Source organism: Mytilus trossulus, chromosome 1 (genome assembly GCF_036588685.1).
Source record: "Mytilus trossulus isolate FHL-02 chromosome 1, PNRI_Mtr1.1.1.hap1, whole genome shotgun sequence".
NCBI classification, from domain to species: Eukaryota; Metazoa; Mollusca; class Bivalvia; order Mytilida; family Mytilidae; genus Mytilus; species Mytilus trossulus.
The window spans coordinates 58,027,273-58,093,785 of NC_086373.1; the positions used below are offsets into that span (position 1 = coordinate 58,027,273).

At 32.1% G+C, this 66,513-nt stretch overlaps 2 protein-coding genes and 1 long non-coding RNA gene across 4 annotated transcripts; 1 reads left to right on the forward strand and 2 right to left on the reverse strand.

Moving 5' to 3' along the window:
- Positions 1-12,274: 12,274 nt before the first annotated feature.
- On the reverse strand, positions 12,275-28,179 carry LOC134709100 (uncharacterized). The gene is made up of 4 exons (XR_010105898.1): positions 28,073-28,179; positions 26,905-26,953; positions 15,524-15,622; positions 12,275-12,988 (listed from the first exon to the last, which is right to left on the reverse strand). It is a non-coding gene; the product is annotated as an uncharacterized LOC134709100 (long non-coding RNA).
- Positions 28,180-34,786: 6,607 nt separating this feature from the next.
- LOC134728121 (probable E3 ubiquitin-protein ligase makorin-1) lies at positions 34,787-52,619 on the reverse strand. The gene is made up of 7 exons (XM_063592560.1): positions 52,509-52,619; positions 50,300-50,425; positions 46,276-46,499; positions 45,438-45,652; positions 44,119-44,333; positions 43,484-43,594; positions 34,787-36,876 (listed from the first exon to the last, which is right to left on the reverse strand). Exons 1-7 carry the CDS (start codon positions 52,568-52,570, stop codon positions 36,570-36,572), a joined length of 1,260 nt encoding a protein of 419 aa, XP_063448630.1. The 5' UTR covers positions 52,571-52,619; the 3' UTR covers positions 34,787-36,569.
- A 138-nt stretch (positions 52,620-52,757) lies between these two features.
- Positions 52,758-59,444, forward strand: LOC134709111 (transmembrane protein 121B-like). 2 transcript variants are annotated; one of them, XM_063569338.1, is made up of 2 exons: positions 52,758-52,871; positions 58,038-59,431. In XM_063569338.1, the coding sequence occupies exon 2, from the start codon at positions 58,132-58,134 to the stop codon at positions 59,056-59,058; it is 927 nt and encodes a 308-aa protein (XP_063425408.1). In that variant the 5' UTR covers positions 52,758-52,871; positions 58,038-58,131; the 3' UTR covers positions 59,059-59,431. The 2 variants fall into 2 exon arrangements, with proteins under 2 accessions (XP_063425408.1, XP_063425409.1); XM_063569339.1 differs by lacking the exon at positions 52,758-52,871 and adding an exon at positions 52,926-53,202 and having other exon boundaries at positions 58,038-59,444.
- Positions 59,445-66,513: the final 7,069 nt, after the last annotated feature.

Sequence of the window (66,513 nt, forward strand, 5' to 3'; positions counted from 1 at the left end):
ATTGTTTGTCTTACTGCATTCCCTCAGTTGTTTGCTATATTTCCGTCATACGTGCATGTACAGTTCCTTTGATTATTTTTGTCACTGGGTTGCTGTCTGAATGAGGTAAGCCCCATATCACATTTAATTGTTAATCGCGTAAAATTGTGTTTTTTTTTGAAGCGGAAGAAAAAAATCTGGCAAATTCTTCGTTAAAAAGTGCGACGTTTTTAATAACTGATTTGTATGTTTATGGAGTTGAGGATTAGTAAATGTGCGTCTTTTTGTCAAGCTGTCCTTCAGATTGAAACTTTTTGTTTAATTTTGTAACGTTGTACATCCAATTTTTGTACGTAAAAATTCTAATGTCTTCACTGGGGACTCCAGAGCTGAAACCTTATAACGTTAGTTTAGCAGGGAAGTTACTCTGTAGATATTGGTTTCATGTTTTTGCAAATCGCTTCTTGGAAGCAACATCCTGCTTCTTAAAATATATCATGTTTATTCACTGGCAGAAAGATGCATTCAAACCTTTAATGCACGATACATTGTAGGAAATTTTGCAATTTTTATGTACAGAAAACACCCTTTCCTAGAAACAAAATATATCCTATATCAAAAAGTGTTGTCCTGGAGTTTGTAAACGAGCTTGAACATACGTTTAAAACAAATCTTACTCTTGGTAATGACTTAAAACAAAAGGTCCGCACGTATCTCTTGGATAATCCTACCCAGGCCTCGTCGTCTTTAACCTGTCACCCATACTCTTCAATCTAATTAAGCATTTTCTTTCTTTTAAGACACACCATTTCTAAATCCATCACACTAAAGGTCTTTACAATTAATCCTTCTTTAACGCATTCTGACAATCAATTTGTTTCAGCAGTTGTTTGTCCAGCGGCCTATATTACAGTCATATTCCATAGAAAAAGTCAATATATGATGCTACAAATCCTTTCGATATAAAACAATAATTTTAATAACGAAAGTACCCTTGTTTCACTTGTCTATTTTTATTTGTGTAAATCGTTTTCTTTTTCATTCTGTAAAATGAAGCTGATACCGAGATGTTGTTCAAAGAATTAAAAAGAAATGACCAAAGTGCATACTTCATTAATTCATGCATTCGCTTCATAAATACAAATATCAGAAGTACAAGAAATTATCAGTATGACCGGACTGAAAAAGAGAAAAGAATGGAAAGAAAACAAAAAGGCTAAATGATCATGTCCAGTATTTACCAGCAGGAAAAAATACATACTATCAGTAGCTCCTTTATTTGCTTCCATTCAAGGGAATAGCACAACACTATAACTTCTTAAAAGGAAAGAAGCTATGGGATTTACTTTTTATCTCTTTACAGTAACAGTAGAGTTAAGTTCTTAAATTTTGATAAATTGGTCATTGGTCCATATGGAGCAGAGGTAACATGAATCGACTGTCATCACACAGATCCCGTGTTCAAATCTCACAGCCGGAGATGGAAAAATGATGTACTATATTATATGTAACTTAACTTAACTTTAATTTCAATTTCTTAAAGACAACTAACCTACATATTGTTTGTCTTACTGCATTCCCTCAGTTGTTTGCTATATTTCCGTCATACGTGCATGTACAGTTCCTTTGATTATTTTTGTCACTGGGTTGCTGTCTGAATGAGGTTAGCCCCATATCACATTTAATTGTTAATCTCGTAAAATTGTGGTTTTTTTTGAAGCGGAAGAAAAAAATCTGGCAAATTCTTCGTTAAAAAGTGCGACGTTTTTAATAACTGATTTGTATGTTTATGGAGTTGAGGATTAGTAAATGTGCGTCTTTTTGTCAAGCTGTGCTTCAGATTGAAACTTTTTGTTTAATTTTGTAACGTTGTACATCCAATTTTTGTACGTAAAAATTCTAATGTCTTCACTGGGGACTCCAGAGCTGAAACCTTATAACGTTAGTTTAGCAGGGAAGTTACTCTGTAGATATTGGTTTCATGTTTTTGCAAATCGCTTCTTGGAAGCAACATCCTGCTTCTTAAAATATATCATGTTTATTCACTGGCAGAAAGATGCATTCAAACCTTTAATGCACGATACATTGTAGGAAATTTTGCAATTTTTATGTACAGAAAACACCCTTTCCTAGAAACAAAATATATCCTATATCAAAAAGTGTTGTCCTGGAGTTTGTAAACGAGCTTGAACATACGTTTAAAACAAATCTTACTCTTGGTAATGACTTAAAACAAAAGGTCCGCACGTATCTCTTGGATAATCCTACCCAGGCCTCGTCGTCTTTAACCTGTCACCCATACTCTTCAATCTAATTAAGCATTTTCTTTCTTTTAAGACACACCATTTCTAAATCCATCACACTAAAGGTCTTTAAAATTAATCCTTCTTTAACGCATTCTGACAATCAATTTGTTTCAGCAGTTGTTTGTCCAGCGGCCTATATTACAGTCATATTCCATAGAAAAAGTCAATATATGATGCTACAAATCCTTTCGATATAAAACAATAATTTTAATAACGAAAGTACCCTTGTTTCACTTGTCTATTTTTATTTGTGTAAATCGTTTTCTTTTTCATTCTGTAAAATGAAGCTGATACCGAGATGTTGTTCAAAGAATTAAAAAGAAATGACCAAAGTGCATACTTCATTAATTCATGCATTCGCTTCATAAATACAAATATCAGAAGTACAAGAAATTATCAGTATGACCGGACTGAAAAAGAGAAAAGAATGGAAAGAAAACAAAAAGGCTAAATGATCATGTCCAGTATTTACCAGCAGGAAAAAATACATACTATCAGTAGCTCCTTTATTTGCTTCCATTCAAGGGAATAGCACAACACTATAACTTCTTAAAAGGAAAGAAGCTATGGGATTTACTTTTTATCTCTTTACAGTAACAGTAGAGTTAAGTTCTTAAATTTTGATAAATTGGTCATTGGTCCATATGGAGCAGAGGTAACATGAATCGACTGTCATCACACAGATCCCGTGTTCAAATCTCACAGCCGGAGATGGAAAAATGATGTACTATATTATATGTAACTTAACTTAACTTTAATTTCAATTTCTTAAAGACAACTAACCTACATATTGTTTGTCTTACTGCATTCCCTCAGTTGTTTGCTATATTTCCGTCATACGTGCATGTACAGTTCCTTTGATTATTTTTGTCACTGGGTTGCTGTCTGAATGAGGTAAGCCCCATATCACATTTAATTGTTAATCTCGTAAAATTGTGGTTTTTTTTGAAGCGGAAGAAAAAAATCTGGCAAATTCTTCGTTAAAAAGTGCGACGTTTTTAATAACTGATTTGTATGTTTATGGAGTTGAGGATTAGTAAATGTGCGTCTTTTTGTCAAGCTGTCCTTCAGATTGAAACTTTTTGTTTAATCTTGTAACGTTGTACATCCAATTTTTGTACGTAAAAATTCTAATGTCTTCACTGGGGACTCCAGAGCTGAAACCTTATAACGTTAGTTTAGCAGGGAAGTTACTCTGTAGATATTGGTTTCATGTTTTTGCAAATCGCTTCTTGGAAGCAACATCCTGCTTCTTAAAATATATCATGTTTATTCACTGGCAGAAAGATGCATTCAAACCTTTAATGCACGATACATTGTAGGAAATTTTGCAATTTTTATGTACAGAAAACACCCTTTCCTAGAAACAAAATATATCCTATATCAAAAAGTGTTGTCCTGGAGTTTGTAAACGAGCTTGAACATACGTTTAAAACAAATCTTACTTTTGGTAATGACTTAAAACAAAAGGTCCGCACGTATCTCTTGGATAATCCTACCCAGACCTCGTCCTCTCTAACCTGTCACCCATACTCTTCAATATAATTAAGCATTTTCTTTCTTTTAAGACGCCCCATTTCTAAATCCATCACACTAAAGGTCTTTATTTTTCATCCCTTCTTTAACGCATTCTGACAATCAATTTGTATCAGCAGTTGTTTGTCCAGCGGCCTATATTACAGTCATATTCCAAAGAAAAAGTCAATATATGATGCTACAAATCCTTTCTATATAAAACAATAATTTTTATAACGAAATTACCTTGTTTCACTTGTCTATTTTTATTTGTGTAAATCGTTTTCTTTTTCATTCTGTAAAATGAAGCTGATACCGAGATGTTGTTCAAATAATTAAAAAGAAATGACCAAAGTGCATACTTCATTAATTCATGCATTCGCTTTATAAATACAAATATCAGAAGTACAAGAAATTATCAGTATGACCGGACTGAAAAAGGGAAAAGAATGGAAAGAAAACAAAAAGGCTAAATGATCATGTCCAGTATTGACCAGCAAGAAAAAATACATACTATTAGCTCCCTTATTTGCTTCCAGTCAAGAGAATAGCACAACACTATAACTTCTTAAAAGAAAAGAAGCTATGTGATGTACTTTTTTCTCCTTACATCAACTATAGAGTTAAGTACTTAAATTTCAATAAATTGGTCATTGGTCCATATGGAGCAGAGGTAACATGAATCGACTGTCATCACACAGATCCCGAGTTCAAATCTCACAGCCGGAGATGGAAAAATGATGTACTATATTATATGTAACTTAACTTAACTTTAATTTCAATTTCTTAAAGACAACTAACCTTCATATTGTTTGTCTTACTGCATTCCCTCAGTTGATTGCTATATTTCCGTCATACGTTCATGTACATTTCCTTTGATTATTTTTGTCACTGGGTTGCTGTCTGAATGAGGCTAACCCCATATCTCATTTAATTGTTAATCGCGTAAAATTGTGGGGTTTTTTTTTAAGCGGAAGAAAAAAAATCTGGCAAATCCTTCGTTAAAAAGTGCGACGTTTTTAATAACTGATTTGTATGTGTATGGAGTTGAGGATAAGTAAATATGCGTCTTTTTGTCAAGCTGTGCTTCAGATTGAAACTTTTTGTTTCATTTTGTAACGTTGTACATCCAATTTTTTTACGTAAAAATTCTAATGTCTTCACTGGGGACTCCAGAGCTGAAACCTTATAACGTTAGTTTAGCAGGGAAGTTACTCTGTAGATATTGGTTTCATGTTTTTGCAAATCGCTTCTTGGAAGCAACATCCTGCTTCTTAAAATATATCATGTTTATTCACTGGCAGAAAAATACATTCAAACCTTTAATGCACGATACATAGTAGGAAATTTTGCATTTTTTATGTAAAGAAAACACCCTTTCCTAGAAACAAAATATATCCTATATCAAAACGTGTTGTCATGAAGTTGGTAAACGAGCTTGAATATACTTTTAAAACAAGTCTTACTTTTGGTAATGACTTAAAACAAAAGGTCCGCACGTATCTCTTGGAAAATCCTACCCAGACCTCGTCCTCTCTAACCTGTCACCCATACTCTTCAATATAATTAAGCATTTTCTTTCTTTTAAGACGCCCCATTTCTAAATCCATCACACTAAAGGTCTTTATTTTTCATCCCTTCTTTAACGCATTCTGACAATCAATTTGTATCAGCAGTTGTTTGTCCAGCGGCCTATATTACAGTCATATTCCAAAGAAAAAGTCAATATATGATGCTACAAATCCTTTCTATATAAAACAATAATTTTTATAACGAAATTACCTTGTTTCACTTGTCTATTTTTATTTGTGTAAATCGTTTTTTTTTTCATTCTGTAAAATGAAGCTGATTCCGAGATGTTGTTCAAATAATTAAAAAGAAATGACCAAAGTGCATACTTCATTAATTCATGCATTCGCTTTATAAATACAAATATCAGAAGTACAAGAAATTATCAGTATGACCGGACTGAAAAAGGGAAAAGAATGGAAAGAAAACAAAAAGGCTAAATGATCATGTCCAGTATTGACCAGCAAGAAAAAATACATACTATTAGCTCCTTTATTTGCTTCCAGTCAAGGGAATAGCACAACACTATAACTTCTTAAAAGGAAAGAAGCTATGTGATGTACTTTTTTCTCCTTACATCAACTATAGAGTTAAGTACTTAAATTTCAATGAATTGGTCATTGGTCCATATGGAGCAGAGGTAACATGAATCGACTGTCATCACACAGATCCCGAGTTCAAATCTCACAGCCGGAGATGGAAAAATGATGTACTATATTATATGTAACTTAACTTAACTTTAATTTCAATTTCTTAAAGACATCTAACCTTCATATTGTTTGTCTTACTGCATTCCCTCAGTTGATTGCTATATTTCCGTCATACGTTCATGTACAGTTCCTTTGATTATTTTTGTCACTGGGTTGCTGTCTGAATGAGGCTAACCCCATATCTCATTTAATTGTTAATCGCGTAAAATTGTGGGGTTTTTTTTTAAGCGGAAGAAAAAAAAATCTGGCAAATCCTTCGTTAAAAAGTGCGACGTTTTTAATAACTGATTTGTATGTGTATGGAGTTGAGGATAAGTAAATATGCGTCTTTTTGTCAAGCTGTGCTTCAGATTGAAACTTTTTGTTTCATTTTGTAACGTTGTACATCCAATTTTTTTACGTAAAAATTCTAATGTCTTCACTGGGGACTCCAGAGCTGAAACCTTATAACGTTAGTTTAGCAGGGAAGTTACTCTGTAGATATTGGTTTCATGTTTTTGCAAATCGCTTCTTGGAAGCAACATCCTGCTTCTTAAAATATATCATGTTTATTCACTAACAGAAAAATACATTCAAACCTTTAATGCACGATACATTGTAGGAAATTTTGCATTTTTTATGTAAAGAAAACACCCTTTCCTAGAAACAAAATATATCCTATATCAAAACGTGTTGTCATGAAGTTGGTAAACGAGCTTAAATATACTTTTAAAACAAGTCTTACTTTTGGTAATGACTTAAAACAAAAGGTCCGCACGTATCTCTTGGATAATCCTACCCAGACCTCGTCCTCTCTAACCTGTCACCCATACTCTTCAATATAATTAAGCATTTTCTTTCTTTTAAGACGCCCCATTTCTAAATCCATCACACAAAAGGTCTTTATTTTTCATCCCTTCTTTAACGCATTCTGACAATCAATTTGTATCAGCAGTTGTTTGTCCAGCGGCCTATATTACAGTCATATTCCAAAGAAAAAGTCAATATATGATGCTACAAATCCTTTCTATATAAAACAATAATTTTTATAACGAAATTACCTTGTTTCACTTGTCTATTTTTATTTGTGTAAATCGTTTTCTTTTTCATTCTGTAAAATGAAGCTGATACCGAGATGTTGTTCAAATAATTAAAAAGAAATGACCAAAGTGCATACTTCATTAATTCATGCATTCGCTTTATAAATACAAATATCAGAAGTACAAGAAATTATCAGTATGACCGGACTGAAAAAGGGAAAAGAATGGAAAGAAAACAAAAAGGCTAAATGATCATGTCCAGTATTGACCAGCAAGAAAAAATACATACTATTAGCTCCTTTATTTGCTTCCAGTCAAGGGAATAGCACAACACTATAACTTCTTAAAAGGAAAGAAGCTATGTGATGTACTTTTTTCTCCTTACATCAACTATAGAGTTAAGTACTTAAATTTCAATAAATTGGGCATTTGTCCATATGGAGCAGAGGTAACATGAATCGACTGTCATCACACAGATCCCGAGTTCAAATCTCACAGCCGGAGATGGAAAAATGATGTACTATATTATATGTATCTTAACTTAACTTTAATTTCAATTTCTTAAAGACAACTAACCTTCATATTGTTTGTCTTACTGCATTCCCTCAGTTGATTGCTATATTTCCGTCATACGTTCATGTACAGTTCCTTTGATTATTTTTGTCACTGGGTTGCTGTCTGAATGAGGCTAACCCCATATCTCATTTAATTGTTAATCGCGTAAAATTGTGGGGGTTTTTTTTAAGCGGAAGAAAAAAAATCTGGCAAATCCTTCGTTAAAAAGTGCGACGTTTTTAATAACTGATTTGTATGTGTATGGAGTTGAGGATAAGTAAATATGCGTCTTTTTGTCAAGCTGTGCTTCAGATTGAAACTTTTTGTTTCATTTTGTAACGTTGTACATCCAATTTTTTTACGTAAAAATTCTAATGTCTTCACTGGGGACTCCAGAGCTGAAACCTTATAACGTTAGTTTAGCAGGGAAGTTACTCTGTAGATATTGGTTTCATGTTTTTGCAAATCGCTTCTTGGAAGCAACATCCTGCTTCTTAAAATATATCATGTTTATTCACTAACAGAAAAATACATTCAAACCTTTAATGCACGATACATTGTAGGAAATTTTGCAATTTTTATGTAAAGAAAACACCCTTTCCTAGAAACAAAATATATCCTATATCAAAACGTGTTGTCATGAAGTTGGTAAACGAGCTTGAATATACTTTTAAAACAAGTCTTACTTTTGGTAATGACTTAAAACAAAAGGTCCGCACGTATCTCTTGGATAATCCTACCCAGACCTCGTCCTCTCTAACCTGTCACCCATACTCTTCAATATAATTAAGCATTTTCTTTCTTTTAAGACGCCCCGTTTTTAAATCCATCACACTAAAGGTCTTTATTTTTCATCCCTTCTTTAACGCATTCTGACAATCAATTTGTATCAGCAGTTGTGTGTCCAGCGGCCTATATTACAGTCATATTCCAAAGAAAAAGTCAATATATGATGCTACAAATCCTTTCTATATAAAACAATAATTTTTATAACGAAATTACCTTGTTTCACTTGTCTATTTTTATTTGTGTAAATCGTTTTCTTTTTCATTCTGTAAAATGAAGCTGATACCGAGATGTTGTTCAAATAATTAAAAAGAAATGACCAAAGTGCATACTTCATTAATTCATGCATTCGCTTTATAAATACAAATATCAGAAGTACAAGAAATTATCAGTATGACCGGAGTGAAAAAGAGAAAAGAATGGAAAGAAAACAAAAAGGCTAAATGATCATGTCCAGTATTGACCAGCAAGAAAATATACATACTATTAGCTCCTTTCTTTGCTTCCATTCAAGGGAATAGCACAACAGTATAACTTCGTAAAAGGAAAGAAGCTATGTGATGTACTTTTTATCTCTTTACATCAACAGTAGAGTTAAGTTCTTAAATTTCAATAAATTGGTCATTGGTCCATATGGAGCAGAGGTTACATGAATCGACTGTCATCACACAGATCCCGTGTTCAAATCTCACAGCCCGAGATGGAAAAATAATGTACAATATTATATGTAACTTAACTTAACTTTAATTTCAATTCTTAAAAACAACTAACCTACATATTGTTTGTCTTACTGCATTCCCTCAGTTGTTTGCTATATTTCCGTCATACGTGCATGTAGAGTTCCTGCTTCTTAAAATATATCATGTTTTTTCACTGACAGTAAAATGCATTCAAACCTTTAATGCACGATACATAGTAGGAAATTTTGCAATTTCTATGTAAAGAAAACACCCTTTCCTAGAAACAAAATATATCCTATATCAAAACGTGTTGTCATGAAGTTGGTAAACGAGTTTGAATATACTTTTAAAACAAGTCTTACTTTTGGTAATGACTTAAAACAAAAGGTCCGCACGTATCTCTTGGATAATCCTACCCAGACCTCGTCCTCTCTAACCTGTCACCCATACTCTTCAATATAATTAAGCATTTTCTTTCTTTTAAGACACCCCATTTCTAAATTCATAACACTAAAGTTCTTTACATTTAATCCCTCTTTAACGCATTCTGACAATCAATTTGTATCAGCAGTTGTTTGTCCAGCGGCCTATATAACAGTCATATTCCAAAGAAAAAGTCAATATATGATACTTCAAATCCTTTTGATATAAAACAATAATTTTGATAACGAAATTACCTTGTTTCACTTGTCTATTTTTATTTGTGTAAATCGTTTTCTTTTTCATTCTGTAAAATGAAGCTGATACCGAGATGTTGTTCAAATAATTAAAAAGAAATGACCGTAATGCATACTTCATAAATTCATGCATTCGCTTTATAAATACAAATACCAGAACTACAAGAAATTATCAGTATGACCGGACTGAAAAAGAGAAAAGAATGGAAAGAAAACATAAAGGCTAAATGATCATGTCCAGTATTTACCAGCAAGAAAAAATACATACTATTAGCTCCTGTACTTGCTTCCATTCAAGGGAATAGCACAACACTATAACTTCTTAAAAGGAAAGAAGCTATGTGATGTACTTTTTATCTCTTTACATCAACAGTACAGTTAACTTCTTAAATTTTAATAAATTGGTCATTGGTTCATATGGATTAGAGGTAACATGAATCGACTGTCATCACACAGATCCCGTGTTCAAATCTCACAGCCTGAGATGGAAAAATGATGTACTATATTATATGTAACTTAACTTAACTTTAATTTCGATTGCTTAAAGACAACTTATCTACATATTGTTTGTCTTACTGCATTTCCTCAGTTGTTTGCTATATTTCCGTCATACGTGCATGTACAGATCCTTTGATTATTTTTGTCACTGGGTTGCTGTCTGAATGAGGTTAACCCCATATCTCATTTAATAGTTAATCGCGTAAAATTGTGGGGTTGTTTTTAAGCGGAAGAAAAAAAAATCTGGCAAATCCTTCGTTAAAAAGTGCGATGTTTTTAATAACTGTTTTGTATGTTTATGGAGTTGAAGATAAGTAAATATGCGTCTTTATGTCCAGCTGTGCCTTAGATTGAAACTTTTTGTTTCATTTTGTAACGTTGTAGATCCAATTTTTGTACGTAAAAGTTCTAATGTCTTCACTGGGAACTCCAGAGCTGAAACCTTATAACGTTAGTTTAGCAGGGAAGTTACTCTGTAGATATTGGTTTCATGTTTTTGCAAATCGCTTCTTGGAAGCAACATTCTGCTTCTTAAAATCTATCATGTTTATTCACTAACAGAAAGATGCATTCAAACCTTTAATGCACGATACATTGTAGGAAATTTAGCAATTTGTATGTAAAGAAAACACCCTTTCCTAGAAACAAAATATATCCTATATCAAAAAGTGTCGTCCTGAAGTTGGTAAACGAGCTTGAATATACTTTTAAATAAGTCTAACTTTTGGTAATGATTTAAAACAAAAGGTCCGCACGTTTCTCTTGGATAATCCTACCCAGACCTCGTCCATTTTAACCTGTCACCCATACTCTTCAATATAATTAAGCATTTTCTTTCTTTTAAGACACACTATTTCTAAATCCATCGAACTAAAGGTCTTTACATTTAATCCTTCTTTAACGCATTCTGACAATCAATTTGTATCAGCAGTTGTTTGTCCAGCGGCCTATATTACAGTCATATTCCAAAGAAAAAGTCAATCTATGATGCTACAAATCCTTTCGATATAATTTTAATAACAAAAGTACCTTGTTTCACTAGTCTATTTTTATTTGTGTAAATCGTTTTTTTTTTTCATTCTGTAAAATGAAGCTGATACCGAGATGTTGTTCAAATAATTCAAAAGAAATGACCAAAGTGCATACTTCATTAATTCATGCATTCGCTTTATAAATACAAATATCAGAAGTACAAGAAATTATCAGTATGACCGGAGTGAAAAAGAGAAAAGAATGGAAAGAAAACAAAAAGGCTAAATGATCATGTCCAGTATTTACCAGTAAGAAAAAATACATACTATTAGCTCCTTTATTTGCTTCCATTCAAGGGAATAGCACAACACTATAACTTCTTAAAAGGAAAGAAGCTATGTGATGTACTTTTTATCTCTTTACATCAACAGTAGAGTTAAGTTCTTAAATTTCGATAAATTGGTCATTGGTCCATATGGAGCAGAGGTTACATGAATCGACTGTCATCACACAGATCCCGTGTTAAAATCTCACAGCCGGAGATGGAAAAATGATGTACTATATTATATGTAACTTAACTTAACTCTAATTTCAATATCTAAAAGACAACTTACCTACATATTTTTTGTCTAACTGCATTCCCTCAGTTGTTTTTAATCATTTTTTTTAATCAAGTATATAACTACATCATTTTCAGTATGTATTGTTGGACTACCAAACAATTGGTTGTCAAACTTGAATAAATGTCAACTCTGTGTATTTTAACGTAATTTCTTTATGACGCGAAAAAAAATAATCTTGCAAATCGTACGCTAAAAAGTGCAACTTTTTCAATAACTGAATTGTATGTTTATGGAGTTGAGCATAATAAGTAGATACGCGTCTTTTAGTCAAGCTGTGATACAGATTGATTTTTTTTGTTTCATTTTGTAACGTTGCACATCCAATGTTTGTACCTAAAAATTCTAATGTCTTCACTGGGGACTTCAGAGCTGAAACCTTATAAAGTAAGTTTAGCAGGGAAGTTTCTTAGCAGATATTGTTTTCATGGTTTCATGCTTTTGCTAATCGTTTCTTAATGGAATTCATCTTCTTTAGCCAAGGGTAACGATCAATTCCCCTCATCTCCACCCTTGACAGATTACGCCATCATTTCTGATAACACTGTTGCGCAAAGAAACAAAGATGAATGGAACTATAGGATATAAAATATTTTCTAAAGTTTACAAAACAATAATAATGAATATGATAAAGGAAATAAGTAATATCTTGATAGGTTCCCCTTTCGATGAGAAAACTTTATCTATAGTCAAACAACACATTTAGATCAAGGTTTATAAAAGAATGTCATGTTTTGGGGAACATTGCTTCTCAATTTCTATAACTTTTCAGCATTGATATGTATCTCCTCGAACATAATGTTTGTCTGATATTTCCAATCAAGTCTTTAATCATTTGGATCCTATATCTATTTATCTATTTGGAGAATAATCAAGTATCATCAGCTGTCACATTGCCTCGATGTGAACATCAATAAGTCGGAAGAAAATGTTCAACTGTTTCGTCGTTGGTTGTCTTATTTTATGTCATACTATTGAAATTTGTTTCCATCTATTTCTGTTCATATCATCTGATTTATACCAAACAAGTATCAGAGTAATTATGATAAACAACAAGAACGCCAGCGATCCTGTTATAATTCCTGTTAACTCACCTCCAAACCTGAAATTAATTCATATAGAAAGATTAACAAGGTTTACACTCTCGTTCTCTGATCTCTGGTGGAAATGGGATTTAACCAATTAAATGAATTTATATATGTTTACTATGAATGTTAAGATAATGACTAAATGACATATAGTTTGATAGAACTGACGCCAGATAAAAACAAGATTTGTATGTTGTGTTGGCTTTTTTTTATCTAAGAAAATGCCTGTAACAAGTCAGGAATATGGAGACAGTTGTTGTCCATTCGTTAAATGTGTTTGAGCTTTTGGTTTTGTCATTTGATAAGGGACTTTCCGTTTTGAATTTTCTTCGGAGTTCAGTATTTTTGTGATTTTACTTTTTATTTCCCTCTTGTTTTGAATAGAGTAATATTTGGAATTCAGGATCCAATACAAGGCGTGAATAATGTCATGAATGCATTCTAAAACTGAATAATGATTTTATCTATAAAGAGATGAAGCCAGATATAACTTATCATGACAATATTTACATTTTATAGAGGCTTCGTCTTTCGTAGCTAGCTATATAAAAGATTACACATATAAACTATGTAACCGCAAGAGCTCTAAATAAAAAAATGACAGAAGGGAAAAAAAAGTTGGTTATCAGTATAAGATGCATACCTTAGATCTGTATAAAATTATATAGAAATTTGATTAATGTTTAAAAACACTTTAAGATTTCGGATGACTCAAATTATACGGAGTATATATATCTCACAGTTGTTACGATATTCCAGAGCTTGTATTTCCTATCATGATTTTTTTGCTTATAAGGAAGTTCTAAACAAAGAGTTTAAAGAGATGAAGTTGCAATTATTCCTTTGTAAACTTACGTATGCCATCACGAATAGGTTGACCGGTAAGGAATATATATTTTGGAGATTATAGTGGATATTCTCCAAATGTTGAACCAAAATCTCAACCCCCTTCCCCCGAATGTGACCTACCAAATTAAACTTATTACCAGATGTGTACTAACATGAGCAACATATGTGGGACCGTATCTGTTTACCCTAAGATCACTCTCAGATTTTATGGGTTTCATGTGCTCAGTCTGTAATTTTCTATGTTGTGTTTAGTGTACCATTGTTTGGCTGTTTGACCTTTTTTGACCTACAATTTTCAAAAACATTAGGTGCACATTTTTAATTTGCGTTAAATTGATGTTATAAAATTGAGAATGGAAATGGGGAATGTGTCAAAGAGACAACAACCCGACCAAATAAAAAAACAACAGCAGAAGGTCACCAACGGGTCTTCAATGTAGCGAGAAATTCCCGCACCCGGAGGCGTCCTTCAGCTGGCCCCTAAACAAATATATACTAGTTCAGTGATAATGAACGCCCAAATTGTACACAAGAAACTAATAAAAAAATAATACAAGACTAACAAAGGCCAGAGGCTCCTGACTTGGGACAGGCGCAAAAATGCGGCGGGGTTAAACATGTTTGTGAGATCTCAACCCTCCCCTATACCTCTAACCAATGTAGAAAAATAAACGCATAACAATACGCACATTAAAATTCAGTTCAAGAGAAGTGCGAGTCTGATGTCAGAAGATGCAACCAAAGAAAATAAACAAAATGACAATAATACATAAATAACAACAGACTACTAGCAGTTAACTGACATGCCAACTCCAGACTTCAATTAAACTGACTGAAAGATTATGATTTCATGATATGAACATCAGGCACAATCCTTCCAGTTAGGGGTTTAGTATCATACCATCATAACATATATGAGAAGAACATAACCCGTGTCATGCCAACAACTGTTTTTAGAATAAATGTCTTTAGTTCCGACGCAAAGACCTTATCAGTGACTCAATATTAACGCCAAAATATGCAATCACTAATGACTTGACAACAGTATCGTAATTATATCCCTTCTTAATCAGTCTATTTAAAGGTTTTGTAAGTTTCTGAGGTGAATACTGACACCTTTGTGCTTTATAAAGAATATTTCCATAAAAAAATGGATGTGAAATACCTGAACGTATAAAAAGTCTGCATGTTGAGGTATATTTACGAATGATGTTTTTATACCGATGATAAAATTTAGTAAAAGTTTTGACTAGTTTGTGATATCGAAAACCCTGGTGTAATAATTTTTCAGTAAAACATTAATTTCTCTCGTTAAAATCTAAAACATTGTTACAAACACGAGCGAATCGTACAAGTTGAGATATATAAACACCGTAAGATGGTGACAAGGGAACGTCACCATCTAAAAACGGATAATTAACGATAGGAAATGAAAAATCATCCCTTTTATCATAAATTTTAGTTATAGTTTGATTAATTTTGGAAAACACTCTTTTGGTAAAGAAAGAATTAACCCAGATACTGTCAGCGTTTCAAACCTTGATGTATGCACCGAATGCTCTTTTTTATATATGCTTTCGTATATTGTGTGCAGGAGATAAGAAAAACAATACGTATGTACATGTAGTTATTAGTTGAAGAATGACAAAAACAACTAAATGTTTTCTCTTTTCTCATCTATTATTCGTTATTTTACTTACAATTCGTTTTCTGGACAACAACTGCTTCCACAGCAACCAACTGGACAGGATTGAAGAAATGTATAGCCACCAAGGGAGCATAAAATCATTGTGGAAGTCCTGCAATGAAAATGAGCTTTATTAAAGATAGCTAACAAGGGAGCATGTAAACATTCGAGAAAGTTCTGCAATCAAACTCACCTTTATAAGAGATAGCCATCAAGGAAGTATGCAATAATTAGAGGAAGCAATGCAATTAAAGCGCAGCTTTTTTGAAAGATAACCATCAAGGGAGCATGCTATCATTGAAGGAAATTCTGCAATTAAACGCAGCTTTATTAGAGGAGGAGTTTCTACAATAAAGCATGTCATTAAATTGAAAGCATATATAACGAACCATTAATGATAAATATAACTAACCATATATGATACCTTGCTAAAAAATGTAAGTTTTCATAAAAATCCAATCTTGAGATATTTTTTCCTAGTTTACCTCTGGTGTATTACGTCGGTTAGCATGCGTTTGTTAATGCATTTTAATTTGTTAGCATTTTTGGCGTTTTGGTGTTTTCGCCCTTCATATTCTATGGGGCGGGGCGAAAACGCGAATACGCGAAGTCATGAATTTTTGTATCAAAGTTTAAATTTTGTTCCTCAGATCGGTGGGGTTTGATATCTTACTATTTTGATTCTGGAATTTTTTGTATTTTACTTTTTACTGGTGTAATATTAATAATTTTAACATCTTTGTATTGAATGTAAAATTCAGTCGTACATGAGGAATGTTATTAGATATAAACTCATCATAGATACCAGTATTAAATTTTGTATTTACGCCAGACGTGCGTTTCGTCTACAAAAGACTCATCAGTGACGCTCGAATCCAAAATGTTTTTTATAAAGGCCCAAAAAAGTTGAAGAACACTGAGGACAAAAATTCCGAAAAGTTTTGCCAAATACAACTTATATACCATACTATGGTGGCCGGTTAAGGCCATTTCGCATTTTTGGCGTTTTGGCGTTTTGGTGTTTTCGCCCTTCGTATTCTATGGGGCGGGGGCGAAAACGCGAAGTCAAAAACGCAAAATCGAGAAAACGAGATACCGTGAAAACGCGGCATCGCGAAATGCAAAATCGCAGAAACGCGAAAATGGGAAAAGGCGAAGTCAAAAACGCGAAAACGCGAAATCGGAAAGAAAAAATATTTCGCCTTTTCGCCTTTTCGACTTTGCGTTTTCGACTTTGCGATTTTTCGTTTTCGCGTTTTCGCTCTATAGAATATGAAGGGCGAAAACGCGAAAACGCGAAATGGCCTTAACCGGCCACCATAATATACAGTGTATAGTTTACGTTGCTGTGTGTTAATATATAACAACTTAATTTCTAAGGAAATATCAGGAAAAAATCCTCATTTATTAACATTGTTTGGCTTGTATTAAATCTAAATTGGGTTCACAGACATTCGTGCACTTAATAAAAAAATAACCTCAATGGCTCTAGAATATTTAAACGAAGATCTTAGAGTCTATACATTGAAATGTTTGATTTAATTTTTGATATATACTTGTTGTTTGCAACTTAAGTAACTTTTATTTTTTTTAACGAAAAAACTATTCAAAGGAGCATTTATAGATTACCTTAGCTGTATTTGGCAAAACTTTTAGGAATTTTTTGGATTCGAGCGTCAGTGATGAGTCTTTTTGTAGACGAAACGCGCGTCTGGCGTATATACTAAATTTAGTCCTGGTATCTATGATGAGTTTATTTAGAAGCCGAAGAAAAAGACCGAAAAAAAATATCAAACTCAACAAAAACTCTTTAAAGAAACATAGAGTTCATTTCTCTATGACGATATACAAAATAACTGATTTTGATGAATCATGGTATTTTTCCCAATTATAACGGTAACGTTTAAATAATTGAGACCTCTGACAAATAAGGGTAATTTGATGAACAACAGTATAAAATTTAATCAAGCTGACGATAGTCGAACATAACAATTTGGCGGCTGACGGTAAAAGGCATTTGAACCATCGTGAAAGATTTTAGGATGATTCATTACAACAAGGGACCCTATATGTTAAGACGAATATATATCTGATTTATATTTTCAATGCCTTGAAAGACATTTCTGCTTTGCTTTTTTTATTTTATTGATCTCGTTAGGCAGAAATAGTTTAAAGTAACAGAACCTTTTGAGATGCGTCAAACTGCGATAGCAATTAGGGGAAACTGAGAAGACACAAATCTAGACAAAACATTTAAAATAATATTAAACGTAAAAATTACGAAGAGCCAATGGTCTGAGAAGCGTTTTAAACTGGTCCGATCTGTCTATAAAAAGTAGAAATACTGAACTACGAGGTTAATGAAAAAAAAGCAAAGTCCCTTATCAACTGGCAAAATAAAAGCTCAAACACACAAAAAGGAATGGATATTAACTGTTAAATGCCTGAAATGGGAAAGGCATTTTCTTATGTAGAAAAGAGTTCCAAAGTGTCTAAGTACGATTTCTCTTTGGTCCGAGTTGTTCTTATTCCACCCCAAGCTTTCAAAAAAATTTATCGAAATTCCTTTCAATTCCCTTCGTTCAACTATAGAGAAAGCATCCGACAGTTCATATTTTCACTTTGAAACGACCCAAGTTTAAAATGCTACTTGAAAGTTTTATTGCAAATCCTAATTCGTAGGTGTATATGCATGTCTTTATATGATAGTCCTTTAGAAACATTACCAATAATTCCTAAATATTCAGCATCTTAATGAATAGGCACACCAGTCTTCTCGTGGTCAAATGAACTGTACATTAGAGAAAATAGTGGGGGTTTTTTTCAGAGGGAAAATCAAATGTACATTACTACTTTTTTTTAAATTATTATTTGGATGGAGAGTTGTCTCATTGGCACTCACACCACATCTTCCTTTATCTATAAACATGAATATCCCTATAAAGATAACATACCATTAAAATTAATACCACAATAAATAATACCACAATAAAAAAGAAGAAATATTTTTTTATGTTTTGTGGTTGTTTATTTAACGCATCAATGTAAATATAACGGAATTTGATGAGACTGTCATTAAAGTGAGAGGGTTAGCGCTATAGAACCAGGTTTAATCCACCATTTTCTACATTTGAAAATGCCTGTACCAAGTCAGGAATATGACAGTTCTTGTCCATTCGTTTTTGATGCGTTTTGTTATTTGATTTTGCCATGTGATCATGGATTTTCCGAATTGATTTTTCTCTAAATTCAGTATTTTTGTGATTTTACTCTTTAACGATGCTAGTCTTGATAAGGAGAAGTGAATACAATTCATGAGATTGTGATGAATACCTTACGGCTTTTGTATAAATTACAGAAGTTCATTAATAGAGACATCATGGGGAGTATATGATGTATATTGTCGATGACTTATTGAACAGAAGCATTTCATAAATAAACTCATTATAAATATGAGGCTTAAAGTTATATACGCCAAACGCGCGTTCTATCGACAGAACACTTATCAGTGACGTTCGAATCAAAATGGTTAAAACGGCTTAATAAAAGAAGGACGAAAAATACCAGAAGAAAAGTCAAACTCATAGATCGAAAGTAAACTAACAATGCCAGGAGCAAAAAATAAAATGACAAACAGACAAATAATAGAACACAAAACACAACACATAACATAGAAAACCAAAGACTGAACAACACGAATCCCACTTAAAACTGGGGGTGATCTCAGGTGCTCCGAAGGGTTAGCAGATTCGGCTCCACATGTGGCACCGGTATTGTTGCTCATAGTACTATATATAGTATTACAAATCCGGTAAATAGTCTAATTTGGTATTCACATTCATGAAAAGGGAATGAGATTGTAGTTACGACATACGGAACATGTCCAAAATCATCTGTGAAACGATTTAACGGTCAACCAACTTGTGATGGCGTCCGACTTGTGATGGCGTCCGTAAAGTTTTAATACGAAGGGATGATTTCAACTTTACCATTTAGATATCTAGGTTTATTAGCTCCCTAATAAGCAGCAATCCTCTATCAAGGAAATCATGATAGGACATACAAGCACGGGTATAACGTATCAATTGTGAGATATGTACTCCGTATGCCGGCGCTGCTGGAGTGTTGCTACATAGAAATGAAAAGTAGTAAAGTTTTGTTTACAACCGACTCTCATTGTCAATTTCTAGATGTAAGTCAAGATATGATTTTGTAATCAGTAAATTAAAGGCAACTAAATATTACTAGTATGTTATATACATATACACATTCATGGATCTACAATCTGTCGATACCTGTAACTTGGCATTGCAAAAGGTAATGTTTTCTACGGCTGTTTATGACATCTCTACACTAAATCCATTGGAGGTTGGATGTTGTGTACGGATTGATAGTTTAGTCTTAGATACATGATTTTTGTATTAGTTGTTATTGGCCTTGAACTAGCTGTCAGATAACTGCGAGTACTCTCAGATCTGTTCCTAGTGTCTTTTTGTTGTCGGGATGTACAAGTACCCGGCCACGTCCACTTGTATTTTTGTCCATCTGATGAGTTAAGCCTTTTTCAACTGATTTTTATAGTTCGTTCTTATGTTGTTCTGTTGTACCACTATCACAGGTTAGGGTGAGGGTTGGGATCCCGCTAACATGTTTCACCCCGCCACATTATTTAAGTATGTGCCTGTCCCAAGACAGGAGCCTGTAATTCGGTGGTTGCTGTTTGTTTATGTGTTACATATTTGTTTTTCGTTCATTTTTTTTTATATAAATAAGGCCGTTAGTTTTCTCGTTTGAATTGTTTTACATTGTCTTATCGGGGCCTTGTGTAGCTGACTATGCGGTATGGGCTTTGATCATTGTTGAAGGCCGTACGGTGACCTATAGTTGTTAATGTCTGTGTCAATTTGGTCTCTTGTGGACAGTTATCTCATTGGCAATCATACCACATCTTCTTTTTTATATGAGGCAGACTTAACTGTATCTGTTGTATCCTTATCTCTAGTTCAATGGTATAGATGTGAATTATTCATTGAGAGAACATCATCTATATAGCGGAAAGTAAAGTTAAAGGATATTGATAAATTCATATCTTTCTTCCTAAGAAGTTCCTGTATGAAGTCAGCTTCATTATATAAAGGAACAGGTCGGCAGGAAGAGGGGCACAATTGATGTTCATTGGAATGCCGACAAACCAGGTTCAATCCACCATTTTCTACATTAGAAAATGCCTGTACCAAGTCAGGAATATGACAGTTGTTATCCATTCGTTTGATGTGTTTGGACTTTTAATTTTGCTTTTTGATTTTTGATTTTCCTTTTTGAATTTTCCACAGAGTTCAGTATTTTTGTGTTTTTACTTTTTTTTGAAAAGATCGTCCTCCAAAAGTAACCGAAGGATTCTTTACAAAGAAGGATGTATTCCTCCCCAAGACAAGATACTTGTATCTACGTTCGCCATTCTTTTTTATGTAACAAAGCAATACCAACTCTTTTCTTTAGTTTGAAATGAGCTATACTTGTGTAAAGTGTAGAAAACTCGTCAATTATACACGCCTTTATGACGTCATTTACCAGATCGAGGGGCTCGCCTGTATCCCTGCACTATTTACGTTCATCAAGCGTCTTAGTGATCGTCACTGTGTATGATAAACTAGAAATAATGGTTGTTCTGTAGGTACTTAATGACAATTGCCTAATGACAGCAGTGCTGGATGTCAATTTTGAGAATTCAATTTGCCGAATAATTCGTACAATATAGAATTATAGTTTTCCAACCACTCGCTCAACATTGGAATGGAAGTGACGACGCCCCTAAACGCACAAATGACGGGGATAAAGGCGCGTATAATTGACGAGTTTTTTCCGGTGACGGATGAACTCGAAAGTGGTATATTCATATAGTTTTTCACTGACCCTCTAAATTTCTTAACTTAATATGGGAAACATTAATTGACCAATAAGGATATATATGGAATCGATGTCAATTAAACAAAACTGACATCCCCACCCCCAAACTATTTGAATAAAGTTTTTCATCCTTCAAAATTAAACTAATCCCGGAATCACATCTAATGATCTATGCACTTGGGATATTCATTATATGCAACACATTTTAATCAAACAATATCTGTAGTTTCACTATACTGGCTACTGTGTTAGTGTGGCCCTCCAGTTAGTGAGTCCACTAGGATATAGTTTGACCTAATGGAAGTTATAACATTAAATTTTTTTTTTTTAATTTCTGCATGAGAACTGTACTTTGAACTACATCTTGAACATTATTATGAAATTTATACGGTATCGTTTGGTCAATCTCAAACCCCGGGGTTACCCCACTTATTATATTATTTTCAAAAGACAATTTACTATGTTGGTTTTATCCCTTATAAACTTCAATATATTATTAAAAACTTACATCTGTGAATTCTTCATGAAACATGTGAAACGTTTTAGTATTAGCTTTAGTTTTGGAAAAATGTCACATTACGTAATTGAATAAGGAGAAAATTGTTATAAAAAGTAGTAAATTTATATAGTACAGTCCTGGTTAATCTCTTTAAAGTACATTTTGACAAATCTAAAGTAAAATTAAAGTAGAATGGAGGAGGTGTAATGATAACGTGCAGTAAACTTTTACCTGAATAGCGATTACAAGAAACGTTTCTCTTTTACCGTCTCCTAGTACAATTATTAAAATAAATAAACAGTAAAGTTGTTGTGATATGATCTATTTATAGTTGCTTTTGGCATTTTTGTTTTAATAAAGGCAATAGTAGTATACCATTGTTCAATAGTCATGAGTCGATTTAACTAAAACATATCCAGGTCACAAACCAAACCTGAGTGGAACCCATCAACTATAAGAGGGGGAACGAAACAACAGAAAAACCGCTACAAACGCCAATTTACATAGGCTGGACTTTGTGATAGCAACTACTAGTACCATATTCCTGAACTAGTACAGAAAATTTTCAGAAAAAAAAGATGGATCAAACCCAGTTGTATGACTAGTAAAACCTCCGCTTATATGGCAAAGTAAAAAATATCTTTTAGATGGCAATAAATAATACGTGAAATGAATTCATATGTTCATTGATTGTCATTGGATATATTTTGTCTTAAAATAAATTCGTCTAAAAGTAGTTGAAACCTTTTCAAATATTAAAAAAACAACTATTTACTGTACTAGCGAAAGACATACTCGCGATTTTAGTTTTAAATTTGGCATTATGAAATTATATGTATTACATTGGTACGAAAGCCGAGAAAGATCATTCAAAATTCTAAATTCTAAATTCTAAATTCAAAACTCAAAAATCCTACATTAATCTATCATGATTTCCCGCGATTACGAAAGCCAAAAAAAATCGCACTTTATACTTTAATATACTACTGAAAGCTATTTTAGAAAGTTTGTTAAGAACACGATTTTGTGTATTGTTTATCAATTCGCGAATTCTAATAATTTTATGTTGTTATATCAACAAAATTCGTGTTAAGTTTTTGACGATTTTTCTTTATGTTATTTGAGAGTTACGGTCTATGATTGACGAAAGATGATGCTTTTGGCATTTACTTATGTAATTTTATTTATTACGAGAGCGTATTAGGGTCATCCTTTATTTTAATTTGATTTTTTTCAAATTTTCGACTTTAATCTTGGAATTATCAACTTTAATCTGGGTGGAGGTGTGCTATGTTTGTCTAAAACAATGTACCCATTTTGATATAAATAAATATTAACTAATATATGACATCTATATTTATATTTGAAATTGTGACCCGCCATGACAAGCATTCCAGGCTGATGGAGGTAAAACGTCATTGTTAGAAAAATTATAAACATGATAAATATTTAGATTCAATGAAATACGTATTTGTGAAGAAGAGATAAACACTCTCCTTGGCTTCTTTTTTGCGGACGCCGAACTATACATTAAACATAAGTTTTGAAGAAGTTTTACTTTATCGGTTGAAGTGAAAAATAGTTGAATTTACAATATTAATTGATACACAAAAAAAATCAAAATTCTCTGCTCTATAGATTTTATATCATAAATGGAGTCTGAAATATATCCATAACAAATGCACCGTATCAAATTCATATATCAAAACACTTAGTTATAAACTGTTACGCGTCGCATACTAAGTATGGAGACATGCATAATAAATCTAAATTATTAGAAGGAATTTTTAAAGCTTACTTTGACAAATTTTAAACTAACTTCATTTCAACAAGTTTAAATTATATGTTCTTAATAAACTCATCATAGATACCAGGACTAAATTTAGTATACGTCAGACGCGCGTTTCGTCTACAAAAGACTCATCAGTGACATTCGACAAATCTCCGCCAGCAGTGGCATCGACCCAGTGGTTGTAAATAAGCTCATCATAGATACCAGGACTAAATTTAATATAAGCCAGACGCGCGTTTCGTCTACAAAAGACTCATCAGTGACGCTCGAATCCAAAAAAGTTAAAAAGGACAAATAAAGTACGAAGTTGAAGAGCATTGAGGACCAAAGTTCCTAAAAGTTTTGCCAAATACAGCTAAGGTAACCTATGCCTGAGGTAGAAAAGCCTTAGTATTTCAAAAAATTCAAAAATTTGTAAACAGTAAATCTTTAAATATAACAATATCAATGACAATTCATGCCAGCACAAAAAGTGCTGACTACTGGGTTTGTGATACCCTCGGGGAAATAAATATCCGCCAGCAGTGGCATCGACCCAATGGTTGTAAATAAACTCATCATAGATACCAGGACTAAATTTAGTATACGCCAGACGCGCGTTTCGTCTACAAAAGACTCATCAGTGAGTGACGCTCGAATATAGAGCTACAAAATTTAAAAAAAAGCTCTGCTCTAAAGATTTTCTTTCATAAATGGTGTCTGGAGTATATCCATAATAAATCCACCATATCAAATTCATATATAAGAACACCAAGAATTATAAACTGTTACATACTTTGTTTAGAGACATGCATGATAAATTGAAACTAAAAGACAAATTTAAAAAAAGGAATTCTTAAAGCTTACTTTGATAAATTTTAAACTAACTTCGTTTCAACAAGCTTAAATTACATGTTCTAAAATAGAGCTAAGAATAGTTTGTATTGTAGTAAATTTAATTCTTTGAAATTGTATTCAAATACGCTATTGAACATTACAAGGTGCCAATAAAAACAATAATTTTGTATTTCATAAATGAGTGCCTTCAATTAATTAAAAGTCGTCATAAACAGTCTCATTTTCATACCGGTATTCGAAATGACTCGTTTCATTGCTATTACAACACATATGTCATAATAACAGTGTACGTATAGGAGCCAGGGGCAAAAAGGGGACACAACTATGCCCCCTCCCATTTGAAGACAACAATTGAAACTAAAAAATTCAAAATTTTTAGATTATTACACTACATAGAAAAAAGGTTGGTTTTTTTCTTGTCACTTTCAGAAGTTTGCTTCCCCCTTTTCCACACACAAACTTTTTTTCAAACTTCTCCATTCTTACAAATGGCCTATTTCTATACTGAGGTATACACAGGCAAACGTGCCGCCGGAATAATCTCAGCTACAGTGGAGGGGGCATTAATTTTAACGCTTACTAGTCCGTCTGTACGTCTGTTCGTATTCATGGGAAAATTTACAATTTGGAAGTTTCCGTAATTTAACTTTATTTTGCCTAAAAAAAATGCTATGAAACTTATACACAATGCTAATTACCACCAAACTGAGATCAAGTTTAAATTTGGCTGGCATCACTTTCACCGTTCAAGCCCATTTATAAATGGAAAAAAAGTTTTTGTCGTTTACGCGCTCTTACTTTATTTGCCTCAACCAAATGTTATGAACGTTACATACAATGCTTATTACCACTTCAACAATGAGCCCATACCACAAAGCAAATTATGTAAAACTCCGATGTCATTATATGAAAAAAAGGACTGCTTCAAATGCCATCAGCAACACTGAACCAAAATGTAAAAAAACATAAATTAAAGCTTGTGCTGGGAGTATTTTCACCTAAATTGACACAAAGTTTCTTCTTTTTATCTTTATTATACACAAAATGTCTGTAGACTGTTGTACTCGTCGTTTAATTTCTATTTTAGGAGGGAAATGATAACTTTATTTGGAAATGTTTTTTTTTTTTAGTGCAAATTAAATCTTTTTTATTGTTACTACCAGAAAGATTCTTGTGAACTTTTAACTTATAGTGTCTTTGCTTTAACAGAACCAACATTGAAAGGTCAAGTTTTCGATGTTTACTTAGAAGGTAATATTTTGACACTAGATTTCTCAATGACAGCAATAAAAAAATCCGAAAACCCTGAGTAAAATTGATATTCAGGAACATTGCAAAACATTTTCACCAGTTTCAAAGGCGGTTCGGGTTAAAGAAATAACAGAGATAAATTAATAAATAATCGTTTAAAAAAAAACAGTTGAAATTTAAATTACAATCAAATAAAGTATGAAAAAACTATGTAAGCATCCCCTACAATGAAAGAAATTTTGTCTTTTCGGACACAATACGAAATGCTTAATTTCTTACAGCATAAAACTCTCAATGTGTTCCCTGTTTGGATAAAAAAAAACAAAAAAACAATATGATCTCCATTCATAGCCTGCCTATTCTCTAATTTTACACCTGACAATAATTTTTAATCACTACACCGAAAAGTGGACGACATATTTTTTGTGTTGTAAAAATGAGAATAAGTCAGGAGCCTGTAATATGGTGGTTGTCGTTTTTTGCTTTATATCAAATTTGTTTTTTCGTCTGAATTGTTTTATATTTGTCATTTCGGGGCTTTTTATAGCTGACTATGTGATATGCGTTTTACTCTTTGAAGAAGGCCGTACGGTGACCTGTAGTTTTAATTTCCGAGTCATTTTAGTCTCTTCAAGTTGTGGAGAGTTGTCTCATTGCCAATCATACCACATCTTCTTATTTTTATATTATGAAAGATTCTAATGTCATGAATAGAAGAAGAAAAATAAAACAATCGAATAAGGATTGAAGTGACACTCGATATCTCTCTCCCGGAGTTAAAGTGATAACAAGAAATGTTTCACTTGTCCGACATAATGTCGGCACATATCCTTTGGAAAGTGTTATAATGTTTGTCTGTGCACAATTATATTATTAATCTACGGTATATTTTATCAGATCAATTGATCAGATTCAGACAATATTTATTGTGTTTGGATTGCAACTGCAATACACGGGGGGGGGGGGGGGGGGGGAGGGATGTCACCAAGATTATCTTTCTTGATTTTCGAATTTTGAATTCTGAATTATGAATGATCCTTCTCGGCTTTCGTACATTGGTGCAAAACTGATTAAATTATATATAAAATCAAATTGGTATCAAACTTACTAATTTATAAATGTTTTTTCAGAGAGTCTTTTCCTCTAGAATAAAGATCCTGAAAAAGAAATCTGGTTGTGTAATCGGTTATCATGCTTACAACTGAAATCTGATACCGCTCTTTCTCAAATATAATATATGACAAACAAGTGTCACAATAACTATGGAAAACAACAAATGTATTCGAAATAAATTATTTAAAATATTCCATCACATTAGTTGTAAGTTTGCGATAATATCAAAACTTTTGATTTATCTACGAAATCGGAACTAGATACAATTTTTTTTGTTTTAGATCTATAAATTGGCCAGTTGTGTCTTCTTGCTGATTGTGTCAATGCATCAGTGCATAGCAAAAGACGCTCCAGTTATGTTCTGATCCTGTGTCTTTCCTTAAGAGTTCATGTGATGCTCTCATGCCGTTTTCTTTTTCATATTGATATCCATTAAATTGTATCGTCTCATAATTAGATCAAAACATCAAAACTATCGTTGTTTATTAGCTGTTGTTTCATTTTCATATATGTTTGACAGATGACAAATGCGTTTGTAAATGCCAATTGCGATTGTCATACAAGTGAGGTGTTTAGCTAGCTATAAAACCAGGTTTAATCTACCCTTTTCTACATAAGAAAATGCATGTACCAAGTCAGGAATATGACAGTTGTTATTCATTCGTTTGATGTGTTTGAACTTTTGATTACGGAAATTCCGTTTTAAATTTTCCTCGAAGTTCGGTATATTAATCATTTTACGGTAAAGTATTTTTTTCTTCTTCGGTAAACTACCTTATAACATTGTATTAATTCATTAGGAAACATGCATTGTCAAATGGGTTGAAGGATGTCACAGTATCAATAATTAAAGATGTTAATCTTTGCTGCATACAGAAGAAAAAATAAAAAAATATGTATAGAACTGAAGTTCTTACCTTCAACTTTTTTCAAAATTGTATCTATTAGTTCTTATAAATAAAAGAAAAAAACAACAAATGGTATGGTTATCAATAACACCAAATTAGCAGATGCATGGGGAAAAACAGCATTATTTCCAAAATGAAGTCTCTGAGCAAGTCCGTCTTCTCACATTCACGAAAATTTTTAAGTTAAGAAGCTAAATGTATGCTTAATGTACTTAAAATACTGTCTTAGTGCATACATCATTTAGATTGGCTTACCCTCTTAAATTGAATTTCATCTCCTATACATAATTATATCGTTGTTAGTTATAATGTAGTTCATTGAAACCAGGAAGATATTGTCGAATGCAATTTTATTTTTCATTTTAAAACGGAAAGATAATATGTATATATATTAACAAACATAAAATCCGTTTAATGTGTTCACTTTAATATATTACGTCGCAATATTGTTGAATCAATTGTTCAAACCCTGTCAACGCATTTATGAGTTTTCTATTTTATCATTAACAGCTTTAGTTTGAATATTGTAAAAAAAAATGTACATATATGCAAACTTACATCTATTCACTTTCTAAATAAATCTTCCTATACTGTTCACTTTCCTTTTGTTTAAATGTCACGCAAATGTGCGATTGTAGAAACAAATTGTTATAATTAGTTTTAAAGTTACACAATTCGCATTCCTAGTTAATGATTGTAATTGTTTAAAAACGGGTAGTTAATTGGTTGGGTTTTTTTGGGGGGTTATTTGGTGGTAAACATTATATTATACTCGATTGGGTTTTTTCCTCCATTTATTGTGCAATATATATTAAAGATAATTTACAGTTGGGGCGTTTATGATAATTAATGAATGATTTATATCTGCTGTTGCCTTTATTTATATCTGCACATTTATATGATTTATTTATATATGTTCATATAGTGTTGAAGGTTAAATGTTTAAAGTCATAAGAAACCCCAAATTAAAAAAAAAATAATGCATATGTTTTTATAACTCAATGGATAGTTTTCGTTATATAACTTATGTACATATACTTTTTTCTGAAGAAAATTCTTGAATTTGTTCAAATTTAGAAAAACTTTACTTTATTTTAATTGCTTCCTTTTTCCGAATGCAAAGTGACCTCAGTGTGACCAATCTCGTAAAAATCCGGTGATCGCAATGCGCATGGATGTCCTTAAAATAAACTATTATCTGATTGTACATATTAAACACGTGCTCAATATCCATGCTTTTTGTTTTGGTTATTTGTTGACAAACAGGTGACAATCGTTAAACTGTGGCTTAAAACACGAACTTTAATTACCGGACATATTTTCACAACACTGACCAATTGAAAAAAAATTGACGATTATACGAAATTTACGCGAAAAAAAAAGATAAAATCATGCACAGAAGACTAAGTTTATGATGCATGTATGCATTGGTTCAACATTATTTTTCACCGGTTACTCGTTTATTATGACTTTAACAGTTATGAAAAGTAAAATATTTTTTATTTACTAAGCTCTGAGGAAAATTCAATCGGAAAGTCCCTAATCACATGGCAAAATCAAATGACAAAACGCATCAAATGAATGGACAACAACTATCTTAATCCTGACTTGGTACAGGCATTTTTAAATGTAGAAAATTATAGATTGAACCTGGTTTTAAAGCGCTAAACCTCTCACTTTTACAACGATCTCATCCAATTCCGTTATATTTACAAAGATGCGTAAACAAAACAGACATAATAAATAAATAAGTCAAAATATGGGTACAGCAATTTACATTTGTAAAAAATTACGAAAAGATATTTTCCTTCCATTTCCAAGGATTTGGTTTAAAGTGTTCCAAAGAAAATAATACGCGCCTTTTAATTTAATATTAATCCGCAATCAAAGTCAGGCTTCAAAGTTACTGTGACATTGCGTATTCTAGAGGTGGTGTGAATTCAATAATATTAAAACATTTGACTTTTCTACTCTTTAAAGGAGTATTTCCTATTCCAAAATGAAATATAAATTTAAAGAGTTTGTCCTGCTTTGTTTCATAAAAAAAATAATGTCCAACGTCGATAAAAATATTTGTCTTGGGGAGGGAAACAACCTACTTTGCAAAAAATAACTCTGATACTAAATAAAGGCAACAGTAGTATACCGCTGTTCAAAACTCATAAATCCATGGACAAAAAACAAAATCGGGGTAACAAACTAAAACTAACAAAGATTTCTCTGAATTTGACGTTATCAAGATGCTCCATATTTTGATTAACAACATATATATCACGTTAGGATTACGTCTTTTTAAAACAAACAATTGGCATTTCAGTGCGATTCAACTGTGCCTCTATTCTTGCCGACTTGTTCTCCTATATGAGCCTGACCTCATACAGGACATCTTTTGAAGAAAGAAAGTTATCAATATCCTTTAACTTTACTGTCTGCTATATAGATGCTGTTATCTCACTAAATAATTCAAAATGAGTGACTATGTTGAAGCATCTATCCCATCGAACTTGCGATTAGGGATACAATAAATACAGCTGAGTCTGCCTCATATCTTGACATTCATATAGAAATTGACAATGAGGGTCAGTTAAAACATTAACCACAAGAGGGATCATTTCAGCTTCACAATTGTGAACTTTTCAATTTGTATGTAGAAACATTCAACCAGCGCCGGCATACGGAGAATATATCTTCCAGTAGATAAGATATTTCAGTGCTAGTAATTCCTATCACGATTAACTTGAAAGAAAGTTGTTGCTTACAAGGAAGTTGTTAAACCAATAGTTCCAAGTGGATTAGTTGAAATCACCCCTTCGTAAATTTTACGGACGCCATACTGAGTTGAATGGTCTCTATGGATAATCCGTTTCACAGATGATAGTGATTATGTTTTAATTGCCGTAACTACAATCCAATCCCCTTAAACCCGAATGTGGTGTACTGAATTAGACTTATTTTACCAGCATGAGCAACAAGGCCGGTGCCACATGTGCAGCAGGATCTTATTTTTCTTTATTAGCCAAGGTATTGTCAGCTTATTATCGACTTATAAGTGTAAATGACCCTTTGGTATATTTCATCTCTCTTTAAATACCGTTGTCTCTAATGAATGAGGATATCACCAGCCCAGTAGTCACCACTTCTTTGTTTTGTAAACAGTTCATATATAACTATGAACATATCAATGATAATTCATGTCAACACAGAAGTGCTGACCACTGGGCTGTTGATCCAATCAGGAAATAAAAACTCCACCAGCAGTGGCATCGTCAACCATGGTTGTAAATATACTCATCATAAATATCAGGTATAAAATTTTGTATTTTGAGACCGGCACATTTACTCATGCTCTTCAACTTTGTACTTAATTAGCTTTAATGATTGACAATTTTGACATGAGCGTCACTGATGAGTCTTATGTAAACGGAACGCGCGTCGGATGTACTGAATTAAAATCCTGGTACCTTTGATAACTATTTATACCACTGAGTCGATGCCACAGCTGGTGGAGTTTCGTCCCCGAGGGTATTACCAGCCCAGTAGTCAACACTTCGGTGTTGACATGAATATCAATAATGTGGTCATTTTTATAAATTTCCTGTTTACCAAACTTTGAAATTATAGAAAAACTAAGGATTTATTTTATTCCAGGCATAGATTACCTTAGTCGTATTTAGTAAAACTTTTAGGAATTTTGGATCCTCAATGCTCTTCAACTTTGTACTTGTTTGGCTTTATAAATATTTTGATATGAGCGTCACTGATGAGTCTTATGAAGACGAAACGCGAGTCTGGCGTACTAAATTATAATCCTGGTACCTTTGAAAACTATTTACACCACTGCTGGTGGACGTTTCGTCCCCGAGGGTATCAACAGCCCAGTAGTCAGCACGTCGGTGTTAACACTAATATCAATTATATCGTCATTTTTATAAATTTCTTGTTAACAAAACTTTAATTTTTTCGAAAAACTAATGATTTTCTTATCCCATGAATAGATTTTCTTGTACGTATTTGGCACAATTTTTTGAAATTTTTGGTCCTCAATGCTACTCAACTTTGTACTTGTTTGGCTTTATAACTATTTTGATCTGAGTGTCAGTGACGAGTCTTATGAAGACGATACGCGCGTCTGATGTACTAAATTATAATCCTGGTGCCTTTGATAATTATTTACACAACTGGGTCGATGCCACTGCTGGTGGACGTTTAATCCCCGAGGGTATCACCAACCCAGTAGTCAGCATTTCGGTGTTGATATGAATAACAATTATATGGTCATTTTTTTTAATTTCCTGTTACAAAACTTTGAATTTTTCGAAAAACTAATGACTTTCTTATCCCAGGAATAGATTACCTCAGCCGTATTTGGCACAACTTTATGGAATTTTGGGTCCCCAATGCTCTTCAACTTTTTACTTGTTTGGCTTTAAAACTTTTTTGATCTGAGCGTCACTGGTGAGTCCTATAAAGACGAAACGTGCGTGAGTCGTACTAAATTATAATCCTGGTACCTCTGATAATTATTTACATGAAAATCAATTATGTGGTCCCTTTTTTTTTATATAAATTTCCTGTTAACAAAACTGTTTTCGAAAAAAAAGGTAAGATGTTCTTATTCCAGGCATAGATTACTGTTGCCGTATTTGGCACAACTTTTTGAAATTTTGGATCCTCAATGCTCTTCAAATTTTTACTTGTTTGGCTTTATAACTATTTTGACATGGGCGTCACTGATGAGTCATATAAAGACGAAAAAGGTGCCTGGCGTACTAAATTATAACCCTGGTACCTTTGATAAATATTAACATGACTGGGTCAATGTCACTGCTGGTGGACATTTCATCCCAAAGGGTATCACCAGCCCAGTAGTCAGCACTTCGGTGTTTATATGTATATCAATTATGTGGTCACTTTTTTTTTATAAATTTCCTGTTAACAATACTTTCAATTTTTCGATAATAAGGATTTTCTTATCCCAGGCATAGATTACCTTAGCCATATTTGGCACAACTTTTTGGAATTTTGAATCCTCAATGCTCTTCAACTTTGTACTTGTTTGGTTTTATAACTATTTTGATAGTTTACAAACGACTCGGTGACGCTCAAATATTTTTTTTTTTAAAAAGACCAAATAAAGTTCAAAGTTGAAGAGCATTGAGGACCAAAAATTCATAAAAGTTTGCCAAATACACCTAATTTTAATACATATTTCGGGCCAGGAAATTAGGATGTAAACAATATCATTAGATACATTAGAAAATATCATTTGGTTTTCAGTTTAGACCATTGGTGGTTCAGCGGTACCGTAATTATGATTTAAATTGACATCTTGTACTTCTGTTACAGGCATTATGAAAATAACAACTATTAAAAAGCAATGAAATTCAACACAAGTTTATGTATATAATTGTAACATGGGTAACAAATAAATATTTCAAACAAATACAATTGCTTTAACAATTCCATAAAACAGACATTGGTAAAGTCCTAATAAATGGAGTGAAAGTTCTAGGTAACACTTTCAAGGTGTACCATTAAAAGTTACAAAAAAAAAATACATAAACATACCTAAAGAGAAAGGTTGTTAGGTAAGTAACTTGTAACAAGTTGAAGTCCAACAAGAATATGTCCCCAGTACACAGATGCCCCATCCTCACTATCGTTTTCTATGTTCAGTGAAACGTGAAAATGGGGGAAAATCTCTAATTTATCATTATATTAGAAAGATTATCTCATAGGAGACATGTGTACTAAATTGTAAGTTGTTTGGACTTCAACTTCATCAAAAACCACCTCGACCAAAAACTTTAACCAAAAGCGGGATGCATGGACAGACGGATGAACAGACGGACGGACACACAGACCAGAAAACATAATGCCCATAAATGGGACATAAAAATTATAGACTAACAAACAAAGGCAAAGGCTATTTGTGACCTTAATTTAAGACTCTCCTTTTGCCAAACATTAACCTGTTATTAAAAGGTATTGCTGAAAAATTAAAATTTACAATAGCATATTTTTTTTTCAAATTTCAAAACACAAAAACAGTTCATTCAGAATCTGTCAGAGATTTACCATCAGTTCAAATCATTAAGTAACAGCATTTTAAATGTTTCACTGGCAAAAGTTTGAAACCTATAACAAAAATACTAGACAATTTAGTTAACTCTTTATCTACCACTGACGGATGTATACGCGGTAATTTTCACCGTTTAGTTCGTAGTGACTGATAAATCCGCTTGCCAGGTCACCTGTGTATTCGCAGTGACTGATATATCCGCTGTAAACAATGCATGCGCAGTCGCGTTGACGGATATTCCCGTAAAATATACCACTGTTAAAACTCTTTAGATTGGACAATACCTAAGGGGAATCCCAAAATGAACCAATCAAATTCGGTTTTACAAATGAATAAGCTTTCAATTCGTATATTCTTTTTCATTGAAAGGTAATATGTTTACATTAAAATACATTGTTTTTAACACGTGTTTTCGTTTGAGAATTGCGATTGAAACAATGGACGATCAATGGGCTTCATTCTTCGAATCGGAGGAAGAAGATGAAGGGTTTTAGTGTTTTAAGCAGTCTGATATAGATGAAAAAGAAGTTTGAAGTGTCGGCAGTGATATCAGTTATCCGAAAATAGCGAAACGAGGAACCGGAGTTAGATAACGGCATTGGACAAATAATTTGTTTTTCAACATATTTTACTGGATTAATTAGTGAACATAATTAGATCAAAATCAGAAATATAAAAATTCAAACAATTGAGAATTAATTACATTTTTTATTTTTAATTTCTATACAGTAATTGCTTAATAATTTCATATTTAATTGCACCCCCGTAAAAATTTCCACACTGCAAATTATCTCTGGTAGTTAACCTACAAATCAGCTGCAGTAGCTAACTAATAAGATGTGTGTAGTAGTGAACTCTATGATCGCCTGTGGTAGATAAGAAGTTAAGTGAATTTGGCTGTGTATGTCTCCTTGTGCCTTATAATACCTCTGATCTGCCATAGTTTTGGTACCTTTTTGTGTATATCCATCTTCACAATGATCTATACCTCTGTTCTAGTTATTACCAAGACTTGATTTTGAGTGTACACCTTGCTTCTTAAAAATCTTATTTTCACAAAAGACAGTAACTAAGACTTGTTGTTAAAATTTATCAACCCATTATCAAACATTTCTCTCTTATAAACAATATAAATGCAAATCAATAAAGCTATTTCTGTTAGATTTATACATGTATATCTTATAACTGGCAAATATAAGCCCTACCAAGCACATATAGTATTGAAAAAGTATTAAAAAAAGTGCATATTTCAGTAATTTATTAAGAAGTAAATAAAAGATTATATAAGATTTATTTAACAGAAATTCAATATGCAAAAAAAATATGCATATTTCCGTAATTTATTAAGAAGTAAATAAAAGATTATATAAGATTTATTTAACAGAAATTCGTTTTTTTCCATGTCTTTTTTTTAAAGATATCATCAACCTAATGTGGTTTTAAATTTTGCATATAATATTTATATGTAAGAAAATGAAATTGTATCAGGTACATACATATATATTCATGGTTTTACATCATTCAGATTAAGACAAATTAGTACATCAAAAAAATATAAATGATGCTTTAAAGATACTAGTAAGGGTTATATTTCAATATCTGTTTACACCTATTCATGTTTGTATTGTCGTTGTTTTTTTTTTTTCCAGCCTTGCATGCTGGAAATTAAAAAACAATCACAAAAAGCACATCTGATTAATCTGTTTACACTTTTTGTTGAAGGTCTAAGTAAAAACAATTTGAGTAAAAAAAAATCCTTTCATTTTATATATTGCTTTTTAAACGCTATAACTGAGGTTTAAGATAATACCAATATATGATCACTTTTAAATACACCAGTTTCTACATCGTGGTTTCATAAAAAAATTTAATGACATTCACTTTGCACACTTTGTAGACTGTCTCCTCTATGAGATGTGTCTTAATGTCTCTGGTGTGCCTTAACTTTGATTTTGTATAGAGTGTCCTCTGTGAAATATGTCAATACAACCAACATAAAGGCCATCTACACAGGATGTAAAAAAAAGACAGATATCATTATGTATTTGGGAAGTCAAAGAACACCATAGGCATTCTTCCTAGAGGATATTCCAAACATTTGACAACTTGCTATATGGTATTGGTTTTGCTTATTGTTGAAAGTGCTACAGTGCATTTTAGTCTCTGGTGGATAATCTTTGCATTTGCAATCATACTGCATCTCATTATTTTCATGTTTGTGTTATAGTCTTACTAAGCAACAGATGAAGTGTCAAATCTCAAACACTTAAAAAAAAAAAGAAGCAAAATACCTAAAAATATATGCTTATAAGAATTTCATAACATGTATCTAGAATATATTTGCATGCATTTTATTCTTGTTTTTTTTTATTGGTTTTATCAAGTTTCTAGGCAGCAAGTCAAACACAGTAAATAAAAATCCAACTAACATATATTTAAGTTAGGGCTGTGCTATCTCACAAAGAAACAATGTATAATTTTGCTCTTTACCATTTCTTTCATTAAGCAACATCACTTTACACCTAAATTCATGACTTGATAGGATGCTAGATATACAAGAAACTATATATCATATTACCTAGTTTAGTATAATTGTTAAGATTATGAAAAATTTCTACTAAGGGGGAGGTAATTCATTAATTTATATATAATTCTAGAAAACAACATTCATCACCAAAAGCCATCAAAATCACTGTCACTATCACTATCGCGTCCACCTAGCACTAAATTCAAAATTAAATTGTCTAATTCTTCTTCTAAATCAAGCAAGAAAACTCTATTCTGTCTTTCTTCTAAAAAGTCCCACAAATTAATTCTTTCTATAATGTCTAATGCTCCCTCTGCATCTTGTCGTCTTCGTCTGGGTCGAGGTTTTGGATCTGCTATTGTTCCATCAGGATGAGCATGACGATAGAAACACTTGTCATAAAATGGACATTCTCCCTTGCCTTCCTTGAAATACTTGCATGGTTTATTACTAAAATATAACAGATACTAAATGAAATAAATTTGGAAATTTAGCTTACATATGTTTGTAACTGACATTTTTGTGTGTACCTACTATATAAAATTTAAGCTTCCTTTATTGTCAACTAAAACTATGAATTCTGTGTTAGCTATGAAATATGAAAACCAAAAGGTCAAAGATGAATAGTTGTCTCCTTGGCAATCATACCATATCTCCTTTTCAAATTTCCACCTGTCCGAAAACGCCTATACTTATTTCAATTGCGTCCTTTATTTGTAAACAACATATTTAAACAAATTGGCTGATGCATAAAACAGTCAGGGGTACTACTTGTACAAGTGTATTTTATTTACTTGAAGAAGTAAAAAAAAAATATACACATATAAGTAAATTTGTAGGATACTTATACAAGTGAATTTTATTTACTTGTATAGGTAAAAAAAACTAGAGGCTCTAAAGAGCCTGTGTCGCTCACCTTGGTCTATGTTCATATTAAACAAAGGACACAAATGGATTCATGACAAAATTGTATTTTGGTGATGGTGATGTGTTTGAAGTTCTTACTTTACTGAACGATTTTGCTTCTTACAATTATATCTATAATGAACTTTGCCCATTAGTAACAGAGAACTATATTTGGTAAAAATTTACATAAATTTACCAAATTAATGAAAATTGTTAAAAATTGACTATAAAGGGCAATAACTCCTTAAGGGGTCAATTGACCATTTAGGTCATGTTGACTTATTTGTAGATCTTACTTTGCTGAACATTATTGCTGTTTACAGTTTATCGCTATCTATAATAGTATTCAAGAATACCAAAAACAGCAAAATTTCTTTAAAAATTACCAATTGGAGGGCAGCAACCCAACAACCAGTTGTCCAATTCATCTGAAAAAGGACAGATAGATATTGACTTGATTAACAATTTAACTTCTTGTCAGATTTGCTCTAAATGCTTTGGTTTCATAGTTATAAACCCAAAAATGCATTTTACCCCTATGTTCTATTTTTAGCCGTGGCAGCCATCTTGGTTGAATGGCCAGGTCATCGGCCACATTTTTCAACCTAGATACCCCAAAGATGATTGTGGCCTAGTAGTTTCAGTGGAGATTTTTGTAAAAGATTACTTAGATTTACGAAAAATGGTTAAAAATTGACTATAAAGGGCAATAACTCCTAAAGGGGTCAACTGACATTTCGGTCATGTTGATTTATTTGTAAATCTAACTTTGCTGAACATTATTGATGTTTACAGTTAATCTCTATCTATAATAATATTCAAGATAATAACCAAAAACAGCAAAATTTCCTCAAAATTACCAATTCAGGGGCAGCAACCCAACAACCTATTGACCGATTCATCTGAAAATTTCAGAGCAGATAGATCTTGACCTGATAAACATTTTTATCCCATGTCAGATTTCCTCAAAATGCTTTGGTTTTTGAGTTATAAGCCAAAAACTGCATTTTACCCCTATGTTCTATTTTTAGATGTGGCGGCCATCTTGGTTGGTTGACCAGGTCACGCCACACATTTTTTAAACTAGATACCCCAAAGATGATTGTGGCCAAGTTTGGATTAACTTGGCCCAGTAGTTTCAGAGAAGAAGATTTTTGTAAAAGATTACTTTAATTTACGAAAAATGGTTAAAAATTGACTATAAAGGGTAATAACTCCTAAACGGGTCAACTGACCATTTTGGTCATGTTGAATTATTTGTAGATCTTACTTTGCTGAACATTATTGGTGTTTACAGTTTATCTCTATCTATAATAATATTCAAGATAATAACCAAAAACAGCAAAATTTCCTCAAAATTACCAATTCAGGGGCAGCAACCCAACAACCTATTGACCGATTCATCTGAAAATTTCAGGGCAGATAGATCTTGACCTGATAAACATTTTTATCCCATGTCAGATTTCCTCAAAATGCTTTGGTTTTTGAGTTATAAGCCAAAAACTGCATTTTACCCCTATGTTCTATTTTTAGATGTGGCGGCCATCTTGGTTGGTTGACCAGGTCACGCCACACATTTTTTAAACTAGATACCCCAAAGATGATTGTGGCCAAGTTTGGATTAACTTGGCCCAGTAGTTTCAGAGAAGAAGATTTTTGTAAAAGATTACTTTAATTTACGAAAAATGGTTAAAAATTGACTATAAAGGGTAATAACTCCTAAACGGGTCAACTGACCATTTTGGTCATGTTGAATTATTTGTAGATCTTACTTTGCTGAACATTATTGGTGTTTACAGTTTATCTCTATCTATAATAATATTCAAGATAATAACCAAAAACAGCAAAATTTCCTCAAAATTACCAATTCAGGGGCAGCAACCCAACAACCTATTGACCGATTCATCTGAAAATTTTAGGGCAGATAGATCTTGACCTGATAAACATTTTTATTCCGTCAGATTTTCTCAAAATGCTTTGGTTTTTGAGTAATAAGCCAAAAACTGAATTTTACCCCTATGTTCTATTTTTAGCCGTGGCGGCCATCTTGGTTGGTTGACCAGTTCATGCCACACATTTTTTAAACTAGATACCCCAAAGATGATTGTGGCCAAGTTTGGATTAATTTGGCCAAGTAGTTTCAGAGAAGAAGATTTTTGTAAAAGATTACTTTAATTTACGAAAAATGGTTAAAAATTGACTATAAAGGGCATTAACTCCTAAACTGGTCAACTGACCATTTTGGTCATGTTGACTTATTTGTAAATCTTACTTTGCTGAACATTATTGCTGTTTACAGTTTATCTTTATCTATAATAATATTCAAGATAATAACCAAAAACAGCAAAATTTCCTCAAAATTACCAATTCAGGGGCAGCAACCCAACAACCTATTGACCGATTCATCTGAAAATTTCAGGGCAGATAGATCTTGACCTGATAAACATTTTTATCCCATGTCAGATTTCCTCAAAATGCTTTGGTTTTTGAGTTATAAGCCAAAAACTGCATTTTACCCCTATGTTCTATTTTTAGATGTGGCGGCCATCTTGGTTGGTTGACCAGGTCACGCCACACATTTTTTAAACTAGATACCCCAAAGATGATTGTGGCCAAGTTTGGATTAACTTGGCCCAGTAGTTTCAGAGAAGAAGATTTTTGTAAAAGATTACTTTAATTTACGAAAAATGGTTAAAAATTGACTATAAAGGGTAATAACTCCTAAACGGGTCAACTGACCATTTTGGTCATGTTGAATTATTTGTAGATCTTACTTTGCTGAACATTATTGGTGTTTACAGTTTATCTCTATCTATAATAATATTCAAGATAATAACCAAAAACAGCAAAATTTCCTCAAAATTACCAATTCAGGGGCAGCAACCCAACAACCTATTGACCGATTCATCTGAAAATTTCAGGGCAGATAGATCTTGACCTGATAAATATTTTTATACCATGTCAGATTTCCTCAAAATGCTTTGGTTTTTGAGTTATAATCCAAAAACTGCATTTTACCCCTATGTTCTATTTTTAGATGTGGCGGCCATCTTGGTTGGTTGACCAGGTCACGCCACACATTTTTTAAACTAGATACCCCAAAGATGATTGTGGCCAAGTTTGGATTAACTTGGCCCAGTAGTTTCAGAGAAGAAGATTTTTGTAAAAGATTACTTTAATTTACGAAAAATGGTTAAAAATTGACTATAAAGGGTAATAACTCCTAAACGGGTCAACTGACCATTTTGGTCATGTTGAATTATTTGTAGATCTTACTTTGCTGAACATTATTGGTGTTTACAGTTTATCTCTATCTATAATAATATTCAAGATAATAACCAAAAACAGCAAAATTTCCTCAAAATTACCAATTCAGGGGCAGCAACCCAACAACCTATTGACCGATTCATCTGAAAATTTTAGGGCAGATAGATCTTGACCTGATAAACATTTTTATTCCGTCAGATTTTCTCAAAATGCTTTGGTTTTTGAGTAATAAGCCAAAAACTGAATTTTACCCCTATGTTCTATTTTTAGCCGTGGCGGCCATCTTGGTTGGTTGACCAGGTCATGCCACACATTTTTTAAACTAGATACCCCAAAGATGATTGTGGCCAAGTTTGGATTAATTTGGCCAAGTAGTTTCAGAGAAGAAGATTTTTGTAAAAGATTACTTTAATTTACGAAAAATGGTTAAAAATTGACTATAAAGGGCAATAACTCCTAAACTGGTCAACTGACCATTTTGGTCATGTTGACTTATTTGTAAATCTTACTTTGCTGAACATTATTGCTGTTTACAGTTTATCTTTATCTATAATAATATTCAAGATAATAACCAAAAACAGCAAAATTTCCTCAAAATTACCAATTCAGGGGCAGCAACCCAACAACCTATTGACCGATTCATCTGAAAATTTCAGGGCAGATAGATCTTGACCTGATAAACATTTTAACCCCATGTCAGATTTGCTCTAAATGCTTTGGTTTTTGAGTTATAAGCCAAAAACTGCATTTTACCCCTATGTTCTATTTTTAGCCGTGGCGGCCATCTTGGTTGGTTGACCGGGTCAAGCCACACATTTTTTAAACTAGATACCCCACTGATGATTGTGGCCAAGTTTGGTTTGATTTGGCCCAGTAGTTTCAGAGGAGAAGATTTTTGTAAAAGCTAACGCCGGACGACGGACGCCGGACGCAAAGTGATGAGAAAAGCTCACTTGGCCCTTTGGGCCAGGTGAGCTAAAAATTGGCTTGGTTATCTCCCTTAGTCATTCAGATTTTTTTACTTGTATAGGTAAAAAAGTCATCCTTTCTTCTTGTCTTGAATTCTTAAGATTTCTTTGCTCTAGTAGAATTTTAAATTGTGTACCCTTTGCAGATGTCTTTACTAATTATTTAAGTGTAATTTCATGGACAATGAAATTCCCATTTGTCTGTTATCTTCAGATCACTGCTCATTTACAAGCCCCAAAGGAGCAATTTTTGAAGGCCTTGCACAAATATACAAGATCTTTGCTCAATCAGTTTCTTTGATGAATTAATGAGATGAAACATTGAACTTTAATGAAAAAATTTGAGCAAACCTGGGAAAAATCATTAAAGGCATGATTTAACATCTCAAAACTTGAGGATTTTTGTGGGATTGTAAGAAAAATATACTTATACAAGAAAATTTTTCAGAAAATTAAGGGGAGATTATTCAAACATTATTTATTTACTTATATGTGTATATTTTTTTTCACTTCTTCAAGTAAATAAAATACACTTGTACAAGTAGTACCCCTGACTGTAAAAGATGAAAATCGGCCCAGAATTATTTATTTTACAACGATTTGAAATAGTGAGAGAAATTATTTTATTAGTTTGTGGGTGAAGTTTAAATCATGATTAAGGTGTGAAAATTAATCGAGCAAGTACCAATCAACAAAATACAGCAGAAGAAAACAGAGAACTATAACTACGTTAAATAGCTAATTATGTAATACATTTATGTTCCCTAAAATATGTTATCACTATCTGACCAAATGATACTGGTAAATATTATTGAACCGTAGCACAAGAATTTGTATAATGTCACCAAAAAATCCTCAAGTCCCAGTACTAAAAAAAAATCAACACATCGGGGTTCAGCTGAACATTCGTATATACCAACCAATGATTTTATCCTGGATTTAGAGCGAAGCTTAATAATTCATACATTTATCTAAAATCTATTTTTTGATTTTATCAGAACGATCTTTTACAATCGTCTTAAATATGCAGGAAATGTGTGTCACTCAGTGGGGTAAACACGGTAGTTATTATTATAATTCACAACTTGCGATATATATTACATATAGTCAAATTTATACCGAAAAATAAATCAATAGAAATGGGGCATTTATTCAATAAATTTAGTACAAATTTCCATCGTCAATGTATTTTTCCAAAGAATCAATGATGACTCGCATTAATCAATCAATCACTCAATTGGCACACAAATGTAAGGTAACGAATTCTGCCGAGGTTTGCCGATTGCTGTTTCCTAAGAATTTATCACAACTTTCTATTTCTTCGTTTATTTCCGTAATCCCGAAAGCAACTGAGAATGACAATATTATAGGGCACCACACGCTGGTATGTAAATAACGTGCCATGTTTCAAGCTAATTAACATGTAATTACATTGCGCGCGGCATCACAGATGAAACGTTTGAAGTCAGGTCGTAGTAGTTCCTGTCAATATAATACTTCCATGACCTGACAAACAAGCATTTTAAAATTCATTGTTCTATCATTGTCTATGAATTTTTTAATTAGGTCAGTATAAATCAATTATAACAAATTGGGGCCATGGTTCTGATGGACAATGCCTTCTGACATCAATAGGGTGTAGATAAAATTAGGTTGGGTAGGTGAATTTGGCCATAGTAGTATCATCATAGGACTACTCTGAGTAATTTGTTATCAAAACATTATTTGAACTATTATTCAACCTTTATATTATAATCTTTTGTCTGATCCTTGGCAGGCTTGTTGTCTCTGTGACATATTCCCCATTTTCATTCTCAATTTTATTACTTGTACATATGGAGTACTACAAAAATGTAGCATTATCACTTCTTTGTATATAATAGTTTTAGTTTACAATTTTATTAAGTCTAACTTACCCTAATGCTTTTTTATAACCAGATATTAGTTTCTGTTTTTCTTCATCTGTATCTACCCAGTACATGCTTGGTGTGACGAAATCTGACTGGACTCTACATTCTGGACACGCTCTGAAAAAGAGGTTTCCTTTTTAAAAATGATATTATTATAATCATTATCATGTCTAAAAATTTAAATTTATAATTGGACAAAGATTAACAAGAATAACACATGCTTTTATTGAATTCCATGGTCAACTACCTCTTTTTTAAAACTCTTAATTCTGAAATGCAACATTCTTTAAGGCCAAATATCTTGAGTACAACAATTATTTAATCACTTAACAACTGTAAACGATAATGATAGCAGAAATATCTGAAGACAATTAATCCATAATACAATAGAATTTAAGAATGACTCATTGTTATCAACAGAGTGAAAACTAATGTCAGGAACAGTAGTCACAGGCATTCAACAATTGTTGAAAGCATCCCATCCCTCTAACAGGTCAGCCGGATATTAGTCATTCTTGACTAGGTGATGCCAGGATTTATGTTTTAATTGTTACACATAAAAACCATATTTTAATGTTTAACATTGACAATAGTTGTGTTTTTCCATACCACACAGTTTAACCTGTATTTATATATTATACCTGACTATTTGGTTATCAAACTGTTTTGCCCCTCTCCATTTACGTATACATGGCAAACAGAAGATATGATTACAGTTTGACATTATACCAAATCTTCTTTCTTGGTGATTATCCTTTTCTAAGATATGTTCCATACATATTCCACAGCACTTGTCTTTACTTCTGGCTACAGCAAAAGATAATTCCATGGCCTGTTCATGTTGTTTTATACATTCCTATAATCGTAAACAGAAATACTTACAGTCAATTAATATTGTATGTCCATGCATCTTCGAATTTTAAGCACATACACTACTTAGTTCACACTTTTATGGTGTGCAGATTAACCATAAGCAGAGTATTCAAGTGAAATGATAATAATTTTACAGAATCTTATCTGTAAATATCCCAAATTAAGAAAAAAATTATTATTATTTTTATTTGAGATAATGAGCATATTGAAGATAGGGAAAAAAACTTAAAGGGAGCCCAGTCGCCCATGGCTCCTAGATTTTGAGCTGGGCCCCTAAACTTTCAGATAAATTTAAGTTGAACATATAGAAAATGATTATGAAATATCTGGTCTGGGCTCCCAGTTTAAAATTCCCAAGTTAAGTCCCTGTAATCTGAACATGTTGAACCAACTTAAAACTAACAAGCAAGAATCTATCAACCAAACTTATATCTTCTTTGCCAATATAATTTTAGAATAGATGGGGTGCAAGATTTTTTTGAGAATGGGGATTGACTAAAAGCATAGTCTAGCATTATCAGTTTTCAAGTATTTTGAAGTATTGGTGTCAGAAGGCCCATCTCCAGTACTAAAGCCTTTTTAAAATTTAGTAATGAAAAATGGTGATGGCTTGCAATTATGATCATCCCTCCAAAACTAGGTTCTGTCAAGTTTTCAGATAATTTTAGAAATGCTGACAATCAAACGCTTTAGTGTTCACCGGTTACAGCTTCAAAGATCATTCAAACAATGGATAACTTAGCAAAACAGTTTAAGAGATATAGCAGATAACTTTACCAATCAGCTGAAACTCTGAAGTTTATAAAAAGACAATGATAAAACTGATATCAAATGGCACATAGCTATAAGATCTGATGATCTAAAAATACACGTTAAGGTTCTAAGGGAAAAGAAAAAGAACATATATCACTCACAGTTTATAACAGCTAATTAACCTGGGTAACACATCTGGTAATTACAAGGTAACATACTTTAAGGAGACAGATTAATGTAATAACTTGTTGCCTGTTTCTGAATCCTTATTGTGACTGTGTTTATAAAATATACTTGTATCTTTCATAATAAAATATTATTTACACCAACATACTTTTTGATGGTCTTCTCTCTGGGACTTGTTTTCAGGATGAAGCATTGCTAGTCCACACATATCACAGATGTTTCCATGGAGATATTCACACTCCTCCTCGTATGGACAATGACCTTGGGCAAGGAAGGGGCAGAGTAAGTCTTTACTTCCTTTAACAATACATGGACTAGATGATTCTGTTGTAGGTTCTACAGCTGCTGCATAGGAGGCGGGAACTAAAATAAAATATACATACATACAACTATGACTTTACATATCCTGTCAATCATATTATTCAAATATGATTCTTATAAAAATTAAATAAATATGGTGTAGTTTATTTATCAAAAGATATATAATTTTTTATTTTTTTGTCATTTTTGTAAAAAAAACAAACATTAGAAGATACCAGTTAAGGACGACTAATATGCTCATAATATAATTTATATTTACACTTTTATATGTATGAGGTGACTTTCTCCTGGCAAAACTTGTCCTTTAACAATGGAGGAATTCTAATACATGTACAAATATTCTCCAAATAAGACAAATAAAACATTGTCATATAAAATGATTGTTGCACTTTTTATACAATAAATATAGCTGTCATACTAGCGTAATAAACTTCTAATAAACTGCTAATTCTGTATGCTATTATTCTACCTTAATCTCTATCATAGATTCTTGAAAATTGAAATAAAAAGTAGTAAAATAAAACATTGTCATATATAATAATTGTTTCACTTAGTATATAAAAAAATCTAGCTATAATACTAGCATACTATATAGTTTTAAAGTAAGTAATTATAATGCTAATGGTGTATACATTTTGTACAATATATAAAATATATTATCAAACCTGTTGAGCATGTGTAACGTTGACCTGGTACAAATTCCTTGGCTTTCACCCAATCTTCTGGTTTAGGTGTCATTGGGGATTTGGTTGGTTTTGGAGTTGTCTCCCCTCCTTTCTTCAATGTGACCATATTACTACTGACTGCTGAGTTTTTAGCTGAAACTGTAGGCAGGATATGTACACCTTTAGAGTCCGAAATTTTGGGGTTTAATTTTACATGGTCATATCTACAAAACAATGAACAATTTAATTCATACTACATGTACTATGAGAGACTTTAAGACGTCTTAATTTTATCACATCATGTTCTGTAAAGGTCCTTCCAAAAAATAGCATTCTTGACAAGGCTTTAAAATCCAACACGATTTCATTACAATTAAAACCAGATGCTCCGCAGGGCGTAGCTTTATACGACCGCAGAGGTTGAACCCTGAACGGTTGGGGCAAGTATGGACACAACATTCAAGCTGGATTCAGCTCTAAATTTGGATTGTGATTAAATAGTTGACACAGCATAGGTTTCTGACACAGAATGAAGGTGTTCTAATGAACTTTAAATTTTTGTTTTCTCTTAGAGCAATTCACTATGCTGTTGAATATTAATCCTCTCAAAAAAATGTTTGAAGAAATTTTCTTTTTATTTATGAAATTTCAAATGAGAAAAATTGAACCCAATTTTTTTTAATCACATCCCCCTTTCCCTTATTCCAAAACTAATCTCAATTAAAATTTCTAATGGAGTTTGCAACAATAACTACTAATTTAAATACATCATAATATATTAAGATGTAAAAAAAATGCTTGTTATCACTGAATGGTAAAGATTATTTTAATTTATCAGTTGGTAGTAAAAAGTGAATATACATTGTATATTGTACATAACAAAGATTTAAGTTGATTCTGGACAAAGAAAGATAACTCCAATTGAAAAAATTCTTGCTATTGCACAATATTGTGAAATTAGATATTTCTTGTTGATTCTGGACAAAGAAAGATAACTCCAATTAAAAAAAAATCTTGCTAGTGCACAATATTGTGAAATTAGATATTTCTTGCAAACTTTTTTGGACAAAGAAAGATAACTCTAATTAAAAAAAATTTGCTATTTCACAATATTGTGCAATTAGAAATTTCTTGCCATTGCGCAATACTGTGCAATTGAAAAGACTTGCTATTGCACAATACTTAATATAATAATTTTAGATCCTGATTTGGACCAACTTAAAAACTGGGCCCATAATCAAAAATCTAAGTACATGTTTGGATTCAGCATATCAAAGAACCCCAAGATTTCAATTTTTGTTAAAATCAAACTAAGTTTAATTTTGGACCCTTTGGACTTTAATGTAGACCAATTTGAAAACAGGACCAAAAATGAAGAATCTACATACACAGTTAGATTTGGCATATCAAAGAACCCCATTTATTCAATTTTTGATGAAATCAAACAAAGTTTAATTTTGGACCCCGATTTGGACCAACTTGAAAACCGGGCCACTAATCAAGAATCTAAGTACATTTTTAGATTCAGCATATCAAAGAACCCAACCGATTCATTTTTTGTCAAAATCAAACTAAGTTTAATTTTGGACCCTTTGGACCTTAATGTAGACCAATTTGAAAACGGGACCAAAAGTTAAGAATTTACATACACAGTTAGATTCAGCATATCAAAGAACCCCAATTATTCAATTTTGATAAAATCAAACGAAGTTTAATTTTGGACCCTTTGGGCCCCTTATTCCTAAACTGTTGGGACCAAAACTCCCAAAATCAATACCAACCTTCCTTTTATGGTCATAAACCTTGTGTTTAAATTTCATAGATTTCTATTTACTTATACTAAAGTTATAGTGCAACCAGATGCTCCGCAGGGCGTAGCTTTATACGACCGCAGAGGTTGAACCCTGAACGGTTGGGGCAAGTATGGACACAACATTCAAGCTGGATTCCGCTCTAAATTTGGATTGTGATTAAATAGTTGACACAGCATAGGTTTCTGACACAGAATGAATGTATTCAAATGAACTTAAAATTTTTGTTTTCTCTTAGAGCAATTCACTATGCTGTTGAATATTAATCCTCTCAAAAAAATGTTTGAAGAAATTTTCTTTTTATTTATGAAATTTCAAATGAGAAAAATTTAACCCAATTTTTTATTCACATCCCCCTTTCCCTTATTCCAAAACTAATTTCAATTAAAATATTCTAATGGAGTTTGCAACAATTACTACTCATTTAAATACATGATGTAAAAAAACTGCTTGTTATCACTGAATGGTAAAGATTATTTAAATTTATCAGTTGGTAGTAAAAAGTTAATATACATTGTATATTGTATATAACAAAGATTTAAGTTGATTCTGGACAAAGAAAGATAACTCCAATTAAAAAAAATTCTTGCAGATATTTCTTGCTTACTATACTGGACAAAGAAAGATAACTCTTAATTAAAAAAAAATTTTGCTATTTCACAATATTGTGAAATTAGATATTTCTTGCCATTGCACAATACTGTGCAATTGAAAAGACTTGCTATTGCACAAAACTTAATATAATAATTTTAGATCCTGATTTGGACCAACTTGAAAACTGGGCCCATAATCAAAAATCTAAGTACATGTTTAGATTCAGCATATCAAAGAGGCCCAAGAATTTAATTTTTGTTAAAATCAAACTTAGTTTAATTTTGGACCCTTTGCACTTAAATTTAGACCAATTTTAAAACTGGACCAAAAATTAAGAATCTACATACACAGTTAGATTTGGCATATCAAAGAACCCCAATTATTCAATTTTTTATGAAATCAAACAATGTTTAATTTTGGACCCTGATTTGGGCCAACTTGAAAACTGGGCCAATAATCAAAAATCTAAGTACATTTTTAGATTCAGCATATCAAAGAACCCCAAGGTTTCAATTTTTGTTAAAATCAAACTAAGTTTAATTTTGGACCCTTTGGACCTTAATGTAGACCAATTTGAAAACGGGACCAAAAATTAAGAATCTACATACACAGTTAGATTCGGCATATTAAAGAACCCCAATTATTCAATTTTGATGAAATCAAACAAAGTTTAATTTTGGACCCTTTGGGCCCCTTTTTCCTTAACTGTTGGGACCAAAACTTCCAAAATCAATACCAACCTTTCTTTTATAGTCATAAACCTTGTGTTTAAATTTCATAGATTTCTATTTACTTATACTAACGCTATGGTGCGAAAACCAAGAAAAATGCTTATTTGGGTCCCTTTTTGGCCCCTAATTTCTTAACTGTTGGGACCAAAACTCCCAAAATCAATACCAACCTTCCTTTTGTGGTCATAAACATTGTGTTTAAATTTCATTGATTTCTATTAACTTTAACTAAAGTTATTGCGCGAAAACCAAGAATAATGCTTATTTGGGCCCTTTTTTGGCCCCTAATTCCTAAACTATTGAAAATAAAACTCCCAAAATCAATCCCAACCTTTATTTTGTGGTTATAAACCTTGTGTCAAAATTTCATAGATTTCTATTAACTTAATCTAAAGTTATAGTGCGAAAACCAAGAAAATGCTTATTTGGGCCCTTTTTGGCCCCTAATTCCTAAAATGTTGGGACCAAAACGCCCAAAATCAATACCAGCCTTCCTTTTATGGTCATAAACCTTGTGTTAAAATTTCATAGATTTCTATTCTTTTTTACTAAAGTTAGAGTGCGAAAACTAAAAGTATTCGGACGACGACGACGACGACGACGACGCCAAGGTGATAGCAATATACGACGAAAATTTTTTCAAAATTTGCGGTCGTATAAAAATGTTTATCACTCTATCTGATCAATCATCTGAATAATAAATAGGTTGATTTAAATATGAAATGTATATATATATTTAGCGATTTATAATATATTGCAAAGACATTTAGAAAATTGTTTTATTTCTAACTGTGATATATATTCTTTCAATGAAGTTTTGAAAAATCAATTATCCATTTGATGCAGTTCCACTTTTAAAATCTTAAGAATTGGTTTTTTTAAACTTACCTACATCCGTCTCCATAAGTACATTGTCCTTTTTGATAAAATGTACAGACCATGGATAGTTTACTGGATTTATCATGAGAATATGGACAGCCATCACCTTGACGACAAACCCCATGTAGGAAATACCTGGAAATATACAATAAACCATAATCAATTATAGATATACTTACATGAATCAATTTATCTTTTATTCAACGACTCAAAAAAATGTTTAGAATTCATTGTCTCTGGCAATCTAGACTTTTGCATATATATTAACATCTGCCTGGGAAATTATGTTTGTTGTTAAGAATATATGTTGACATCAACATATATCCTGTTTGTGGTTTGTTTTTTTTGTGTTGCTGAATTTTTTAAACATACACCATACACCCTTTCTAGCCCAGTTGGGATGAAGTCTAACAAACATTATCATATGATAAATACCCATATATGTAATTATGTTTCTTTTGGACACTACATGTATATCCATCTTTTATAAAACTTGATACCATCATGGCATGTTAATTGGATAGAAGACCCTTAGTATAGATATTTTAAGGACCACAGATCCAATGTTAAGATCACAGACCTAAAAAATTCACTGTAAGCACATTGATCAGTTGGCTGCAATCTTACTTCTACTTATTTTCAATGAGTGTTGTGAGTCATTTATGGTATTAACAACCAAATTGAAAATTAGTTTATGCTTTTTACTGATAATATTTGCAGGGGTGGATCCAGACATTTCTAAAAAGGTTTTCCCAATCTAGGATAAAGAGGCGTTCCAACTACATGTACATGTATACATGGTATATGTCACCTTTCAAGTGCATTGATCGTCCAAAAAAAGGGGAAGTTCCAACCCAGACACCCCCTCTATGGATCTGCCACTGATTTGTCAAGTTGATCTATTCAATACAATATTAATGCAACAATCATGACAATAATATTTGGGTAATCATTTTTCTTTTTTACTAGTCTTGGTGGACAGACTTTGTTTTAATAAAGAAGTGAAAAGAGTTGCTTAAAATTGTGATTTAGAAAAGGCAACTCCTAAATAGTGTTAATGATAATTTAAATAATTTGATTTGTTCATTGTTGTTTGAAGATATTCTGTTTCAAATCACCTTTTAATATCACTATTTGGGAATCTGTGACACTTTGACTCTTGACCTCATACATGTACAGCAATCACATTATCTTTGGGAGGGCAATTCTTAATTGTGAAGTCAAAATTTTATTGGCATCTACATGTATGTGATATCCAGTCATGTCACACAAATGGTAAATACATTTGTATGTGTATTGCTGTTCAGAGTCCAAGTCTATCTTGAATAGTTGTTACAGTGTATGTGCTCTGAGTATATTGTGCAGGATAAATATTATATGTGCAAATAGTATCCTATATAGATCATGCAGCAGAGTCATCCCTTTCATTCGATCAATTAATATCAAATTTAATAAGGCAAATATTCTGGACCAATAGTTGGATAGAATTTTAACCTCACATGGCATCAAAATTCATTTTGAGGATAAATACATGTTAATATCAGTTGAATATGAAGGTGAATCACTGATACTTTGTACCAGACAAGACATGCTGAGATTGATTATTAACATGGTAGGTCACATGGTAACAGTTTGCCAGAAGACATGTTACTGTTCCTGAAAAGATTATTCTAACAACAATTATGATGGACGTAGGAAATCTATAGGAAATTGCATGAATTCGATAACCCAAATTATCCCAATGATGCATGAGATTAGTAATGACCATTACCGCCAGGCGTTTAACGGTCATATTCAGCTACCAAAAGCGACAAATTTTCCTGTGATTCAAGAGAGGTCTCAAATAATTAACGTTTACTGTTATTTTTGGAAAAAAAATTACCTTAACGCCATTAGGCAAGAGTTATTTGTCATGATGGTACCCCTTATTACTACCCTCATGCATGCTTCTAGCAGCAAATACTATTTTTCAGTGTTAATGCGGTTGACCTAATCAGAGATAAAACAAACATCTCCCTACATAACTAGACTAAGTATGTGGACAGTGCCATTGGACCGGTATGCATTCTGGAATGTGTGTCCAAATATTTAGAATTCCCAGTAGGCAGTAGAACCATACCAGTCAAATGGCACATGTTGCTGAAGGCAGAATTTGAAACATGAAAAATTTTGACATTAGCCACTGTGGCCTGGGAAGCTTTATACACATTATGCAGACCTGCACAAGATCTTGGAGCTCCAATTAGGAGGAGGAGAGCTTGATTGTCCTCCCTCAGCCATCGGCACAACCGTTAGTTGGTGTTGTGTTGAGAAACAACCGGTGTACGAAACTAAGCTTATGATGCAAGACTTTTAAAAACAGTTAAAAACAACAACATCTTTATTTTCTTGTATGTCCAATAAAAAATTAACACATTTTACTTCTGTAAAATTGTGAACAACATTTGAAGCATTTAGTTAAATAACTATTTGTAAATATTCGAAACTAATATTCCGCGTAACCAATATGAGCTAACTGAAGACCGAATATTGTTTTTATGAAATGTGTAAACATGATACTGCAGAGATACATCATACATGTGTATGTATATATATTCAAAGACAAACTACTTATCATGATATGTAATTTAAAATGATGTCAATTTCAACCAAATTTGACAATTTTATGACCTTGGTTAGAATATTACAATATATTCAATTGAACTGGAAATTCCATCTTCAAGTTTAACAAAAAATAAGGAAATCCCTGAACAGGGAAATTTTAATTAGGCCTAAAGCCTTAAAACTTTTCCTGGCATAATTGACAAAGAATCCAGTTAACTGTCCAATGTCATTCATGAATTGTGCATAAATATCAGATATTCAATTCTTCAATATGACACTTAGAATTTTTCATATCAGACATTGAAAAGGTAAAGCATTTTTATGTCACTATCTTTTAATTTTTAATTGCTTTGTTTTTGTAATTATATTTGTGCGCAAAAGCTTTGACCTTACCGCAGTAGGTATGAAGTGCAAAAGCGCTACATATTCTTAAAATGTGCACAAAACTATTTATTAAAACACTTATCATAATATGCTAAAATTATAGACATCATGATAGACAATTTTTTAATAGATATTTATAGATTATTGTTGATCATCTCAATGAGATTATTTTTCCTCGCTTGAGCTGGTATGATAAGTGAGAAAAGCAATCGAGTTGAGATGACCAATGATAATCTGTCTATCCCTATATTTACATATGATGATGAAGTTTAATTATCAACTTCATGTCAATTTCATTAGCAACGCCACTAGTCCAAATAATTATGACGTCTGGCAAGGCTATTTTAATTCATTTCTGGGACACCTTCGGTCATAGGAAGGCATCCCACATAAAAATTAAAATAGCCTTGCCAGCCTTCATAATTATTCGGACTACAACGCAACATGCTCCTTTAGATTCTAGCATTGATTTCATAACACTGGACTCCGCTGACATGGCTGAGTTAAATGAAATTATCAGTTAGCAATATCAAATGAAAATTTCTTAAAATAGGTGATAAACAAAGTTTATTTCAGAATAACCATAATATGCATAAACATCTAGCATGAAAGAAAAACTTTTGTTTGTACTTAATTGGTTTAATTGGATCTTTGAAATCACAACTTGGTAAATGTACATCACCTGTACAACTAATTTATTTATGTGAAAAACAAAGCTAGCTTCCAGGGTTAATTAAAAGGCTAGATCTTTTAAAATTGAAAAAAAAATATGTATAAAATGATTTACCATTTGATATACATATTTATAGATTCCTACATTGATACTAGGGGAAAATCAGATTGATTCAATAATATTTGATAATTGTCACAATTCGATAAATCTGACGTAAGAATAGATCTGCATGATTCTCTAATGATTGTCCAATAAATTTTCATTTTTGATTAACGAAAATCACTTTCAAGTGCCTTCTACGTTCCTAAAAGTTGCCAATTGTCTATTGAGAATTCATACATTTAATTAAACCCACATTGATATTTTATTTTAATACAAGTGGTTCAGAAAGGGTTAAATTGCCAAGAATAAGAGAAATATAGATTCCCCACTGCAACAAGTGTGTTACAATATTTCTACACTCCAAACTGTTAAATTTTAATATAAAAAGTGTTAGACTTGCCGAGCTTTTTAATATAAATTTAAATGTTGAGCATGTGGAGAGAGCAAAATTTCATTTTTATTCTCACTGATGAATTGAAGCAATCTTTACCCTCAGTGCTTACAAGCACTTTGGTTATGTGAAGTCGTCAGGCATGATTGCCTTTTTTCATGACATCTCATTAGAAAACTTTAGAAGAAACAAAGAAATTAAATTTTGACCAATCCTTTGCCAAGAACAGATATTTCACTAGTAAGGAGAAATATTTTTCCTACACCAATCAAGAAATGTGAAAATATCCAATAAATTAGAGAAATTTGTATTACATACTTGATCAACTAGATTAAATTTAAGTTATTTTTGAAAGCAGAGATTTAGGCTTTTCAATCATGATTGTACATTTATTGAAATATAGCAAGTTGAATAATAGTAGTATTTTGTTAAACAAGAGCTCCATACATTTTCATCTGCAGTTTGTACCAATGTAAACTTATTAAACATTCACTGGCATAAAAAATATAAGCAATTCCTAATACATGCACTTCTATCAATTTGAATATAGGTTAGATGTCAATCATTATAGAACAATTTAACAAAATAAAAGTATTTTGTTCAATTAAAATGGGTTTTGTACATATCAGTCTTAGGTCATTTAAATTACAAATAAAACATTAGTCATGTACGATATGCAGCATCTGTCAGAGCATCTGTCAGTCAATGGCTAAAAAAGAAAAAGACACACAGACAAAAAAAACAACACAATACACAACATAAAACGTCTAAGCAAAACAAACCCCATCAAATACTGGGGGTGATCACAGGTGCTCTGGAAGGGTTAAGTAGATCCTGCTCCACTGTAAGTGTATGGATCCCTCTAAAAATGTACCATAAGGTTTCATATCACACAGGGAAGACTGAGTTTTGGGGTAATTGCCCCAAACATGAAGAAAAATGAGGGAGGAGAGATACCAGAGGGACAGTCAAACTCATATATCGAAAATAAACTGACAACGTCATGGCTAAAAATGAAAAGGACAAACAGACAAACAAAAGTACACACGACACAACATAGAAAACTAAAGAATAAACAACACAAACTCCACCAAAAAATAGGGGTGATCTCAGGTGCTCTGGAAGGGTAAGCAGATCCTGCTCCACATGTGGCACCCTTTGTGTTGCTTATGAGATAACAAATCCGGTAGATAGGTCTAACTGGTAGGTCACATTTATGATAGGGAAGGGGATTGTAGTTACGACTTAAGGAACATATCCGATATCATTTGTGAAACGGTTATTCCATAATGGTCAACCAACTTGTGATGCATTTTAGCACGGGAATATCAATTGGGAGATATATACACTGTATGCAGGTGCTGCTGGAATGTTGCTACTTAAAATTGGAAAGTTAACAATTGGAAAGCTGAAATTATCTCTTTTGTCGTAAAGTTTTGTTTTCAATCGACCCTCATTGTCAACTTCTAGATGTAAGTCAAGATATGAGGCCGACTTAACTGTATCTGTTGTATCCTTTATCTCTAGTTCAATGGGATAGATGTGTTCGACATAGTCCCCAAATTTTGAATTATTTAGTGAAAGAACATTATCTAAATTAGTCTATATAGCGGAAAGTAGAGTTAAAGGATATTGCTAACTTAATAGAAAAGAAGGGGCAAAAAAGGTGTCAACACAATTATTTTTGTAGTTTCCAGACAATAAATTGTGTTTAAGTTTATGGATCACTCTAGAATTGTACTTAAAGGTTCCATTCCACAAAGGGAAGACTGGGATTGAGTAATGGGGTATTTCTTCAAAAGGTTTTTTATTCCCTATATTTTTTGGGGGGTTCATATTTTTTTCTCCTCATTGCAGTTATTGCCCTTCAATGACGATTTTTACCATCCTTAATTGTGTTTTGCCGTACACAAGAAAGATAGTAATAGATAAATAGACACTTGATATCACAAAAATGTTAAGCAAGGCTATATCTTTCCAATAAAATTTCTAGACAGAGTGAGTGTCACCATGGTCACTCTTTACAGAAGTGATTGCCCTTGAACGAGGATTTAATTTCCCCTTCTTTTGTGTTTAAAGCAAAAGCTGAAGAAGATAAAGAGAAACTCAACAAACTTAATTACCAGCAATACAAGATTAAAAAAAACAAATAATTTTGTTATAAATTCTATTCTCATAATATACAATATTGGTTGAATATATATACACACAGACACAAAATGAGAGACACAGGCTCTCTAGAGCCTTAATTTTTAAAGTTAAATGTTTAAAGGGGAGATATCAATGCTTCTGATTCACTTTTGATATACCCTAATATCATCTTCAATTTGTTGACTTGGATCTTGCACGGTAACAACTTAGTGTAATTTGATAAAAATATAATTTTGTTTAAATTTGCCTTCATTCATGTCATTTTTGAATAGAGGGAAAACAGCTTATGATAAACTTTGAACAAATTAACTATAATATTTTTTTACCATAAATGTCAATCTATTTACAATTAGAAATGATTACTTCACTCTTCATCGGATTAAATTATAAAATTTATGTCAATTCAGCCCTTTGGTACATCAAATTTACAGAAGAAAACGCTTATGTAAGCATGCTTTGTATACAAACCTTCAATAATTTCATTGCATAAATTTGAGGCAGTTTTTGTTAGTGGTAGTAAATCATTATGACAAATAAATCATCTGGTTTTTCAGTTTTATTTGCTTGTAGATGTTACATACTGGAATTTAATGAAATTATTAACGTAATCATGGTAATATCAATGAACATCTAAGGAAATATAGTACACAATTAAATTGACTGATTATAATATGCTTCCTGCATATAACCATTCATATCATGATAACTGAGTTAACACATGGCATCATGCAATTTTTTTATAATGAATACACATTTATGTAATTGTTACACTTTTTTAAACTTGAAACAAACCAATCTTCTTTATGAGGTGAAGGTCACAGTGAATTGATTTTCATTTTAAAATATTGGTTGTAAATGCGACTTTAAAGAAACTAAAAACTTAAAGAAAGCCATGTTACTTTTAAAAAGGGAATCCTCTGCAGGAAGGTTAATGATGCAAATCATTTATATGTGTCATGGAGGTTTTTCTTAAATATTGGAATTAATCCTTTTTAAATACTGGATCATTCAATAGTTGCATTAATGTGTGCCATTCAGTGATAACCAGTGGTAGGTGACTAACATCTTCAATGAAATGCTCATTTTATATTTTTATGCCCCACCTACGATAGTAGAGGGGCATTATGTTTTCTGGTCTGTGCGTCCTTCCATCCGTTCGTCCGTCCGTCTGTCCCGCTTCAGGTTAAAGTTTTTGGTCAAGGTAGTTTTTGATGAAGTTGAAGTCCAATCGACTTCAAACTTGGTACACATGTTCCCTATGATATGATCTTTCTAATTTTAATGCCAAATTAGAGATTTTACCGCAATTTCACGGTCCACTGAACATAGAAAATGATAGTGCGAGTGAGGCATTTGTGTACTGAGGACACATTCTTGTTTAATTAGTACATCATGAACAAATACTAAATATCTAATTTATATATATATTTTTTCTCTTGTAGAGAAATGAAATGAAGTCCAAGATAATGGTGTCACTAGTATAAGGCAACCAAGAAAATATATCTGTAGAGCGTTGACCTTCGAAAACAAGTAGCCATGGCTAATGTTTGTATCCAGATGTGTGAGTCTATGTACCAGATCCCCAGCCGTGTATTGTGTTTCTTTATCATCATGTTACAGGGAGGCATTTTAGACTATTACCTGATCTCACATAAAACTGTGTATTGGTATGGATGGGTTGCTGCAGATGTTGCCATATTATTTGTGTTCATAGTAGCTTTCATTATTTCGTATCGCCATTTGTTAATAGTTCGCCAGTCTTCTAATTCCCAAGCTACAGTACAAGCAGGAAGTCTTCCGCTAGGTTATTTCGCCTGGTTTGTGTACTCTATTGCCTTAGTAGCTAGAGTTGCTATAATTTTCAGCGACTTTGCACAATTTTTAGTTGAAGCAGACTTTTTTGGACCAAACACCTTGAAAGTTACTATTTCATTGGCATGTGCTGTTTTCTTACTGTTACTGATGATGCACCATGATGCAGAACCAGGAACCATGAGAATGCATCGGATCTCGGAGTTCAGTGGCACCGTTGTTTTTGACATTTTAGATTCCGTAGATATGTTAGACGTTTTATTTGATCCAAAAGATAGATTTGATTTACCGTCTGGAATGTGCATGGCGATCATCTCCATTTCCTGTATCAATTTCATACTACCAATATTTCCACTGATGACATTGAGCAACTCTCATTTTGGATACAAGAACACATCCGAATCTCTCTTGATTTTACACAAGCTACTTTTAATTTTCGTTGTTAATTTACCTTTACTTATCATGAGGTTGTTGATATGGCATGTTGTTCAGAAGGACATATCTATTTTTATTGTAAAAAACTTATTGGTTATTATTGTAAATTTTTATCAGCTGTATGAAAATGAGGTCAGAAAATACAATCGAACTCAATCAGGTGACGAAACAGACGCTGGAGAAGAGATTAAGATGGAAATAATAGAGGAATTGTAAAGATTTATTTATATTCTATGAATTCTAGTCTGCTAGTTATTTGGTTTAAATGGTTACATGTGTTTGTTGATGTAAAGGTAACCAAGATATCTGTGTTTTTTTTTGTAACAGTGCATTGTGTACAAAAGTACAAAAAAAAATATCTGTTGTGTTTTTTTTTTTTTTTGTGGTTGTTTTTTGTATTTTTAAAAATAGTACAGCATTTAACCAAACATTTTTTTTTAAAGATTTCCCATTAATGTTTTTTGTGTTGGTCAGTTCCCTTCTTTTTATGGAGAAGATTTTTGTAAAAAGTAATTTTTAAATGACTAGGATGTGACAAAATAGCTATATTGTTTAGATCTGTACATTTCATAACTATTCAATCATTTTCTGTTCTGTTCAAAAATTATATTATATTTTATAGTTGTACCTCTAATTCTTTTTTATGTTTGTTCCTGTGTCATGTCCTTTTGGTTATAACTGCAGTAGCTTGCTTCACATCTTCGCTAGCCAAGGGTTACGATCTACTCCCGCTCTCTTCACCCTTGGCGGATTGAGTTAAAATTTCGGAGAAACAAGGTAAGGATTTTTATTGGTTGCAGTAAAAACTCGCTGCATCCAATCAAAAAGCGCCTATAACATGATCACGTGTAAATTTATAAAGTGTTTGTAAACAATTACCACGTGTTTATTGTGCAACAAGACTTTACATCCCTAAACATACGACTATATTTAGTGACAACTTGAAGGTTTTTAATCAACCAACAGAAGTTCCTGTGTATGTTTAATGCACAAATGCATGAATGTTGATGTATATTTTCATTTCCAGCTTTACCAAGTGTGTAGAATCTAGACGCTACCGTGTTTTTACCTCCAAATTGAAGACTTCAAGTGCTACCATTGGTCAAGAATAATGTATTCGAAATGGGCGTGATTTTTATCTTCCGATAGATGGCGCATCAATGTTATCACAAATGTTGGCTCAATCCGCCAAGGGTGAAGAGAGCGGGAGTGGATCGTAACCCTTGGCTAGCGAAGATGCTTGCTTCACTGTAAGAAGTTGTACTATGCAGGTTGAATGCCCAGCAAGATAAAAACCAAATACTTTTGCAGTATTTAGAAGTAAGATCAAAGACTCTGTTGGCTCAAAGTCATGGTACAGTTATATGTCTTTCTTTAAAATGAACCTTTGTTACCTTGCACATTGAAAACCTTACTTATAATTCCAACTGGACTTTAAACATTGTTTACCTTTTTATACATTTCATAGGTAATGCTCTTTTTCCAGATACCCATAGCATTCATAGAGCAATCATATTTTGCCAAACCAGAGATTAAAATACCAGTCTGTTGACAAATTGATCGTCTTAAGAGAAACTGTACTGACCTTTTAGAAAATGCTTTATTTGCATGTATTCACATTTGACAGGTATTTGTGGTCAAAGCTTTAAATTTATAGTTGAGTATTTTATGTGCGGAAACAATCAACCATTCCATTACTCAATTCCATCACTGTCATGACTATTTGTTTTACTGTATTCCATCACTGCCATGACTGTATTTGTTTTACTGTATTCCATCACTGCCATGACTGTATTTGTTTTACTGTATTCCATCACTGCCATGACTGTATTTGTTTTACTGTATTCCATCACTGCCATGACTATTTGTTTTACTGTATTCCATCACTGCCATGACTGTATTTGTTTTACTGTATTCCATCACTGCCATGACTGTATTTGTTTTACTGTATTCCATCACTGCCATGACTGTATTTGTTTTATTTTTGTTGGTTGCTTTTTACGTGTTTAATTGTTATTCGTATGAATTTTTAAATTTGTCATATGCATGAAGAAAAATAATTTCTGTATAACAGACAAACATTTTTTTTATTGATATTTGATTGATTTTTTTTTACCTAAATAACCTGGTAAAATTGAAGGAACATATTTAATGGAAATAGTATTAAAAATACTCATATCATACATCATGTACATGTCAACTACATGTCATTCATGTCTTTATAAAATGTTGTTAAACCAGGGCAAAAAGTTGCATTGAGTCTCCATTTAAATTGTTTTTTGACAGAAATCAAGAAAAATGTTGATGCTGTTTAAGAATTAAAGGATTAAACAAAATCTTTCCATAGTTAAAGTGTTTACCACATTCATATGTTGTGTTTTCTTGAAATGTTTTGTTTTAAAATATATATGCCAAAAATAAACCTTAAATGCAGATTAATGAATTAATGTAAATTAATGTTATTTAAAAACCATCTATTTGTGAAAAAGGATTAGTATCTGAATCTAATCTGAAAATTGGAGAAAAATCAAGAGTTATTGCCCCTTGAATAATCATGTTTGTAAACAGCTCTATCTTTGAAATTGATACCACAAACTGTAAAATTACTACACTAATGATGGATGATATTTTATCTTTATAATATTTGATATTATTGTATGGATCTGAAATACAAATGATTTTTTATCATGAATGTTTGGCAGTATAATGGCATTATTTAACATTTTTAAAATATGTAGACTGAAGGTAAAACCTATTTGACAATCAATATTAAAAATTCATTTTGTGATGAAAAAAATGTTCAATTTTATATTTATTAATTGTAAGACACATCTTTATTAAATGCCTTGTTCACACTGAGTGGTCTTACTCTTTTATCATGTTATAGATAAGATAACTGTGGTGTCATGAGATATTCAGTTTTTATATAATTTATTGAAAGATTCTGCAATTCGTTTAATTTGAGATTGTTTACAATATGTCATTTTAAGACCCCTGGTACATGTATTTCATACTTTCAAGATATATATGCTATGTGCCTTTATTATTTTGTCAATTTTGGAAAGTATGATACATGTATATATATATTTTCATTATTAATCTTTTCTGTCATATGCAAAAGTGCCCTATTTTCTGCAGATTTTAAAGTGCTCAACCCCTTTAGTATGCACCAGTTTATAAAGGAGTTTTACCTGTGGTTGTCTTTCAGTTATATTTTGATGTATTTTGTATTTTTTTTGTAGTTTTTGTCCAGCCTGCAACTTTTGTTGCAGGAAGCTCGACATAGGGATAGTGATCCAGCGGCGACAGCGGCGGCGTTAGCTAACTTCTTAAAAGCTTTATATTTAAGAAGGTAGAAGACCTGGATGCTTCATACCTTGTATATAGATGCCTCATGTTACGAACTTTCCTTCAGTCACATGTCCAATGTCCTTGACCTCATTTTCATGGTTCAGTGACTACTTGAAAAAAAAGTTAAGAATTTTTGTAATGTTAAATTCTCTCTTATTATAAGTAATTGGATAACCATATTTAGTATGTGCGTACGTTGCAAGGTCCTCATGCACATCAAACAGTTTTCACTTGACCTCAACCTCATTTCATGGATCAGTGAACAAGGTTAAGTTTTGGTGGTCAAGTCCATATCTCAGATACTATAAGCAATAGGTCTAGTATATTTGGTGTCATCTGACCTTGACCTCATTTTCATGGTTTAGTGGTTATAGTTAAGTTTTTGTGTTTTGGTCTATTTTTTTATTACTTTATGCATTAGGTCAACTATATTTGGTGTATGGAAATATTTTTATTATCTTTATGTCTGTTATGCAGGTTTTATTTGACCTTGACCTCATTTTCACAGTCCATTGCTAAGTGTTAAGTGTTTGTGTTTTGGTCTGTTTTTCTTAATTTATAAGCAATAAGTCAACTATATTTTTTGTATCGAAGAATTGTTAGCTGTACATGTCTGCCTGGCATGGTTCATCTGACCTTGACCTCATTTTTAATATTCATTGATCAATGTTTCGTTTTCTTGGTTAATGTTGAGTTAATGTGACTGTTGTAATAAAGCTTTATATTTAGGTCTATCAACATAATATCAATGATTAGTAAAGAATGCAAGACATTTCAGCGTGTGCACTCTTGTGAAAATTAGTATGAAATCAGTTCTTCCATTGATAAAACTATTCCATTCCTATGAAGATAAGGATTGATTTAGAGATTTATATAATGTACAGATAATTGCCTTTTCTTGAAGACTGTAAGTTAACTTCTAGATGTTTTTGTGACATTTAGTTGCTGTCTCATCGACATATTCATGTATCACAGTTTTAATTTTATTCATTAACTGTAAACATTGGTCTTTTCTTCCTGGTTATTGTTATATACATGTATATTCTTTTTGTATGGGGAAGTATTTGTTGCAGTTTTATTTCAGTTATCATGGTTAAAAATTTCACATATTCTCTGAATTATCAGTTTTTCATATTAAACTGAATTTGTCTGAAAAAAACAACTACAACCTGGAAATCTTGCAATGGGGTAATTGTGCATTGTAGTGTATCAAGATCAGATAGAATTGTTTTGCACTCAGTTTTCACATTAAAATCTTATTTATAGACTAATCCTTCCTTAACATATACATTATCTGAACATTGCATATTAATTTGATATGCACATGAAATATTGTAATTACTAGTTCAATCTTGTAAGGTAAGGAAACTATATTGTGCATATGAGGGAAAATTTACTGTTTATATGTTAATCAAAATAAAAAATGTATCATAATAATATAAATCTTGCATTCTTAATGTGTATGTTAATATTTTAATTTTAAGTTAGCAGGTTTTTTATTTTGTCAATAGTATTCAAATTATGTAACTTCAATATTTTTTAAGTAAAAATTGATAATGATGAATCTATTTGTGAATGGTGTCATTGAATAAGACATACATAAAATTGAGAATGGAAATGGGGAATGTGTCAAAGAGACAACAACCCGACCAAAATAAAAAAATACAACAGCAGAAGGTCACCAACAGGTCTTCAATGTAGCGAGAAATTCCCGCACCCGGAGGCGTCCTTCAGCTGGCCCCTAAACAAATATATACTAGTTCAGTGATAATGAACGCCATACTAATTTCCAAATTGTACACAAGAAACTAAAATTTTAAATAATACAAGACTAACAAAGGCCAGAGGCTCCTGACTTGGGACAGGTGCATACATGTACAGTTCATTCCAGGACCCAATGACTTTAATTCTATCCAAACAGAGTTTTGGAAAAGTGGTCGTCCAAAGGTTTCTACTATCTACATTTTGCAAAGAACTGACAGATTTTTGGTACTTCGCAATTTTGTGGATTTAATTATTTTTCATGGATAGTTAATTCCCCATACATATGTTTAGAAAATTCAACTTTATTGAACATTTAAATGTTATGGTTACCCTTTACCCATGATATCCATAAAAGTTGTATCTAGCAAATAATAATCCACAGTAGAAATGCTTAAAATTTTAAGTGAATAGTGAGGGCCAGCAGATTTTCTTCAGGGAAAAACAGGGAAAAGATTTTGGTAGAACCCTATCTAAAGTTGGGGATAATATGCTCTTCATCCCTTCTGGGAAACATAGCTTAACAAAACATCTTTACTATCAGTAGTGCATTGAATATACTTGGAACAAAACTTTATCCAAGATTTAACAAAGTCTTGTGGTGTTTTATTAAAGCATTTTGATATTTGAATATTCCTATATCATGTAATTACCACATAATAAAAATAACATGACAAATCTCTTTTACTAAAATGGCATGTTGATGTTAAAATGGATATTTTTATAAAGATATTTTGAAGCTCTCTGACATTTTTATCTTTTCCAATTTTGGACTCTTTATATTCCTGCATCTGATAAGTATCACAAAATAGATTCAAAACCATACACTTTTTTTACCTTTTTTGTTTAAAATTTTGTTTGAATTATATTTTGATTATAAAATCGTTGTAAATAAAAGTCTAAGACTTTGCACATATCTATCTATCTAACTTATATGTGCATGATTACATTCCATTTTTAGAACTTCTATTGTTTAATCCAAATAAAGACAAAAGAGTGTTTATGCTTTAAAATTTCAAATATAAGTATGGGTTGTTCCTTAAGTTAAATAGGGGTTTATGAGTTAAATGGTGCATTTTTTTATGAGGCTTGTCATAGTTGGTTGTTATTAATCATGTGTTCTGTATTAACAAATTTGTTTTTACTTTGACTACTTTTTATTTTTGTTTCTATGTTTACATGCATGTTTAATGCTAATGTATTTACTCATAATAAAATATTTCAAAAGTAGTTTGTTCTTATCCTATTTTGTTTCCAAATAAGGAAACCACAAATTTATGATATTGAAAATAAACAAGAGTGCACAAACTGAAATGTCTCACCCTTTTTTACTTACCATTGATTTTATGTTGACAGTCCTAAATATAAAGCTTAATCACATAAACTTAACATGATCCCAAAAAAATAGGGTCAAGGTAAAAGAAAACAAATGAGAAATACATGTACACCTTACAATCATTCAATACACTAAATATATTTGACCTATTGCTTATAGTTTCTAAGAAACAAATTCAACCAAGAAAACTCAACATTCATGATTGACCAATAAACCATGAAAATGAGGTCAAGGTCATATGACCTATACCACATAGACATGTAAACCTTACAATCAATATATGCAGTAAATATAGTTGACCTATTGCTTATAGTTTATAAGAAACAAACTTAACCATGAAAACTAAACATTGACCAATGAACCACCAAAATGAGGTCAAGGTCAAATGATACCTGCCAGACAGACATATACAGTGTTCAATCCCTCCTTTCAATAAATAGTTGACCTTTTGCTGAATAGTTTAAGAAAACAGACCAAAACACAAAAACTTAACACTGAGACATGAGTAATGAACCCAGAAAATGAGGTCATGGTCAAATCAAACCAGCTAGACTGAAATATTTCCATACAGTAAACATAGTTGTGCATAAAGCATAAAGTATAAGTAAAAAATTTGTAAGGGTTACGCGGAACCCAGTGTCTCGCCTACTTTTGCTGAAAATCTAAGTCCATTTAAAAGTAAAATACAGAAAAAATGGAGTTATTTTTTACAAAATTTACTTCTGGATACTATCTTATGAACATAAATAAACTTCTGTCCAAGTTTGGTACAAAACCAGGATAGTTTAAGAAAGTAATTAAAATTTTAAAAACTTTAACCACAAAGTGAATGTAATGTTTCCCCGCAGAAAAACTAAGTCCATTTTTAAAAAAGCAAAATATGGAAAAAATAAATTTATTTTTTTACAAAATTTACTTCTGGATACTATTTCATGATCATAAACAAGCTTCTGTCCAAGTTTAGTACAAACCCAGGATAGTTTAAGAAAGTTATTAAAATTCTAAAAGCTTAAACCACAGAGTGAATGTTATGTTTCCCCGCAGAAAAAACTAAGTCCATTTATAAGTAAAATACGGAAAAAATGGAATTTCATTTTTACAAAATTTACTTCTGGATACTATCTTGTGATCATAAACAAGCTTCTGTCCAAGTTTGGTAGAAATTCAGTATAGTTTAAGAAAGTTATTAAAATTTCAAAAACTTTAACCACAGAGTGAATATT

Bases quoted from the DNA above. Each gene is read 5' to 3' on its own strand.
- LOC134728121 (XM_063592560.1), bottom strand. From the start codon at position 52,570: ATGGCTGAGGGAGGACAATCAAGCTCTCCTCCTCCTAATTGGAGCTCC. The intron at 43,595-44,118 runs GTATAATATATA...CCTCTTTTTCAG, and splicing joins TTTGATAACCAAATAGTCAG to AGCGTGTCCAGAATGTAGAG. The intron at 36,877-43,483 runs GTAAGTTAGACT...GTTATATTTTAG, and splicing joins GGTTATAAAAAAGCATTAGG to TAATAAACCATGCAAGTATT.
- LOC134709111 (XM_063569338.1), top strand. From the start codon at position 58,132: ATGGCTAATGTTTGTATCCAGATGTGTGAGTCTATGTACCAGATCCCC.